This window comes from Ascaphus truei, chromosome 1 (genome assembly GCF_040206685.1).
Source record: "Ascaphus truei isolate aAscTru1 chromosome 1, aAscTru1.hap1, whole genome shotgun sequence".
In the NCBI taxonomy this organism is placed as follows: Eukaryota; Metazoa; Chordata; class Amphibia; order Anura; family Ascaphidae; genus Ascaphus; species Ascaphus truei.
Window position 1 is genome coordinate 152314791 of NC_134483.1, and position 72089 is coordinate 152386879.

At 41.5% G+C, this 72089-nt stretch overlaps 2 protein-coding genes across 2 annotated transcripts; both read left to right on the top strand.

Moving 5' to 3' along the window:
• Nucleotides 1-23869: 23869 nt before the first annotated feature.
• Nucleotides 23870-25078, top strand: LOC142489009 (uncharacterized). Its single transcript, XM_075589234.1, has 2 exons — nucleotides 23870-24044; nucleotides 24411-25078. The coding sequence occupies exons 1-2, from the start codon at nucleotides 23948-23950 to the stop codon at nucleotides 25076-25078; spliced, it is 765 nt and encodes a 254-aa protein (XP_075445349.1). The 5' UTR covers nucleotides 23870-23947.
• Nucleotides 25079-33882: 8804 nt separating this feature from the next.
• Nucleotides 33883-48515, top strand: LOC142489106 (uncharacterized). Its single transcript, XM_075589357.1, has 3 exons — nucleotides 33883-34057; nucleotides 34423-34937; nucleotides 48387-48515. The coding sequence occupies exons 1-3, from the start codon at nucleotides 33961-33963 to the stop codon at nucleotides 48513-48515; spliced, it is 741 nt and encodes a 246-aa protein (XP_075445472.1). The 5' UTR covers nucleotides 33883-33960.
• The last annotated feature ends 23574 nt before the right edge of the window (nucleotides 48516-72089 follow it).

A 72089-nucleotide genomic window follows, 5' to 3' on the forward strand; every position in this document is an offset into this window, starting at 1 on the left:
ACAGTGCTCTACACAAGGTGTGTGTGGAGTGAGAGGGATATAAATGGTGTGGGTGGGTGTGGAAATGTGAGAGTTTGTAGCACAACTAAAAGTGTGTGTGGATACTATGTGGTCCCTATTGGTGTATATGGATGGAAAAATAAGGAGTATTAGTATGTGTGAGAGACAGCTGTGTGTGCATACATATAGCACAGTATGTACAGACATGGCCTTTAGCGCTCATGGGAAGAGAGTTCGCTAGTGTCAGTAATGACTCATAAAATTTCGATCTCTGTTTAGGCCACTGCTAAGTGTCCCGAACAGTTGCATAAATTTGTATTCATGCAACCGTCTCTCTTTCGGGGTTTTAAGATTACCTTTGAGTATGGCAACCCTCAGATCGTTCATCTTATGGCCAGAGTCAGAGAAATGTTCGCCAACAGGACTGTCTCTTGTTCCGCGTGTGATGCTGTGGCGATGCAGGTTCATTCTCTTGTTTAGCCCCTGTCCTGTCTCACCTATGTAGTAGCAGCCCCCTGGGCATTTCATGCACATGATGAGGTACACGACATTGCTGGAGGAACAGGTGAACCCTCCTCTGATTTTGTATTCCCGATTCTTGTGTGGTATTTGTATTGTGTCCGCTGTGTAGAGCATTGCGCAGGTTTTGCATCTTGGGTCCTGGCATGGTTTTGTCCCGCATTCAGTTGTACTGCTGAATACTTTACTCCTCACCATAATATTCTTGAGATTATGGGGTTGTCTGTATGATAATAAGGGTGCTTCAGGGAAGACCTGTTGCAGTCTTGTATCTTCCTGGAGGATGGGTTGTAGTTTCCTGGCGATCTTGCGTAGGGCTCCTAGGTGTGGGTTATATGTGACCACCAAAGGAACCCTGTCGCTTGTCTCCTTCTGTTTGTATTCAAGGAGATCCCTTCTTGGTATTCTGGTGGCTTTGTGAATTTGCTGGTCTACAATTCTGTGGTTATATCCACGGTTTATAAAGTCTGATCTCAAGGCTTTAATCCGCTGGTCTCTGTCTGCTGTGTCGGAGCATATCCGGTTGTATCGTATGGCTTGACTGTAGATGGTTGCATGTTTGGTGTGTGTCGGGTGGAAGCTGTTGTCCCTCAAATAGCTGGCTCTGTCTGTAGGTTTGCGATATACAGAAGTCTGTAGTTGGTTGTTCTTTATAGTAATGGTGGTGTCTAGAAAATGTACTTCATCCGGGGAATGGGTGAGTTTGAGGTTGATGGTCGGGTGGAAAGTATTGAAGTTGTCATAGAACTGTAGGAGGTCCTGTTCGCCAGAGGTCCAAATCAGGAGGATGTCATCAATGTAGCGAAGGTATGTAAGGGGTTTCAAGTGACAGGTGGACAGAAAGTCACTTTCCAGTTTTGCGCAGAACAGATTGGCATACTGTGGCGCCATCCGAGTACCCATAGCGGTCCCGGTTGTCTGGAGGTATGTGTCATTTCCAAATGTGAAGTAGTTATGGGTCAGAATAAATTCAATGCATTTAGTCACTGTCTCTGTGAGTGGCTCCTGCGATCCCAGAAAGTATCTGCAGGCTGAAATCCCATCCTCGTGGGGGATGTTTGTATAAAGTGACTCTACATCCATAGTTGCTAGTAGTGTTCCTGTAGGGAGGGGGCCAATGGCATTCAGTTTGTTTAGCAGGTCGGTGGTATCCTGGATATAGCTGGGTGTGTTCCTGACAAGTGGTTTTAGAATGCCCTCCACCCAGCCAGAAATATTCTCGGTAAGTGTGCCAGATCCAGAGATAATAGGGCGCCCAGGGTTACCCTCTTTGTGAATTTTAGGGAGCATGTTTATACTGTGGGCTCTCCATTCATTTTTATTCACACTGATACACATACACACTCTTTCTTCACTTGCTTTCAGTTACCCTTTGACACCTCTAGCCATAAAACACATCCACACCGGGGGAAGGACAAGCACAGATAACATTCCAAGAGACACTGTTTTTAAGTTATCCTTGCTTCATTCATTGTAACATCGCCGGAAGAAGAGATCAGTGTATCTCGAAAGCTCGCACAAATAAAAGCATTTCGTTAGCCACAGAACGGTATCATCTATTTATTTTTTGATTATATATATATATATATATATATATATATATATATATATATATATATATATATATACTGTATAACAACAACCCCTATAACCCCTAACATACAGTACGGTACACATACAGTACTGTATATGCACATCAATGATACTATAGGCCGTCCCCTGGCGAGATGTGTTTGCAGCAGAGAGAGAACCGCTGCTCTCTCTGCGCAAACATCGGCACATTAAAAATTATTTAAAATACATTTTTATTCATTTATATATACAGTATATACTGCATTACAATTCATGAATTTCTCGGCTTCAAAGACAACAGCTCGCAAACGCCCCCATGCATTTTTACACGGCATTGCAGTATTGCAGCCAGCGGGAATAAAATGCTTAATTCAAGGGCGCGATATAACACTATATACCCCGGGAGAAAACGATACAAAACCACACATCACCGGGATACTCCGAAATTCGCGGAGCTAGCCAAGTAAGAATAAAGTTGGTCGGTAGTGTATCTGAATCTCCTCTAGATTTAAGAATGGATTTTTTAACCCATTAATTACTGGCTTCGTCCACTGGTGTAGAGTGAGTGGATGTGTATTATGATTGGATCTTTTATTAGGTGCAATTTTCTCCCATGCATACACCTGATTATGCTCATAATCGAGCTTTTATGCAGTGAACCAGTGTTGAAAATTCCAGACTTCAATTGACCATTTATTGTACACTATGATGCTTCAGAGGTGGGGCTAGGGGCAAAACTTAGCCAGGAAGTTGAAGGGATGGAGCACTCTGTTTTGTAATTAAGCCGTAAGCCGAGAGAAACCAGATATGCCATGCTTGAGAAGGAATGTCTGGCGATTAACTTGGTATTGGAAGTGTTGAGGTGTTATCTTTTGGGGCAGCAATTGCCACTGATCACCGATCATCATGCACTTACGTGGCTAAATAATATGCAATGTAAGGATGCCCGGATTACACGATGGTATCTAGCCCTGCAACCACTTAAATTCACAGCATCATACGGCCTGGAAGTCAGCATCATAATGCAGATCATTTATCCCAGTATGGTGCTGAAAACACTGGGATGGAAAGTGGTGAGAAATAGCAAGATTGATGTTCAGGAACTTTAGTGTATTCAGATATGTCAAATGTGTTTTTATCTGATATAGAGCCTGGACATGGAACCTCTTGAGTGGGAGGGCAGAGGTTCTCTATTTCTCATTATTGGAGACTAAAATTGTAGCATCCCTGTCTGAGCATGTTTGAGTAAAATCCTCTCTGTTTTTTAAAGTGGGGGATATGTGACAGGGCTGCTTGTAAATTTTTGTAAAATGCATATTTGTTTTCTTGAAATAAGTGCATTACTTGTGTCTGTCTTTTCTGTTTCTGTTTTCTTTTTGCTGGGCCCAGCTATCTTTTCTCTATTTTTCCCAGGACTTTTCTGGCTTTTCATGTGGTGTCCTGAAGGCAGTCAAATTAATGCAGGAATAGTTTATTTTTTTTCACAGTACATAATGTATTTTACACATGCAGGCAGTTCTAGCAGGAATGAAAGGAGTCTAATTCTTAATGGCCAGGTATAATAAATATAGACAAATCCTTACCTAAAATATAGCATGATTTGTTAAGGTGGTTTTGTGTTTGATGTTGCTTGGGCAGAATCTGTAAAAAAGGAAAGGGTTGCCTTCCTGCAATACCATACATGGTGGATTTTACCATGGTAGGGGTTCAAAGTAAGGCAGGTGATACTGAAATTGAGTTACTTCTTACTTTGCAAGAATAAAAATGTGCAGTTAGTATGTATGATATTAATGTATGTTTGGCTGTAGGAAATTGAATATTATATGCCAAGTTTATTATATATTCAAATTTTTTTGGTTGGAAATGTTTCCCCGGTGTATTTGGCTATACTTGGTTTGGTCCTAGAATGAACCAGGTGTCTGATACTATTTAAGGAGGGATCCGTTGACAGATCAGGGAGAGTCTGAAGGTTGGACTTGACTGCAGCTGCCCTGCAAAGTTGCAGTCTCTCCAGGATCTGCTGCCCAAGCTTCCATAAAGAGCTGTTACATGGAAATCCATATCGTGAGCTTAAAGAAACCCTGCAATAGTACTTTAAACCAGGTTTTTCCAGTTTGCTGGGAACTTGTTGTCAGAATGTGCCTAGGTAGTTGGGGTCCGGAGTTGTCGGTTCCCCTAAAAATGTTCCCGAGAATCATACTTGGTTCTCGTATACATGTAGGCACATTGTCCCGGCAATATCTCCCCTTGAAAACGCTTGCGCAACTCACCGCTAGGGTTCCCTGCCTCAGCATAGCCCAGAAAAGTAAATGGGGCAAAGGGATGCAAAGTTTCCCTGTAACTATGAGGGTGTCACGCTGTGCAGCCCGCAAGCCAGACCAGTCCCCTGTACTGAGGTGGGATGTAGAGTATACGCACCAACAGCAGAGGGGGCGTGTCCGGGATGTGGAGTAGTAGAGAAGCCAGGCCTGGATGTAGATAAAGAATGGTCAAGTACTTGCCGAGTCCAAGGATATAGAATGTTCCGTAGTCAAAATCTGTAGTAGAGTCCGATGGTCTTAGAGGTTAGAGTAGTCTGAAGGAAAGCAGAGCTCAGGAGCCAGAGGGGGAATTCAGACGAGCCGGGTCAGTAGCTGTAAGGAATAAACACAAGAGAGCATGACACAGGTTCCAGGCAACACAGGTAGCAAGGAGCTATGCAGAGCAAGGAAGTGAAGGCAAAGCAGGATATTTAAAGCGACAGTGACCAATCCGGATGAGGGGCATGGCGGAGGCGTGTCAAGGAGCGGCTTGTGAGTGGCTGAGAGACCAGGAAGTAGTAGAGCACAGCTGATAGTCTGTAACACCAGTGCCAGAATCCAAGATGGCGGCGGCAGAGTTCAAGGTATGCACTGGGTGGCGGCAAGGGTAGCGACGGGGGGCAGGGGCAGCAGCTGCTGCAGTACTGGTAGTGGGTAAGGAGCGGTCACGCCGCAAGGGACGTGGCCCCCGATTCCGTTCAGAGTGGTCCCTAGTTAATGCCCAGATAGCCAGGAACCTGTATTGGGGTTCATGAGCACTCCAATCATAATTATAAGGTTATGAGGGGGCACTTAGAGTCCAGTCCAAGTCTCTTAGACAGTGTGTGGGGAATAAAGGCTAGTAGAAAATAAAGTGCAGCTTTCTATTCTATTCCCCATACCCAAAGACTTAGGATATATACAAGTATATATTTTTATTAACATTGTGTTGATTATAGTACTGTCACGGCTCCTTTTGTTCTCAAACATCTCCGATTTTGTCCGGGTATTTTTTTTTAAAGCCACGCACTTCACCGCGTTCGTGCCGCATTCATGCCAGCGCTAATACAAATGCACGCGGCCACGGCTTTAAATACCGGAACATGTCGCATCAAACACTGCATCTGCATGCGGTTTTAAAAGTCGCGCTGAAATGGCCGAACGAGGCTTAAGGCGGCCGCCACTGTATATACTGTTGTGCACGGTAAATGAGCTGGGACTTTCAGAACTAATGTTCAGAGAGGCTACCAAATTTTTGCAAGTAAGGCTGCTGAATATCGGAGATGAAAGATACCAGAGGATGCAAGGATGCAAGGGGTGTGAAGACCATCTGGGTAGCAGGGAAGGGCTCAAGTACCCACGTCCTGGGATGAATGGCAGTCGTCCGGGCTGCCATTTGCCTCACCAGACTTGGAGGAGCCTGACCCAGTGGGTGGCATCTGAATAGCAAGGGACTAAGGTTGTAAACTTGCACATGTCCCTTGGCAAATAAAGATTCCCCGCTTACCTGGCATTACAGACCGGAATCGCTCTGATTGGCTGTTGAGAAAAATCCCACGATCTGATTGATTGTAGTATTTTGTGAATGAACTTAAAAATACTATTAGAAACCCCTAAGCCATTATGGCTTTTGTCCTTTGCAAATACATAAAAAAACACACACACAAAAAACTAAAAAACTGCATAACAAAAAATAAATAAAACATTTTAAATAATAAAACTATTCATTGTCCCTTTGGCTAAATAGGCCCTAATTATGGAGACCTAGATAGCCACATTGGCAATCAATGGTAACGTAATATAAATTGTATTGCTTATCAATATTAAACTACTGAACACAAACTAATGCCCTTGCTATCTTACTGGCTACTAAATCACTGGTTAACCCCTTCCACCCCTCCCTAACCAGCAGCTGAACCACCTACACTACCACAGGGAAACTAATCCCATCACCAACCCCAACCCCAATAAACCTCCCCCCCCCACTAGACTAATAGCCAATAGACCTATAAGTCAATTGTGGCTAATAGGGCTTTTGATCATGTAAAATAAATAATGCACTGCCTTGAGAAAGGTCCCCCTGTGAGGACCGAAACGTTGGCCTTTGTTCCACCTACTATAATACAATCTCTTTGAAAATTACCTCTGAGTGCTGTCTCGTTCCAACTGCATTGCTGCGGCTGCACCATTGCTGTGAGGAACACCCCTGCCTGTTAACTACTGCTAAGGGACATGCACCTACCTTTTACTGCATACATGTGAGTGCCAATTACTCTCAATTGACTATATATATAGTCCCTCAATTTGGACATAAATTGCCACATGGAAATCAATGTTGACCTTAACAAAATTGTATTACATAACCAGCTTGGATGAAGACCATCCTTATCCAGAAAAAAATCTAAGGACTGATGACTAACCGTAAAAAAAAACAAAAAAACAATCCAAGGAAAATGATTAGTATTAAATCCTCCCCCCCCATAAACCATAAAAAAGCAATCTAAGCCTGATGATAAAGAAAAAACCCAAACAAAAACAAAAAAAAACAATCCAAAGCATAATGGCAAAAGAAATCAAAGTTCAAAATAAACGGCTGCCTATTTGTATTCCACTTCCCTCCTATGTCAACGATGCCACAAAGCTCTCTTTCCTCTGTTGATTGAAGACTTGTGTAAATATTTATTTTCTATCATCTTTTTTTTCAAGATATCTTTCTTTATCCTCTTCGATCTTCAGTCACTAGATTTGACCTCTTCAATGACTTCCGGCCTGGGCCATCTCAGGTTGGTTAATGAATCAAGAAGTGTCATATACAATACACAGAACATTTAAATAGCAGCTGACTGTCGTTTTGGCGCCTAAACCGATGACGTCACCAATTTACATTTGACCAATGCGCATTGCCCCTCTGACGCATGCACTATACAACCAGGTCCAGGAGTAAATCCCACCACGAGGCATAGCCAATCAGCAGCCCCAGGGAGTAACACACACCCTGTGGCTTATGACGAGCCAAATCTCACGAGATGCGACCCCTCTCTGTCCCGTCGGCACGCGCATGCGCACAGGGACAAGGCATAAGCCGATCATATATCTCCCTGTCTAACAATTCACGCATGCGTGAATGGGTTAAAAATTTACCCTAGCCTCCGCATTTGACAGTATACAAGCGCACTCAATGTGCAAAACACAAAATTGAGTAACCCATGCAGCTCCCAATACGAGTAAGTTAGGGTACATAAGAGTATAGATAAATAACAATATACAGATAAGACAGAAGAAAAGCTAATATTCTACAGTCAGCTAAACCATTAGTATAATACAAAAAGTGCAAAAAAAAAAAAAACTATCTAGTGATTACAAAAAGTTTAAAAGGATCAGTATATTCCTATACCTGTTATAAAAACACATGTGCAACCGTTCCAATGAAACAGGGATATTTTTTCATAATTACAATCTAAGTTATCGTTGAAAAAACTCTCAAAACTTAATGTGGATATATGATCCAAAAGAATAAAACCATAGTAATGATTACAATAGTTTTTAAATATTCCATAGATAATACAGTGCAAACATCTAGTATCGAGATCTCTTTTGGTCATGATCTCAGTGTTCTAAATATAATAACAATAGTAGTAGTTTTAGAATATTCCAGTATCGAGATCTCTTTAGCCATAATCTCAGGGTATGATATATTATCTCTGATATTACAAAAGACAATGTGTCTATAATAATTTTGAATAACTCCACTCATACGTATTATGTATATACATATCACGGTATCATTGGAAAAGATGTAACCTGCAATTCAAACACGATTAGAGAATCCTCATGTGCATTGTTCTCAAACACTAAAATAGTACAAATAGTTATTTATAAAACCATAACCCCTATGAGTATAATCACTCAAACTATATAATATCATATTGAGTATATTACTTTGACACAATAAACAGTTATATACAGTGGCGACCAACTTTATTCGAAGTTGGCTAGTTCCGCGAATTTCGGAATATCCCGGTGATGTGCGGTTTAGTAATGTTTTCTCCCGGAGTGTATTGCGTTATTTCGCGCCCGTGATTTAAGCATTTTATTCCCGCTGGCTGCAATAATGCAATTCCGTGTAAAAACGCATTGGGGCGTTTGCGAGCTGTTGTCTCTGAAGTCTAATACCTTCGCGGTTCAACCTACAGTACACAGTCTGTGCGTGCGCAGTAATAGTAAAATTGCATATTTAATTTTATTTTAAAGTACAGTACTGTACTGTACATGCTCAGACCCTGTTGGGGTGAAGTGAGGGGGTTCCTAACATCTGGGGAAAATGAATTTTAATTCTATGGTGAGTACTGTCTTGTTGCCGTATTATTTTGGTGGGGCTGGCTGGGTACTTCTTTAGGGGGCTGACCATTACTGTACATTAAAACTTTTCTTTTTGTTTTTTCTCAGAAAAGAAAACGGCTAATTGGGGGATTTCGATTGATAATATTGTACTGTATGCTCATGTTTTCCGGCCGTACAGTATACTGTGTAATAAACCCGAATAAATAAAACTATGCATTTATTCTACATGTTCAGTATCGTGTCATTATTTGTCTTCCACAGTATACTGTACAGTGGTATACAGTGCCTAACATCTATGGGCAAAAATAATTTTATTCCTAGGTGCCCTAGAACAGAAGTTCCCACGCCAATTGCCCGTGAACTTGACCGCGGCCCTAAGTAGTTCCCACGCCAATTGCGCGAATATAATGTAAAATAACCCGTTCTGTGGGTCTGAGCGGGTTAAAATTTATCTGGTCCTCATGCGGGAGGACCCTTGCCATAGTGGCAAAATATCAGGCTTGCACGACCCCCGGAACCGGAGGTACCAAAAGACAGTTTAAAAGCACATTACCAAAGTGGCTTTTTTTCTACCATGCAAGTCAATGGCAGAAACCTGAACTTTAACATCACCCTGACTCCGTTCTGTTGCCACGAGAGGGTCGCAATTTGCCATGCAGTCCTGTCGCAACTAGGACTACATGGTGGCCAAATCTGAGCCCTCTAGGTCGAACAGAACCGAAGTTGTGGGTTCCAGGTTTCTGCTCATTCTGACTTAGCCGGTTCAAAGCTTTCTCCGCCATTGCGCTCAATGGTAGGACCCTCCTCGCCGGCATGACCCTTTCTCGCCGCCATTACTGCTCGGACCCTGTTGAGGTCAAGTGAGGGGGTTCCTAACATCTAGGGGCAATTTTTTTTTTATTTCTAGGTGCCCTAGAACAGAAGTTCCCACGCCAATTGACCTAGTTCCCACGCCAATTGCCGTAGTTCCTACGCCAATTGCGCGACCAGCCAGTTAAAAAACAGTGCAGCAAGCCTCTACAGTACATTTGTTACACTGGCAAAGGAGCAAATGGAAACAATGTGAGGCAATTCAACATGTTCTTTTATTGGTGGAGTCAGTACAAAAACATTTATTTACAAATACTGTACAATGTTGAAACATTTAAAGTGCACAGCAATTCTAACCATCCATACACAATAATACATTCTGCAGCCTTTATTAAATTCTTCTGCCTGCCACAAAACATTTTTGGTGCATGGGGCACAGGGAGTTAAAGTGACTTGCTTTTTATGTACTGTATTTGGGGGTTGTCTTTGGGGGTTTATTCATCAAATTATTATGATGAACTGCCTTTTGAAATGACACTGCTGTTAACTACAGTACAGTATTTCAGCCACACACCTCCAGAGTTTTTAATCCCTCCCTAGCCAAGCGTCAATCGGCTGAGTCACCCTAGCCTACAGTACCATCCCCCACTCTCCATTGGGTCGTTGATCTGCTGCATATTGCCATTGTGTTCTTAATCCGCCCATAGCCGAGCTACAAACACTCAGCACGCCTGCTTCTAATCACACCATCCCCCTCCCCCAACCCTTAGAGGCCTGTTGTTTGAGCGGTAATGCTTTGAAAAATCCCCTCTCGAATTTGAAATGTAAATCTGATGTGCACAGCACTGTGAGAATTGAGAGTACACTGATACAGTATTTCATCAGGGTGTGAAAATATTTGTCAGTCACTATGGTTTACAGTCACATGTTTTTAATACAATACAGTACATTCTTTAATATCTTTCAAATAAAAATATATAAATCCTGGTAAAATATTTTATAAATAAATAAATAAAATAATTCATTGGTGCACTGTAGGGGTGGCTGTCAATGATTATGATTCGCAGGAAAGTGAATAAATATTTATTTTATTTTATCAGGAACCAAAAAATACAAATATTAAAATAATCAGGAATAAAACATACAGTAATGCAGTCTTTATTAAGTTATTTTGGCAGCTTGAAATTGGATAACCATTTGGAAAACCTTTTGGAAAACATGAGGAAACATGAGTAATGCACATTTATAAGAATATTATTTCAAACTACAGTATATACAGTACAGTACTGTAATGTACAGTACTGTATAATATACTGTACTGTATATACTGTATAGTAAAAATATTTTTTCTTTAGTCTTTATCTTTTCCTCATTCTGTCTGCAGTACAGTACTGTAGTTCATTGAGAGAGGAGAGGTTTTGTGTACATCATTGCTGCTGTTTATATACTGTACATTTGACTGTACAAGCAGATTTGACTGGACACAACGCCCCCATCCCCCTAGGCCATCGTTTTTCCTGGAACGACAAGAAAACCAAAAATTAGTGCAGTTACTGTACTGTATTATGGCAGAACTACTGTAGGTGGCTGGTGCAGCTTTCTCTGGAAAGAAAAAAATATGGGGCAGTTAGTAGGCAGTTACTGTAGTACTGTCAAACTAGTGTACTGTATACTGTACTGGAACTACTGTATACTCTGACTACTGTTAAATTGTATGTTCTGTAACCTGATGGCTGGTGCTGCTCTCGCTGTAAAGAAAAAACTAACTACCGTATACTCTTACTATCTGGAAAGAAAAAATCTGTGCCATACTTACCTGTAACATACTGTACGTACAATACTACAGCACAGTACTATTTTCCTGATGCTTGCCCATTACGCGCGATGACAATGGGTAACACAGTGGCAATATGGTCTATATATTTATTGCAGCGTTCCACTGTGAGTACATCGTTCCAAAAACTCAGTATGCCTTTCAACAACTCGTCCTTTTTGGAGGGTTTCGCCACTTTCCGGATATGGTACTTCAGCTGATGCCAGACCATTTCGATCGGATTGAAGTCTGGCGACCTGTCATTGGAAAGAAAGGACAATTAGTTTAAGAGCTAAAAACAGTGGGGAACAAAAATGGGACACGGTCTACTGCACTTACTCCGCTGGCGTCTTCACCAAGTTGATGCCGCGCTCAAGGATATGCGCCATTGACGCAGTGTGCTTGGGATCGTTGTCCTGGTAGAAGCGGTGACCATTCGGGAACTCGCGTGTGATGTATTGCACTATCTCGGGCACAATGTTGTCTTGGAAGAAAGCTTTATTCATGATTCCTATAGCAAGAAAAGAAAAGTGCTCAAAAAACTGCACAATAATACAGTACAGTGCATACAGTGAGGCTACACTAGGAAAGTACAGTGCATAAGGCTACATTATATTTTATATATTTTACCTTCAAAGATGACAATGCATCCCGGTCAACCCCTAGAGATGGCACCCCACACATGCAGCTTTACGGGGTGTTTTGGCCACGGCTTCAAAGATATGCGGCCTTTTTTGTGGAATGCAAAGGTTGCAAATCTCTCCAGCGACACAGTAGACTTGTCAGTGAAGATGCAATCCTGGAAAGTTTCTCCACTGTCGATCCATGCCTGGGCCTGGACCACTCTTTTTATTTTGTTTACGTCCCGTATCATGGGGTACGCTCTGTAATGACAAAGAATAAATAATTTTAGCGGTACAGTACAGTTTCCTAAACAACACTTTTACCTCCTTTACTGTCCAGTACTAACCTCACACGTCCATATTTCCATGCAATGCCGCGTCTCATTTTCTTTATGCTGGTCTCGGATACGGTGAGATTGTGATTGTCCTGCAGAGTGTATTTGACCCTTAATGTACTCTTCTCATCATTCTCCTCACTTATTTTGTCCATCAGAAGAGTTGTCTCCCTACAATGTAAAGAAAAAAATTCGGTAAGTAAAAATATTAGAGACAGTAGATCAACAGGATACAATACTGTATATTGTTCTATTAATATGCAGCAATATAAAAATATATATACTGTTGTAATATAAATATAAATATACAAAATAGATATACAGTTGTAATATAAATATAAATAGAAAAAATATATATACTGTTGTAATATAAATATACAAAATATATACTGTTGTAATATAAATATAAATATACAAAATATACACTGTTGTAATATAAATAGAAATATACAAAATATGTACAGTTGTAATATAAATATAAATAGAAAAAATATATATACTGTTGTAATATAAATATAAATATACAAAATATATATGCTGTTGTAATATAAATATAAATATACAAAATAAATATACAGTTGTAATATAAATATAAATATAGAAAAAATATATACTGTTGTAATATAAATATAAATATAAATAAAATATACTGTTGTAAAATAAATATAGAGAAATAACAAAGATATTAGAAACAGTACTGTAGATCTACAGCACATTTTTTTATATAATTTTTTTTTTAAGTTGTATAAATATACTTACGCGTTAGTTACCCTAAGTGCCCTTTTGCGGTCTCTGTTTTTTCCGTGTGCATGATAGCTCACGGTGGTTGCTGGCACAACGAGGCCAGAAGTAGCTAACCAGCGTTGGATAGCAGCAATTCGGTGTCCACTCGTGTACATCTCCTTAATTCGCATGCTGAGATCCTTGGAAATCTTTTTAACAGGCATTGCTGCGAGTAGAAAGAAATACAAACAGAAGAATGTATATTCGATGTTTAGTCGATGTGTATTCAATGTGCAGTGAATCCACAAAATGGATGGTGTATTTATACGGTAATGACTCACATTAGAGTACGCCCACTTTCAACACCTGTACCTGGTCGCCATGCAGAAAAGGTTACACACTTTGCATAGCCCACCACTCGATGATCTTGATCTGAACTTGCCCTTGTCCAGATACTGTTCTGCATTGTGCCATCTGCTTCCATGGATCGACCCCGATTCTACGGACGCAGGAACCCACTCGCCTGAGCCGTGCCTTTCATGCAGAAAAAGTGAAAGGCGGTTGCCGTTTCCACGCCAAGGCCAAAGCGACAGACTAAGGCCAATAAAGAAAACCTTCTGCTGACCCCAAAGGCTAAGGGTTTTCATAGACGTCAGCCTTATTATGTCAAGAAGATATACGGTGATGTACTCTCAACGCAAAACAATTGGCAGCCAACCCATCAAACCTGCAGACCACTTTCTCACATACGCTTCGACGACTCTGCCACCGCTGTCCCGGAAATCTTCAGCCCGTCTTCGCCACCACTCGTCCTCGACGCTGCCGCCGCCCTCCCGGAAACCCACAGACCATCTTCTCCAGTTCTATCCGACGATGCTGCCTCTGAAATCCACGGGTCACTTTCTCCTTTGCTCTTAGACGACTCTGCTTCTCGCCAGGAAATCCAAAGGTCACTTTCTCCATCCCTCTTCGACGTTGCTGCCACTTTTCCTCTACCGGATATCCATAGGTCACCTCCTCCACCCTTCTTCGACGACGCTGCCACATCTCTCCATAGAACCCCCATCTCATCCTCCGTTGCACCCATCCACCCAGATTTCCAGACGCCATGCACAAGAAGCAGCTCGTTAGACCGGATGCTGAATGGGATAACTGTGGATCTCCCCGGGAACTCTATTGTGCTAGAAAAGATAGATTTGCATCTGGAGACCATGCTAAATGTCGAGCAACGGATGCTACATATGGATCAACGGATGATACATATGGATCAACGGATGGATCGACGGATGGAGAAGATAGAGGCTGACATAGCGGGTATACATCATTTGCTCGGTGTTAATGAACCTGTTTCCCCGACGCTGGAGCAGGGGGGTGACATGGATGTGATGAATGGGACCTTCGACCCCCTTCCATCACCAAGCGCACCCCCTCCACCAGAAGATGTAGTGTACATGTATGCCGTTGAGGAGGACATGACAACCCCGTCAAGACCACGCCAGGAGACAACATGGTGACCAAGACCGGAGGAAAGCTTCCTCCCAGACAACCTACCATCGCCTGTCGCCTCAAGCACACCCGCTCCCAAAAGACCTACATTTGCTCGCATCGATACGGTGCCCAACATCACCCTGTGCGATCTGCCACCGCCGCTCAGGGAGATGTATAGGGTGAAGACTTCTGGTGCACCCCACAAGTATGCCTTGTTACTTTTTAAGTACCATGTTCCCCACTCTTTGTACTGCGACTGGGCCTTCAAAGTGAACTACGAAGGAAATCGCGTAAAAAAGGCGCTTCCTGCCAATTTAAGAAAGAACATTCTGGATGAAATGCGACGGTTTTTTCCAATTACAGATCCTGTAATGAAAGGCGTTCAAGACTGCATTAATGGCATTTTTGCGCCATGCAAGGAATCGGCCATGGACGGACAATGTGGAGTACTTTCTGTAAGACCATACTGTTGTGCTGAACTGTGCTGTACTGTTCATGTTTTGACCTGCTGAACTTAAATAAAGGAGATGTTTTGACCTGCTGTACTGTATTTAACTTACTGTTTTAACTTGCTGCACACAGACACAGGACCTGCACAATTCCAGTCCCCGAGGGCCGCAAACAGGCACGGTTTTCAAAGGTTGTCCTGAAAACCGGCCCTGTTTGCTGCCCTCGAGGACTGTACTGGTGCAGGTCTGACTGACAGTTTTGCACACCATCCCACTGTACTGTATATGTTTCTTTAATAAAGGAGATGTTTCGTTTGTATACTGTATTTTATGAATAAAGATTTTTTTTAATCACAGGTAAGACCATACTGTTGTGCTGAACTGTATTGTACATGTTTTGACCTGCTGTACTTAAATAAAGGAGATGTTGTTGTGTGTTTTTTTACTTGTATTTATACAGAAATGTTTTAACTTGCTGTCCACACACACAGGACCTGCACAATTCCAGTCCCTGAGGGCCGCAAACAGGCATGGTTTTCAAAGGTTACCCTGAAATCCCGCCCTGTTTGCTGCCCTCAAGGACTGTACTGGTGCAGACTGTTATGCACACCATCCCACTGTACAGTATATGTTTTAACTTACCATTCTTTAATAAAGAAGATGTTGTGTTTTGTGTATTTTATGAATAAAGAATTTGTTTTTAAAACATGTGGCTGTAAACCATACTGACTGACATAAATATTTTCACAACTGTAGCAGTAAACCATACACCTGTTGATGTTTTGAATTGCTGTGCACTTAAAATGTTTCAACATTATACAGTATTTATAAATAAAGGTTTTTGTACTTACTCCACCAATAAAAGAACATGTTGATTTGTTTTACATTGTTCTATTGGCTCCTTTGCTACTGTAACAAAATACAGTGTTTCTAGAATGTCGAGGCATACTGCACTGTATACTGTAGGCATGCTCAGTATAAGAGTATTAAAAAAAATAGAAGACACAAATTGTACTGTACTGTATGTATTGGCACTGTATATTGTAGAAGACACATAATTTATGTGATACATGTAGAATAAATGCATAGTTTTATTTTTTCGGGTTTATTACACAGTATACTGTACTGTATATATAAAAGTAATGTATATTGTACGGCCGGAAAACATCAGCATACTGTTTCAGGTACAGTATTCTATCCTAATCAATAACAACGGCAACTAAACTGTAGACTCCGGTACGTGGGTTTTTAAATCCGATTCAGCAATGTGCAGGCATTGTTACACAAAGCGATATTATCCACCGAAATCCCTCCATTAGCCGTTTTCTTTTCTGAGGAAAAACAAAAATGTTTTACTGTAATGGTCAGCCCCCTAAAGAAGTTCCCAGCCAGTCCCACCAATAATTTTCTTGGGGGGCGTCTCCTGTTCACATGCGCACGTGCCTACCGTTGATGTAATGACACGCATATGCGTTTCAAGAAGGTTCCAATGCACATGCGCCTAGCGTTCCACCAATTGTTCAGTATCTGTAGTACAGTACTGTAGAAGCCGCTCAGCCAATGATATTTCTTACAGGAGAATCACTTGACTTTTGAATCGCACCGATATTGATACTGTATTGTAAAAATAAAAAAAAACACAGAAAATAATACGGCAACAATACTCACCATAGAATTTCCCATTCAGCTGGCACCGGCGCCGGTTCACTGCCAGTCCAGTGTTCTTGATCATCCACGTCGATAGTTTGCAGCGGGACTAGTCCACCTGTAGTCAGCTGATGAGGCTGGAAATTTCTTAGGTACATGCAAGCTTGATCGAAACTGCACGCGAAATCCGGCTCAGGCTTGCTGGATAGACAGCAACGGTTGTCACTTACGGTGGGATCGTCATTGGAAGCCGTTGCTGGTGCATTGCTTGGCAACGACTGTCGTTTCTTAGTTGGTTTTAACACGAACCTTCGCCTTTTGCCGTCATCATGATCATAGATACAGGAAAAAGCCGTTGATACACACCAATACCCTCCAACAAATTGTGGCTCGATACGATAAAAACAGGGATCGCTACATAACCTTTTCCTTATTGCACGCTTCCACGTATGAGGAGCTGGCGAAAATTTGTAAAAGTCATAGTTTTCGATAAAATACTGATAAATTTGAACAACTGTTGCCATCTTATCCTCTGTTGCATTAATCGCGACCCATATCAAATACGCGTAACTTCTGTCGGGTTTTTGGAAAGCGGGCTGCACTTGAACACTCATGGCGGGCGGCGAGTCTCTGGAGAATATTGTAACCGAAACTGGTCTTTGTCTTTCTTTAATATGAAGAGCCTAAATTGATACATTTTGCAACCTCTTCCTTCAGTCTCAAGGCCAAGTTACAATAGCACACTGTGGTATCTTTTTTAAACGAAACACCTGCAAGTCGACACATTACTGAAGCGCATGCGCATTACAATTCAGGAATATCTGCCATCTGGCGGACACGCGAAGAATTGCAACCTATTAAATCTGAACCATTCTCAATAAACGCATCAACCGCGCGTCAACGCATGACCCGTGGCCGGGAACGCAAAATGAACGCGGCATGCGCCAGGTGAAGTGCGTTGCATTCCAGGAAAAAGCCAGGGAAAAAACGGCGATGTGTTAGAATAAAATCTGCCGCTGCAGTACATCCTTTAAGTGAATAACCTATATGGTTGTCATACAAGTCTTAGTACACACATGTACCCATCTGTATATGTGTTAAAAAAACATATAACACACAATTCATTTTATATTTGACTATACTGCTTATAGAAAGTTATATCTTTGCTAGAAAAAATATAACTGCAAAGGAGTAACAGAAAATTATGCAGGAAAAATTAAAACAACGTAACATTTGTGATCCAATTTTGAGGGTATATTCTTCGATTGGATTGCTATTGTTGATTGTGTTAAAGTGCATGAAGGAAGGGAACATTATAGAAACAACACAATGAACATACTGTAAGCGAACAGAAAATAACTTGAAAAGAAGCAATTGCTAATATACTGTACTGTACATTTCATAGGATTCAGCAGGATAGTCTTGTCACACAGTACTTTCTATTTATGTTTGCTCTTACTCAGTTCTCCCCAGGGAATTCTTTCTGCCTTGCTAATCACCTGGATCTTCTTCAACTCTTCACTGACCCAGAAAACACATTTAAGAAAGCTGGTTCTGTTTTTTTGTTGAAAATGTTCACTGAAAGAAGAACTAAGCAAGCTCCCCTACACAGAGCAAGATTAAAATATAGTTTCTGAAGCAAGGCTTTTGTAATCTTTCAGTTGGAAAACTTGAAAAAAAAAGAATGAACGTTTTCCATGACATCTACTTAAGAAGACACTCTTCCGATTGCCCTATTTTTAAAATCCCTTCAGCTGGGTACATAATTTGACATTTTCTTTTTTGTCAGATCAATGTGGTTATCCATTGCTGAATTTATTTTAAATATAACGCCCTGTCATCAAACAGAAAGCAAAAGCATTATTTTTATTTCTTTTTTTCACAGTGAAGCGTTTTCCTTCTTTTTCCTGCTATATTTAGCAGAGTCTAGATCTAGGTCAAGCATGATCCATATTTAATAGGACATACAAAGTATAGATGTACCAGCAAATAACACTCAAACAGTTATATATGTACTCAAGAAAAACAAATCCAAAGTGCTATTAAGGAAGCATCTTTAAAGCTGTTAAACCATTGTTTGCTAGAGAAACCTGCTATGTATTACATATTTTTTCTCAGCTATGAAAATATTATCTAAATCATCACATAGCAAATTTCACATGTGAAATGTAAAACAGAATGTACTTATATTCATATTGTTTTTTTTTCCATGCCAGTCTTTAATCATTGCAAAATACATGATTTCTTACATTTCTTATTCCATTAATTGAAAGGGATGCACATACTGGGCAATACCCCACCCCCAGGTAATTATTAATGCCTTTAGGAATAAATAAATTAGTTTTTGCCCCCGGCTATTGTGGTGCTGAGTGAATTTGTTGTCCTTTATAAACATGCAGTGTGGTCGTCCACACTACAGGTGGTGCTGCGCCTGATGGGGTAGTATGTCTCAAACTCTCCCAGACAGTCTGGTGAGATCTTGGGGATGTGTCAGTTCGGGCGCTTAGTCACTTCCGGTTTCACCGCGTCACATGTTTGGCTTGTATAAATCAGGGGAGACAATGAGGGATCTGTATACACTCTTTGACAAAGGGCCAGACAGGCCCGAAACGTGTCAGAGTTTTTTTGTCCCATGTCCATCTACTTTTTGATGTCTCCCATGAATCTTTGGAATAAACTGATTTTAATGAATTTTTTGATGCGCCCGGACTTTGTTTTTCCTATGCTGTGCACCGCTTTTTCCTCATTGGAATCTACAACCATGTGTTCTATTTTGCTGGAAGCACGCTCTAAAGTTTAAGAATTTCACAACAATATGTGAGTACTGATAATAGAAATTGGAATTGACCCTAACTCTAGCGCTTAACCTATAATGTGTGATTACACGTGCAACAAATAAGGTGCAATATTTAAATGAATAAAAATTGTGAAAACCAATTGTGATAACAAAAGGCCGGAGCTGCCAAAGGCTTCCCACAATGCAAATTATCTCCAACCTGCATACAGTAATATGATGAATGAAAAAAAGGATACCTGGCGCTTAAAAATTACACTATGTCCATATGAAACACAATCAGTCTCTTGAAAAAAAACTCAGAGTCCAAATCATGGAGTTGATGTCTGTAGATTTTCTTCACTGCTGCAACACACCAATCTACCTTTGGCAGAACTCACCTATGAGTTCTGCCAAAGGTAGATTGGTGTGTTGCCGCAGTGAAGAAAATCTACAGACATCAACTCCATGATTTGGACTCTGAGTTTTTTTTCAAGAGACTGATTGTGTTTCGTATGGACATAGTGTAATTTTTAAGCGCCAGGTATCCTTTTTTCATTCATCAACATGTGAGTACTACCCGTTTGCTTGGGGGTTATCTGTTCATCATTCATCATACTAATCTATTATATCACATACCCACTCTAAGTATTATCTCCCATACAGTAAGTGGGTTGGTAACAGGTCAGAGTTGCCTTACAGGCTACAGTATGTCTTTCCCCATTAACCCTAACCCCGCTTGGAGTAAAGCCTTTGTGTTGGCTTCTACAAAATTCTGAGTGTCAGTAAATGTCCCTGAGGAAGCTCTATAGCTGGAGGGTAACGTGCTTTGGGCACGTAGTGATGTTATGAGACTCCTACATGGAGCTGTTTTAGTTTAGTTGGACGTTATTGCAGCTAACCAGAATATATATCTACCATTTGAGCAAATACTATAACATACTTTGGAGCTAATTATTTGGCCCTATACTTCAGTGTACTGTATAGGTGTTCTATTTAAACCTATGCAGCGCTAAGCTGTATATGTGACTGAGCATGTTACACATGCATCTGTATCTATGTGACTTGGTGCTGTTATATATAAATATATATATATATATATATATATATATATATATATATATATATAACAAAAAAGAAAAAAGCTGCGCCTCTGATAGAAGTAAACCAGTGTAGATGTAATAGTTCTAATAGATCCTAATAAATGTGAACTATTGTGGGGGTATTCCTAAATAACATATACAGTTAATATAAACACCTACAGATCATATATTGGGCACATACCAATTATAAAACAACATGTGATTGAAATTGACATATAAGGAAAAAAGCAAAAAGGAAAGAAAAACCAGTCCTCAAAATGTTCCAATAAATTAGATGGGTGCTGGTATGCAGGGTCTCCGGCAGCTCTCAGGGCCTCATGCAGTAAGCGACGATTATGTGAAATCGGCAAGCTTACCGATTAGTCATGTTATTGGCGATTTTTCCTCTCCGTATGCAGTAAGTGCCGAATACATTCAAAATCAAGCCGAAAACAAATCCGCCCACTCTCACGATGATTTGCCGATCACACACAGGTGTATCGGCGTGCGTGGCGGGGTGCTGTTAGGTTGCCCAATCACAAATCTTGCTGAATCAGGTGAAACAAGCATGTATTGGATAGCGCGCCATATTTAAAGGCAACGTGTACTGCTAATCATTCTCTGTGTTGTTGGGAGTGAGAGAGAGAGAGAGACGCACAGAGCTTGGTGATTGAAGATTTGCATATTGACTGAGAGACTTGTTGTGTATTGGGAGAGCTTTGTCCTTTGTTGTTTTGTTTACATCTTTGTCTTGTTTTATATGTGGAAGTGTTTCGTGTGATTGGCTGTACATTTGTTGTCTGTTTTTTGTGAGTGCTGTAAGTATGCCCGCAAAGCGTGGGAAGAGTGATGCTGGTGGGAGTGGGAGTGCTACTCATTCGAGTACGCGTCGGAGTGAACGTACTGTTCAGGGGAGTGATGTTGCTGGGAGTGCGAGTGGTGTTGCTGGGAGTGGGAGTGCTGGTGCTGCGAGTGGTGTTGCTGGGAGTGTGAGTGCTGTTGCTGGGAGTGTGAGTGCTGTTGCTGGGAGTGGGAGTGCTGTTTCTGGGAGTGGGAGTGCTGGTGCTGGGAGTGGGAGTGCTGGTGCTGGGAGTGCTGGTGCTAGGAGTGGGAGTGCTGGTGCTAGGAGTGGGAGTGCTGGTGCTAGAAGTGGGAGTGCTGGTGCTAGGAGTGCTGCTGGTGGCGCAGTTGCTGATGGGGTGTCTGGTGGTGGCGTGCTTGCTGGTGGCCAGCTTTTGGAGGCTCTTCCATTGGAAGAAGGAGAGTCCAGTCAGCACCAGCCAAGCTCTGACCCTAAACATGCTCGGAAGAAACGTGTGGAGAAGCCACATAATCCTCGCTTCAATGACCAGGAAAATACAGCTCTTGTCACTGGGATTCTGGAGCACTATGACAGTATCTATGGACATTTAGTAGGTAAGTGTACCTTTACATTTATTCTTCAAATACATGTGATCCTAGGTCATCTGAGTTTTGTTCATATGCAAATATGGGTACAGAATATCTTTCTATGTTAATTAGTCTGGAAACACAGCTTTTTATCATGCGTTACAAGGACAACTAAACACAGGCGTTCAATTTGCCATAACTGCATACAATATGAATGCAAGCTTGCTTACATGTATAGGTTTAGTAGTGAATGCTCATGTGCTTCACATATTACACCTAAAACAGCATGTTTGCTATCTCTTGGAACAGCTAGTAGTGTAGGAAACTGGTGCTTCTATTATTATTAATTTACCTCATATATTTTATATGTTTTTCAAGGGCGGACAAGTTCATCAAGCAGAAAAGAAATGTGGGACACAATAGTCATTGGTGTCAATGCGTGTGGGAATAGTGTCAGGGACAAGTATCATTGTCGGAAAAGATTTGATGATATTAGGTCAAAATTGAAAAAGAAAATACAAGACCAACGCGTGCATGCTACTGGCACTGGAGGTGGGCCGACACCACAACGTCTGATATTAACTCCATTGGAGGAGCTGCTTCGGGCAAAATTACTTCCCGTCGTCGTGGAGGGATTGGCTGGTGACCGTGATATTGGAATTTATCCCTCACAATTTCCACCAGGTGAGAAATATTACTGTACTAGGCGTGTCGTTGTTTACAATTATTTAGCATATTTACGCAGCTTTTTATAGTGTCTTCCCAATATAAACATACCTACATCTATATATGTATATGTGTGTTTCTCTCTGTCTCTCATATATATATATATATATATATATATATATATATAGTGTGTGTGTGTGTCAAATTAGACATATCTGTTGTAGTCCTACTAAAAGCAGTAACTAATATACCACGTTGCATTGCGTGCTCATTTGCATGTGAATTCCCACAATGCTTTGCTGCATTGGAAGCAATTTATGGTGGGCGAAGATGGGGAACAACAGGGTAGCACACATGTGTAACACATGATAATGAGAAATTATTAGTAGCTACAGGTACAGAACATAAATATGTATAATATTATTGTGTATTTTATTTATTTTACTCCTACAAACACGACATTACTGACTATTTTAAACATGCATCAAATATATTGCATGCAACGGCCTACAAACATCACTTGCACTAACACATCTATAGTTGTTTATGAAAAGGTCCATTTTTTCTTTATGTCATATACAGACAGCATAATGAGGCACACGTAGCATATGTTATGTCATTGTGTTCATAACTTAAACAGTGCAGACGACTATTTAGCTCCTCTAACATTGTGTTAAAGCAGCTGCAATTAATATCTCATCACAGCATACACTTCAACAGAGGGGGTGGGGTTCAGCACACACACAAATTACAGGCTCATTTTAGGGTCAACTTAGTTCACACCATTTTCACCTGTTTGAAGTAATTGAAAGGTGTGGCTGATTAGGCTTTTTGGGGAAGGGAATACCGTTCTTACAACCTGACTAGCACAACTGAAGTTAATCACACTCATTTGAAAGCTTAACTGTAGCTACTAAATGCCCCAACAACTCATTACTTATCAAACCGTACGTCACACATTAGTTCACTCATATCTATAGTTGAACTACTATCAACGACACATTATCACACACTGCATGTGTTGTCTTGTTGAGTGACAGCCACATTCAGGTGTGCCACATCTTCTATTAATGTACCACACATATCCTGTACCAAAACCAATACTTTTTGCAATATGACCACCTTCATGATAACCATTGTGAATGGTCATCTCATGATAGTTATGTACATTATGATACTGATATCACTACACAACATATGATTTTTATGTACAAATTTAATCTATTTATCCTCACGCATTACTGCAGAAACATAGTATGTTGTATGTTAGGGAACTCAAAAGTTCTAAGTTCACAGGCATGTACATTGTTATTACAACTATTTATGTTCACTTTCACACACACATTTTCGGTTAAGGAACTGATGCTGTTAGGTAATCATAAATACAGAACATACAATAAGTGTTTGTTCAATATTTACACATGTAAATGTAAAACTAATGTTATTGTTATATATAGTTGCCCCTGGAGGACATGTGTCACCTGAGATGGAACAAGTGTCTTCACCTGGGTCATGCAGCTCAACACACCTAGAAGGTGAGTGTATCAGTTGGTGGCCATATAATATGTGCACTTCTATATGTTATGTTGTCATGTTCATTATTTGTTTTGCACATCTTCTTTAAATAGGATTACTTAGTGTCAGTGAAAATGAAGTGTAAGGCAACATGTATTGTGTTAGTGATGTGAACTATCATGTAGGAGTTCTGAGTTTAGAGCAAGTTTTCATTCATTCATATTTCATACTGAGTCCAAACATTATTCGTAAGTCAAGGTAGTTTTTAATGTGAGGTTATAAAACGTATGGAAACATGTTAAGTGTTACTTATGACACAGAAGAATTACATAGTAACACAGCAGAGATTAACATGCCATTTAATAATGTGTAGAATTTTTTTGTAGAACATGATGATGAGGATTATGATGATGATGATGCCGCCATAGACACAGAAATACAAGCAAGTGACCATGAAGAGGTTCCAATTGAAACTGTTTTACCGCCAAATCGTCCAGCAACTACCACATACGATGCAATTGTAGCTTCTGAGGGAAAAATTGTGGAAGCAGAAAATCGTCGACATTCTGACCTGATGACAGTGCTGGAAAGGATGATTGCACTGCAGGAAGAAACAGTATCACAATTGGCACATCTCCACAGAGTCTTCATTGAAGTGCCTAAACAGTTGCAAAAAATCAACACCTCATTCGAAGCATTAGTTGTTCAGCAAACCCAAGCAAATTACTTGAGAATGACTAATGTATCACAATTCAACTTGAACACCTCACAGGCAGGATCTGTACATGCTGGTCAGTTTTCACCACATGCATCTGATCTTCATTCCCCAGGTCCGAATGTTACCGGTCAAGTAGCAGACATTGCTGTGCAGGTTCCTGACGACATCCTACCGCTGCCATCTGTACAAAATCAGCAGCTGACACCTACAAAGGAGGCGACAAAAACAAAACAGCACAAGCAGTTAATACTGACCAGTTTTTGGACACAAACAAAAAAAGACACACATGAAACAAACCAACCATCACTTGTGCAGTGTCTACCAACTCACCCATGAGTTCTGCCAAAGGTAGATTGGTGTGTTGCCGCAGTGAAGAAAATCTACAGACATCAACTCCATGATTTGGACTCTGAGTTTTTTTTCAAGAGACTGATTGTGTTTCGTATGGACATAGTGTAATTTTTAAGCGCCAGGTATCCTTTTTTCATTCATCAACATGTGAGTACTACCCGTTTGCTTGGGGGTTATCTGTTCATCATTCATCATGCTAATCTATTATATCACATACCCACTCTAAGTATTATCTCCCATACAGTAAGTGGGTTGGTAACAGGTCAGAGTTGCCTTACAGGCTACAGTATGTCTTTCCCCATTAACCCTAACCCCGCTTGGAGTAAAGCCTTTGTGTTGGCTTCTACAAAATTCTGAGTGTCAGTAAATGTCCCTGAGGAAGCTCTATAGCTGGAGGGTAACGTGCTTTGGGCACGTAGTGATGTTATGAGACTCCTACATGGAGCTGTTTTAGTTTAGTTGGACGTTATTGCAGCTAACCAGAATATATATCTACCATTTGAGCAAATACTATAACATACTTTGGAGCTAATTATTTGGCCCTATACTTCAGTGTACTGTATAGGTGTTCTATTTAAACCTATGCAGCGCTAAGCTGTATATGTGACTGAGCATGTTACACATGCATCTGTATCTATGTGACTTGGTGCTGTTATATATATATAAATATATATATATATATATATATATATATATATATATATATATAACAAACAAAAAAGAAAAAAGCTGCGCCTCTGATAGAAGTAAACCAGTGTAGATGTAATAGTTCTAATAGATCCTAATAAATGTGAACTATTGTGGGGGTATTCCTAAATAACATATACAGTTAATATAAACACCTACAGATCATATATTGGGCACATACCAATTATAAAACAACATGTGATTGAAATTGACATATAAGGAAAAAAGCAAAAAGGAAAGAAAAACCAGTTCTCAAAATGTTCCAATAAATTAGATGGGTGCTGGTATGCAGGGTCTCCGGCAGCTCTCAGGGCCTCATGCAGTAAGCGACGATTATGTGAAATCGGCAAGCTTACCGATTAGTCATGTTATTGGCGATTTTTCCTCTCCGTATGCAGTAAGTGCCGAATACATTCAAAATCAAGCCGAAAACAAATCCGCCCACTCTCACGATGATTTGCCGATCACACACAGGTGTATCGGCGTGCGTGGCGGGGTGCTGTTAGGTTGCCCAATCACAAATCTTGCTGAATGAGGCGAAACAAGCATGTATTGGATAGCGCGCCATATTTAAAGGCAACGTGTACTGCTAATCATTCTCTGTGTTGTTGGGAGTGAGAGAGAGAGAGACGCACAGAGCTTGGTGATTGAAGATTTGCATATTGACTGAGAGACTTGTTGTGTATTGGGAGAGCTTTGTCCTTTGTTGTTTTGTTTACATCTTTGTCTTGTTTTATATGTGGAAGTGTTTCGTGTGATTGGCTGTACATTTGTTGTCTGTTTTTTGTGAGTGCTGTAAGTATGCCCGCAAAGCGTGGGAAGAGTGATGCTGGTGGGAGTGCTACTCGTTCGAGTACGCGTCGGAGTGAACGTACTGTTCAGGGGAGTGATGTTGCTGGGAGTGCGAGTGGTGTTGCTGGGAGTGGGAGTGCTGGTGCTGCGAGTGGTGTTGCTGGGAGTGTGAGTGCTGTTGCTGGGAGTGTGAGTGCTGTTGCTGGGAGTGGGAGTGCTGTTTCTGGGAGTGGGAGTGCTGGTGCTGGGAGTGGGAGTGCTGGTGCTGGGAGTGCTGGTGCTAGGAGTGGGAGTGCTGGTGCTAGGAGTGGGAGTGCTGGTGCTAGGAGTGGGAGTGCTGGTGCTGGGAGTGCTGCTGGTGGCGCAGTTGCTGATGGGGTGTCTGGTGGTGGCGTGCTTGCTGGTGGCCAGCTTTTGGAGGCTCTTCCATTGGAAGAAGGAGAGTCCAGTCAGCACCAGCCAAGCTCTGACCCTAAACCTGCTCGGAAGAAACGTGTGGAGAAGCCACGTAATCCTCGCTTCAATGACCAGGAAAATACAGCTCTTGTCACTGGGATTCTGGAGCACTATGACAGTATCTATGGACATTTAGTAGGTAAGTGTACCTTTACATTTATTCTTCAAATACATGTGATCCTAGGTCATCTGAGTTTTGTTCATATGCAAATATGGGTACAGAATATCTTTCTATGTTAATTAGTCTGGAAACACAGCTTTTTATCATGCGTTACAAGGACAACTAAACACAGGCGTTCAATTTGCCATAACTGCATACAATATGAATGAAAGCTTGCTTACATGTATAGGTTTAGTAGTGAATGCTCATGTGCTTCACATATTATACCTAAAACAGCATGTTTGCTATCTCTTGGAACAGCTAGTAGTGTAGGAAACTGGTGCTTCTATTATTATTAATTTACCTCATTTATTTTATATGTTTTTCAAGGGCGGACAAGTTCATCAAGCAGAAAAGAAATGTGGGACACAATAGTCATTGGTGTCAATGCGTGTGGGAATAGTGTCAGGGACAAGTATCATTGTCGGAAAAGATTTGATGATATTAGGTCAAAATTGAAAAAGAAAATACAAGACCAACGCGTGCATGCTACTGGCACTGGAGGTGGGCCGACACCACAACGTCTGATATTAACTCCATTGGAGGAGCTGCTTCGGGCAAAATTACTTCCCGTCGTCGTGGAGGGATTGGCTGGTGACCGTGATATTGGAATTTATCCCTCACAATTTCCACCAGGTGAGAAATATTACTGTACTAGGCGTGTCGTTGTTTACAATTATTTAGCATATTTACGCAGCTTTTTATAGTGTCTTCCCAATATAAACATACCTACATCTATATATGTATATGTGTGTTTCTCTCTGTCTCTCATATATATATATATATATATATATATATATTGTGACATAGTCCAAAGATGTTAGGCAGCTTTCTGCCCCATTTTAGAGCAGAAAGTGCAGGAATAGCTAAAAATGATCCGTTCCACAGCTTCACATTAACTCAGGCAGCTGGATGGAAAATCCAGACCACAGATTACAATGGCTCTAGTTCTCCCTCACCTGCTCTTCTAATCACATGTACAGGTACTGCACCGACACACTTTATTCGAGCAAATACCCAGTATGTACCTGGCAGATACCTGGAATGCGCCGCTCCTCACCTCTGACAAGCCCCGTTGCGTTTGCCTTCCCAGCCTGGGTTCATGCCTGGCTGATGGGTGGCTGATCTGTTAAATGATAATGATTAGGATTTAATAGGCTGCAATGCTTCGCGTGTCTACCAGATGGCATAAATTCATGAATTGTAATGCAGTATATATATATATACTGTGCAGTATTGCAGCCAGCGGGAATAAAATGCTTCAATCCCTGTCTGGAAAATAACCCAATGCACTCGGGCAGAAAACAGTCACAAACCTCAATACACCCGGGTTTACCCGAATTCGTGGGACTAGCCGAGCTCGAATAAAGTGTGTCGCCAGTGTATTTAGAGCAGAGAGGTTTTGCATTTCACTCTCTCTCCTTGGAGCCTGGGGGCTGGGGGTGTCGCTACTCTCCTGCATCCAGTATCGAGGTTGACGGCCTCTCCACGTATCACAGTACCAGAGGATTTGCCTGGACACCCCAAACAGATAAGACAAACAAATGGTTACTGCTGTTGCTAAAAGACTGTGCTGTATCTTGTGACCCTAAATGAGAGAGCATTGTTTTAAGCTGGGGAACCAGTTTAGTTGGCCAGCAGCTGTTAGAGAGACTGATTTTGATGTGTAGTTAGATCCCTGAAAGGGATAGGATTTTGTTTATATAATTTGGTTTCTTTTTACTTGAAATAAGGGAAATACTGTAACAATGAAATGAGTGAACTGCTGAATGAAAGTATCTGAGTACCTCTAACCTACACATGTTAAAGCTGCAGTACCTTACTTGGATGAAAATAAAGCAGGCAGAAGCCTGAGTTAAGCAGCTTAATACTTTGCATGATCCTGTTTTTGTATTAAATAACCCTAGAAGACTGTGTCGGGAAGAACCCAGACAGACGTCAGCACTACAAAAGAGGGGCGTTTGTCACATATGGTGGAAAATGCGGGCAGACACTAAAGTCTGTGGGTTTGCAAATAAATGCGGGGGTTTAAAATGGCCGCCCAGCTGAAGTAAAATACAGATGCTATGAGTGAAGTCTGTTCCACTGTGTATATCAGTTGTGCTTCTAGCATACACAGAGAATGTGCGAAGTGTGGATGCAATAGCACCCTGAACCCAAACAGAAAACCAAAATGTTTTGCTGAAGAAAAAAATTTTTTTTTTGCATCTAGCAAGTGCTGTTTGTAAAGCTAATGTCTTTTGCTGAAGTGAGTGAATTTGCAGCTAGCAAGTGCTGTATGTAAGTTGCTGAAGTGAGTGAAATTGCAGCTAGCAATTGTCCCTGCCGGGTTTCTAAAATGGCCGACGTGAAATGTTTGTTGTGTAATGTACGTAACCATACAAAACAGTGTCCCTTCAGGCCATACTATGATCACGACCCTGGAGGAGAGCCGTACCCACAGATGAATTTAGTATGCTGGGCCTGTCGTGAAGTAGGTCACATGGAAGATGTGTGCCCCAAAATTTTCAAAGACAAACAGCTGCAAAAGCAAGCAACGCCCTGTGAGTGCAAGCAAGATGTGGAAGCTGATAACAGTGAGTGTGTGCCCAGGACCACTGATATCTCTGGAGCTAATAAAGCAAAAAGAAAGAAAACTGTTCCTCAAGTCACAGGGGAAGTGACCGAGCCACTTGAACCTGCACTGTCAGGACATGCGTCAGAAAGGCGCCGAGATGAGCAACAGCCCATAGGGCCTGGCGCAATCGTCCCAGGAATGACGACACGCCTAGAGATGACAAAGGCTACTGCTACCATCATAGGCAGAGAGCCAAGCGAATCAAAGAAAACAAGAACTGACTGGAAACTATGCTATGAGATGTCCCAGAAAGATGTGCAAAACTTCATCACAGAGTTGGGGGTTTCTCGGCAAGAGGCTAGCGCGCTTAAAGCAGAGCTGGAACTCTCACGCCATGAGGTCTACTCTCGCAGCACAGAGCTGTGTACATTGAAGGAAACCTATGAGAATACCCTGAGTAATTTAGAGACTGTAAAAAGAGAGAATGTAAGTCTGACACAGAAAAATTCAGACTTGACTGACCAGATCAGTGAAGGTGATGAGAAACTTCACCAAGCAGAAAAAGTGGAGAAGCAATTGATCCAGGAAAAGTTAGAAATGCAGGAAGCACTGCAGAATACAGAATCAGCGGCGATCCAGGCGACACAATCTGCAGAGCTCCAAAAAATGAAGGCGCTGATGCAAACCCAGAGCAAGCACCAGAAAGAGGTGAAGACCCTGAGGGAGGTCTGGCACGATCAGGTTGGAGAGCTGCAGAAGCAGATGGCTGAGCGCGAGATACAGTGCGCCAAGAGAGAGGAGGTGTCCGTCCGTCAGGTGGTTTGCCTGACACTGCGCTATAAAAGCGAGATGGCCGATATCTACAAGCAGCTGGACCACACGGTAAATGAGGGTGCCCGGCTGCAGCTGGAGCTGGACAAGACCCGGGAGGAGCACCTGCAGCTGCAGGTCAAGAATAGAGAAAATGAAACAGAGTTAAACCTCACTCTGAAACAGATGACGGACATGGGAGATGCGGCTAAAGTGGTTCAGTCGGGCTATCAATCCTACCTCCTAACCAAGCAAGCGGTACGTTCCTATACGTGTATCTTCAATGCTGTTGCAATATTACGATTTGCTATAAAGATGACGTTGGAGAAAGAGATTCCAAGGCTAAAAGAGACACGGTCACAAAAGGAGACCAGGGAAAGTAAACTCAATGCCCTCACTGATGACAAAGAGGAAGGAGAAATAATTGACTTTGATTGTGCTGCTGTTATTCCAGAAACAGATAGGCACCCTCCTGAGAATATACTCCCTGATCTGGAATTCAAAAATCCAGATCCTCAATTTCATTTACGTTGTCCAGAAGATTATCAAACTAGTGGACACACCCAGGACAACACAGAAGATGTTTTAGCCAAGTGGGTGGCAGTTCCTGAAAACACAAACTTGTTGACAGATCCTGATGACATGGTTAATATGGACTACGTTTGTACAGAGGCAACTAGGTCTCCAAAACAGAAAGGCCTAGTAATGGCCACAAAAGGGAAATCAAAGATTGAAAAGAAAAAACAACGAAGGTTAACACGGCGCCTGAATAGTTCCATATCTCACCAATCTGGACCACACTGTGGAGCCAAGGAGAATCTGGTCCAAGGGTCTCATCAGAAGCTAAAGAAACAGTCCAGTCATTTGCAGGTTGCAGCGGGCTATGAAATAAAGTCAAAGGATGCAATAGACTGGAAGTCAAAAAAAAAAAAAAAAAGTTTGGGGGAACTGACCGATTAATTTTTTTTATTACACGTGTGGACTATGTCACGGACACTTAACTATGCAAATAAGCATTTTGTCAATATTACAATGTTATATTGGTTCTCTGTGTTGAAAATGTAGCTAAACTACAAATTAATATACAGGGTTGATGGCCCTTAAGATTACAAGGCTGTAGTATAAGAGAAAAAATATTGGTAGCTTACAATATGGAAAAAAAAATGCCCTTTTCGGTTGGTAAATTTATAATGAAGTTCATATTCGTATCATGTGAATACTTAATGTTGTACTGAGGAGTTAGCTCAAGTATTTCAGGTAGGACGCTCACCCCAGTGAGGTCCATGGCCGCTCACCCCAGTAGGTGTGAGCTGGGGAGGGGGATATGTGACATAGTCCAAAGATGTTAGGCAGCTTTCTGCCCCATTTTAGAGCAGAAAGTGCAGGAATAGCTAAAAATGATCCGTTCCACAGCTTCACATTAACTCAGGCAGCTGGATGGAAAATCCAGACCACAGATTACAATGGCTCTAGTTCTCCCTCACCTGCTCTTCTAATCACATGTACAGGTATTTAGAGCAGAGAGGTTTTGCATTTCACTCTCTCTCCTTGGAGCCTGGGGGCTGGGGGTGTCGCTACTCTCCTGCATCCAGTATCGAGGTTGACGGCCTCTCCACGTATCACACTACCAGAGGATTTGCCTGGACACCCCAAACAGATAAGACAAACAAATGGTTACTGCTGTTGCTAAAAGACTGTGCTGTATCTTGTGACCCTAAATGAGAGAGCATTGTTTTAAGCTGGGGAACCAGTTTAGTTGGCCAGCAGCTGTTAGAGAGACTGATTTTGATGTGTAGTTAGATCCCTGAAAGGGATAGGATTTTGTTTATATAATTTGGTTTCTTTTTACTTGAAATAACAGTGTGGGAAATACTGTAACAATGAAATGAGTGAACTGCTGAATGAAAGTATCTGAGTACCTCTAACCTACACATGTTAAAGCTGCAGTACCTTACTTGGATGAAAATAAAGCAGGCAGAAGCCTGAGTTAAGCAGCTTAATACTTTGCATGATCCTGTTTTTGTATTAAATAACCCTAGAAGACTGTGTCGGGAAGAACCCAGACAGACGTCAGCACTACAAAAGAGGGGCGTTTGTCACAATATATATATATATATATATATATATATATATATATATATATATATATATATATAGTGTGTGTGTGTCAAATTAGACATATCTGTTGTAGTCCTACTAAAAGCAGTAACTAATATACCACGTTGCATTGCGTGCTCATTTGCATGTGAATTCCCACAATGCTTTGCTGCATTGGAAGCAATTTATGGTGGGCGAAGATGGGGAACAACAGGGTAGCACACATGTGTAACACATGATAATGAGAAATTATTAGTAGCTACAGGTACAGAACATAAATATGTATAATATTATTGTGTATTTTATTTATTTTACTCCTACAAACACGACATTACTGCCTATTTTAAACATGCATCAAATATATTGCATGCAACGGCCTACAAACATCACTTGCACTAACACATCTATAGTTGTTTATGAAAAGGTCCATTTTTTCTTTATGTCATATACAGACAGCATAATGAGGCACACGTAGCATATGTTATGTCATTGTGTTCATAACTTAAACAGTGCAGACGACTATTTAGCTCCTCTAACATTGTGTTAAAGCAGCTGCAATTAATATCTCATCACAGCATACACTTCAACAGAGGGGGTGGGGTTCAGCACACACACAAATTACAGGCTCATTTTAGGGTCAACTTAGTTCACACCATTTTCACCTGTTTGAAGTAATTGAAAGGTGTGGCTGATTAGGCTTTTTGGGGAAGGGAATACCGTTCTTACAACCTGACTAGCACAACTGAAGTTAATCACACTCATTTGAAAGCTTAACTGTAGCTACTAAATGCCCCAACAACTCATTACTTATCAAACCGTACGTCACACATTAGTTCACTCATATCTATAGTTGAACTACTATCAACGACACATTATCACACACTGCATGTGTTGTCTTGTTGAGTGACAGCCACATTCAGGTGTGCCACATCTTCTATTAATGTACCACACATATCCTGTACCAAAAACAAAACTTTTTGCAATATGACCACCTTCATGATAACCATTGTGAATGGTCATCTCATGATAGTTATGTACATTATGATACTGATATCACTACACAACATATGATTTTTATGTACAAATTTAATCTATTTATCCTCACGCATTACTGCAGAAACATAGTATGTTGTATGTTAGGGAACTCAAAAGTTCTAAGTTCACAGGCATGTACATTGTTATTACAACTATTTATGTTCACTTTCACACACACATTTTCGGTTAAGGAACTGATGCTGTTAGGTAATCATAAATACAGAACATACAATAAGTGTTTGTTCAATATTTACACATGTAAATGTAAAACTAATGTTATTGTTATATATAGTTGCCCCTGGAGGACATGTGTCACCTGAGATGGAACAAGTGTCTTCACCTGGGTCATGCAGCTCAACACACCTAGAAGGTGAGTGTATCAGTTGGTGGCCATATAATATGTGCACTTCTATATGTTATGTTGTCATGTTCATTATTTGTTTTGCACATCTTCTTTAAATAGGATTACTTAGTGTCAGTGAAAATGAAGTGTAAGGCAACATGTATTGTGTTAGTGATGTGAACTATCATGTAGGAGTTCTGAGTTTAGAGCAAGTTTTCATTCATTCATATTTCATACTGAGTCCAAACATTATTCGTAAGTCAAGGTAGTTTTTAATGTGAGGTTATAAAACGTATGGAAACATGTTAGGTGTTACTTATGACACAGAAGAATTACATAGTAACACAGCAGAGATTAACATGCCATTTAATAATGTGTACATTTATTTGTAGAACATGATGATGAGGATTATGATGATGATGATGCCGCCATAGACACAGAAATACAAGCAAGTGACCATGAAGAGGTTCCAATTGAAACTGTTTTACCGCCAAATCGTCCAGCAACTACCACATACGATGCAATTGTAGCTTCTGAGGGAAAAATTGTGGAAGCAGAAAATCGTCGACATTCTGACCTGATGACAGTGCTGGAAAGGATGATTGCACTGCAGGAAGAAACAGTATCACAATTGGCACATCTCCACAGAGTCTTCATTGAAGTGCCTAAACAGTTGCAAAAAATCAACACCTCATTCGAAGCATTAGTTGTTCAGCAAACCCAAGCAAATTACTTGAGAATGACTAATGTACCACAATTCAACTTGAACACCTCACAGGCAGGATCTGTACATGCTGGTCATTTTTCACCACATGCATATGATCTTCATTCCCCAGGTCCGAATGTTACCGGTCAAGTAGCAGACATTGCTGTGCAGGTTCCTGACGACATCCTACCGCTGCCATCTGTACAAAATCAGCAGCTGACACCTACAAAGGAGGCAACAAAAACAAAACAGCACAAGCAGTTAATACTGACCAGTTTTTGGACACAAACAAAAAAAGACACACATGAAACAAACCAACCATCACTTGTGCAGTGTCTACCAACTTGCTCACATGTGTCAGTGGGCACAAGCTCTGTCCGTGAACAGTCACTGCCCAAAAGCCCTTTAGGTGAGTCACTGCCCAAAAGCCCTGTAGGTGAGTCACTGGCCACAAGCCCTGTAGGTGAGTCACTGCCCAAAAGCCCTGTAGGTGAGTCACTGCCCAAAAGCCCTGTAGGTGAGTCACTGCCCAAAAGCCCTGTAGGTGAGTCACTGGCCACAAGCCCTGCCCGTGAAGTGCCAGAGGCCACTCAAAGTGGCTCTGTTGTGGCTAAAGTTGTTGCAAAAAGAAAAAGGAAAATCCAAGAGACAACAAGCAGGCCTGTTACTCGCTCTCAAAAGGAACAAAAAAAATAAATGTTATAATTCACTAAATATGTCTTTGGCCTTGTTTTGTTGACTTCAGATTATCTAATTAATATTGTATGTATGCTGAACACTGTGTTGTTTCCAAACTTTCAAGTATGTTCTTGTACACGTGAAGTTTTGGAAATTTTAACAGTCGTAATTAATGAATAGTGTTATTAATATTGATGTATGAATCGTGTATTCAGTAATGGTCCACCAGGAGCCAGTTGCTAAGTTTAGAGAAGCTGCCATTGACTTTGCAGCAAAACATTGCATTTGGGTGTGTTACTTGATGTAATCATTGCATGTGCATATTATTCACATGCAATTAAAAAAACACCTATTTAACTGCAAACATCTTTCTTGTACGTGTACAGCAGGATTATGTGTTAAATATTACTTACCTTTGCCTTGCTTGGGCATTGTAATTTTGTCCTTTAATCATTTATGTGTTCTTGTTTCAAGAACATCTCTGAATGTATACTAATATATATATGTAGTATGTATGGATATATGCACACACACACACACACACACACACACACACACACACACACACACACACACACACACACACACACACACACACACACACACACACACACACACACACACACACACACACACACACACACACACACACACACACACACACACACACACACACACACACACACACACACACACACTGTGTGTGTGTGTGTGTATGTATATATAGTACTATCTAAACTGGTATAGATGTATTTACAAAAAACATACACTTCATGCTTCCTTGTGAAAACACAGTATTTTAATAATACAGGCCTAATGTTTGAGAACTATACTAAGTGTGAGCCTCTAACAGTATTGGGCGCAAACAAATGTTTATTACTTAATTCACTCATGTTTATCACCATTTAATTAGGTTTCATACAAGGCCTACTTACTGCCATCAATATGTTGTGTGTACTCCTGCAATAAAAAAAAAAAAAAAAAATTATATATATATATATATATATACACACAATATACATATATATATATACACACAATATACATATAGTACAATATACACTTTATATATATATATTTATGAGAGAGATATATTTATATACTGTATATATATAGATACACACGTATTTAAACTCATGCAGACAGGGAGTTAACCAGACTTTCAAATACACACAGAAATGTATGCGGGAAAGAAACATTTCATTTTGCAGGTGTGTGTGTTTACTGATATGGCTGTCTAAGCACTATTTTCACACAGTGCTCTTTGTTATTTTTCAAGAAAACTCAATGTTACTGAAATAAAAGTGTAGGAATGTTTTCAGAAACGAGATAAAAAAAGGATACATGTTTGTCCCACAAGCGGCTATCAGAAACCACAAATGTTCAACCAATTAAAACTACAGATCCAATTGGCGTTTGAAATAAGGAGTAAAAGTTTATACTTTTGTTGACCTTGAAAAGGAAACAAAGCAATTTGTTAGCCATTGAGCAGTTTCATTTTTATGAGCAAAGAACAGATACCTGCACACATCTTTTGTGCTAATCTGCAATGGCTGATGAATTCGTTAAAAATATGAATCCGCAATTAGGGTATAATTACATGGTATCAGAAGCGATTTTGACAACTTGCGGACACAAAGCGAGCACACGCCAAATCTATGATTTGATTCGAGCAAAATATCCTTATTACCAAGACCGTGGGCATGCACGCAATTTTAATTCCTAAGTAAGATTCACTTTATCAACTAATGACTGTTTTGAACGTGTGCAGGATTAGCTAGAAGACAAGTATGGTTTCTGGAAGATTGCCAAGGAAAAACATTTCACCGTGAAAGAGGGCACACATATTGTGCTTAAAGGCATATTTATTCCTAATGCCAATAGCAATGGATCCGCTACTACTGTTCCGTGTGAATCGATACCTGCTGCAATATCTGCACCCTCCATTCCTGAAACCCACATTGTACAACAACAAAAGTACTATGATTATGTACCAAGCCTTTCAGCTGAAAATGCATTGGAATGGGTACCCGAAGAAATGAACCTACCTCCGGACCAATTGTTTGAAGAAAGCAGTGGCGATTCCTATGAGCGCTTCATGGAGGAGATGTGTCTCATATTGGATTCAGCGTTTGGGTCAAGCGTGGATGAAAATGCCTTGCATTTCTGGAGCGACCAGTTGCAGCCAGACGAAGAGTTAATTCTAGAAGAATGGTAAATATAACAATCGTTATGCGTTGACTCTGCGTTTAAATTTTTTTTTTTTTTGTAACCACCATTTTCACTTTCAATGCGTGGATACAGCGTAACATTGCAGACTGCATAACATGTAGCGATCACAAAGAAATTGTTTCCTAATACAATATAGTAGAACCTGAAAGAGTAGTACACATTGCTGACGGAATAAATATACGTACTTTCCTATCCCTTTAAACATATTAGCAACATTTTACCATAACTCTAACACATACCTGTTTTGTTATCATGCAACATCTACAACATTTAAAATCGGGTCCACCACGTATGATGTGGGACCCTTGTCATGGGCCAAGGCGTCCTTAAAAAGGATTACGGATGTAAGTCCCGCCCCCAAGCGACGTGCGCGCCTCAAAGCCTATTGGCTGTCATGTTTTGTTATAGTAACGGTAACTGCAGTGTGTCATGCGTGCGGCTCAGTGTTTGTAAGCGTCAACTGGGCGTTAGCCAAATGTTAATTGAGTGGGAGGAGTGTTAGCGTGCGTTTCACGCTGGCTTAACATGACGTCACACGTATTGCATTTGCGCATTGTGTTATCGCCGTGCTTTCTGTCCAAACACGTCTGTTTAAAAAGAATACAGATGTACTCGTTTAGAACGAATGTAGTTTCATCTTCATTGTATTTTAAATAAAGATTTTATGTTTACTGGTATTTTCAACATGTATTGAACGCACAACGTACGCTTTGTTTTGCGCATGCGCTAACAGTTAGTGGAGCCAAGCGTGAAGTGCGTGCGCACACTAAGATGTGCGCGCACATTTTTCAGTATACAAGCAACGTTCACTTCATATACATAGTTATGGCTGCTACCAATTTAAAGAAAAATTATATACTGATGTACACTTGTACTTCTAACATATAAGTGACTGACGTGTGTATGTACACAATCATATAGAGCTGTGTAACGCGTTGTCACGGATACATATATAGTAAGGTGCCATCTTTGACCATCATGTGTTTGCTGTATTTCAGAGATGTCGGGGAAGATACAATCGGATCAATGTATGATTTCAGAAGAGTCTACCTTTATATGAGATGATTGTGAGGAGGAGCCACCGACTACTATACTACATATGGAACTAATTTTATATTGCTTGCAGCGCTTATTAACAAACAATTAAAAATGTGATACCCATATGCCTATATTGCATAAGCACTTAATTAACATAATGATGTTGCAAAAGAGTGCCTCATGAATTTTTATTCAGTGTTTAATTACTACTAGCATTTTATGGCATGGTGTGTTTTATATATAACAACCATTCCCACTCTGCTAACACATTTGTGTATTCTATTGTGTAATGGAACGTATGACTGTCGAAACTATGTAACAATAATAATAATTATAATATGAGCATGTTCATGTATAGCGCTGCTAGTTGTACGCAGCGCTTTACAGACACATTTTTCAGGCTGAGGTCCCTGGCCCGTGGAACTTACAATTTATTTTTTGCCGCCTGAGGCACAGGGAGATAAAGTGACTTGCCCAAGGTCACAAGGAGCCGACACCGGGAATTGAACCAGACTCCCCTGCTTCAAACTCTCAGTGCCAGTGTGTGTCTTTACTCACTGAGCCACTCCTTCTCCCAATGTAAAGGACACTTACAACCAACTAGCCATTTATTGTTAAAAATCTCTTGTTACATGGGTATGTTGATAAAATGGTTTGGGACTGTAGCAAATAATGTTATTGGCCAGATGTTGTGGTCCCCTACAATGCATGATGTTCTGAATATGACATCAACATTATGTAATGAAGTACGTTTCTGTGTATATTTCATTAACCTAACTAACTATAGTTTACTGTGTTTATTAAACGTTCTAAAAATAAACAGTATAGTCAATATGATGATATAAGCTACCATAATAAAGCTGCTGTTATCATTTGTCGGTGTTATACATGGATCCTACACAAATTGATACAGACACAAACAGTTGTCTTAAAAAGTGTGTCTATGCTAATGTGCACGTGATTGACGTTACAATTGTGAGAATACTTGATAATTATCATCATGATAATGATGAAGTGACGTGATTGACATTCCAAAAATATTACCAACATTGTCATATTGGGAAATTATAAATGCTAAATGACAGTAACATTTGCGACAAAATTGTGGTTTCTGTTAACAGTTTTAGACTTGGTACATGTAGGACACATCCACACACGTGTGACTTATACATACACATGTCACAAATTTAAATTAATGTTGACTATTAATTCCTAGCATTAATAAACACCTACATTGCTAAATATAAGATGTAGTACGCATTGTTGTGATTACAGGCATTCATGCATGGAGTGTTATGATCAGTCAATTTCATCCGTGATGAATGATCTCCCGTAAGTAAACAAATAAGTACAGTTAACCCCTTTTCTCCAAACACCTCTATATTACATTAATGGAATTTATAAGGAAACATACATAAAATGTGATGAAATGTGAGTAATCATTTTCTAATACAATGCACATGAAACCTCAAGAGTAGCTAAATGCATATACATGATACAGAAAGTACATGTATGTTACATTTGTGTTTAAACCAATATGTTGGGTTATTAATTCAAATAATTATAGGAAGATTGAGGTAGGCACATCTTATGAGAGATGTCAGCAAATATACATACCATGATCAGTCATACTGGAGATATACCTATAATGCAAAGGAACAATATATAAATTGCAAACATTGACATGCCATCTTCAGTACCGTAAACAACACAGCAAAGTGTGTATTTGGTGTTAAATGTGCAACACCATGTATATTTAATGACATTCAAAATGTAAATCAGCCTGGTATACACATCATATGGATGTACATGTTACACTGCACCAATAACATTGTATGTAAGCATACTAGAAGCATGAATGAGTATGGGCATAATATGTGTATTGTGTTAGCATAAGGAACAACACAATGCTAAAATATTAGTGCTTTGTTACCTCAGTTGTATTCACATACACACAACTAAAGTACAATTGAAGAGGGATTATATAACCTGTGCAACAATAACATACCGGTGCCACATCCCTTTGTGCACACAGCAGAGAAAAGAAAGGTGTGCAACCCATATTCATCTGTGTCCTACCAGAAGGGTATATAAAAAAACATTATTGTTAAGATAACATAATTTAACTATAAAAGTAGAACTTGGAACATATATGTTTTTACTTACAAGAAAAAAATGAATTGATGAGATTCTGGCGTGTCTGGCCACCACTGGCTGTTTGTTCATTTTCAGCAGCTACATGGGTGGGATACTCGTCTACCAAAGGCTCAGCTAGGTCTGATTGTACATTGTGCCTGAGTGCAACATTGTGCAAAATGCAACAGGCAAGGATAATATCAGACACTTTTTGAGGCTTGTATAGAAGAGCCCCACCAGTTCTGTCCAGACACCTAAATCTGGTCTTGAGTAGGCCAAATGTCCTCTCTATAACAGATCTTGTAGATATATGGGCTGTTTTGTACCTCTCCTCTGCTTCAGTTTGAGGGTTTAGCACCGGAGTCAAGAGCCACAGCCTAATTCCGTATCCTGAGTCACCTATAATGAATGGAGCACACATAAGCTAACATTAGTGATCAAATTCTACAATGCCAACATTCCTAAATAAAAATGTGTTTTGTGTTAGAACATGTTAATCTGTACTCACCCAGCAGCCAACCATGTTCAAAATGTCCCTCTTCGAACGCATGGAAGACTGAAGAGTTCCTCAGGATAGAGGAATCGTGACTGGAACCAGGGAATTTGGGTACCACATGCATTATCCTCATCGTGGCATCACATACCACCTGTACATTGAGTGAATGGTAGTGCTTACGATTGCGGTACACATGCTCACTCTGACTAGGTGCAATCAAAGCAACATGTGTGCAATCGATTGCACCCAGCACACATGGTATCCCTGCTATATTATAAAAGCCAGTCCTGACTTCCAGCCACTCTGTCGCCTCTGTAGGAAAATGAATATAATTCCTAGCGCGTCTATTGAGTGCATAGAGAAACTGGGTAAAGGCCCGCGAGAATGTAGATTGCGAGAATGTAGATTGCGAGACCCCGCCCACTATGCCCACAGTTGTCTGGTATGACGCGGAAGCAAGATAATGTAATGAGCACAGCATTTTAACAAGCCCAGGGACTGCACGACCTCTGGCTGTGAAAAAATCTAAATCTCCCCTTATCTCCTCATAAAGAGATAAGATTGCTGCTGAACTCAAACGATAGCGACTTACAATCTCCTCCTCACTCATCCCATCTAACAGGGTTCTCTCCCTGTACACACGCGGACGAGGCACAACTTGTCTCCTCTGTCTTCTCCTCTGATCTCCTGTCCCTCTACCTGTCCCTCGGCCTGTCCCTCTCCCTGTCCCTGTCGTATCCGCGTGACTGTCCCTGTCACTGTCCCTCGGTCTGTCCCTCCCTTGCCCTATATCATTCTCTTGATCATCAAGCATGTCATAGAAAAGAATGTTCCTCCGTCTCCTAAACAATCGCAACATTTTGAAATGAGTAGCTGTGAATGAGCAGGTAATGGGCATCCTTTAAATAGGTATGTGATGATGTCAGGTGACATAGTAAAATGCAAGGTGTTACATTAACATAATAAAGTACTTCTGTGGCAAGCTGTGTGCAGTTGTTCTTAGAAGTATTTGTTGTGTGTATTCTGCAGGGAATGATGATATTTGCCAATGATGTGACGTGAAGCTTTGTACAAAGATTGCTTGAAAATAAATAGTGTAATGTGCAATGCATGTAACACTTGTGAACGCAACAGTCAGTCATGTAATTAGACAAAAAGGCTGAGATTGACGTGGGAAAAGTTTGGTGTAACATGTGTAATTAGCCATGTTATTGTCACATGTTGACAACAATGAATAGTCGTGTGCATATGCATGCATTTCTGTAATGAGGATAGTTGCTATAGAATGAGTTTACAAGGTGTCCCAATGATGAATTACTGTACATGTGTGTATAAGTTAGGTTGAAGTGCTTGTAATGCTACGGTTACAATGTAAACATGCAATGTGATTGAGCGTCCAATAAGTGACGTCATGAAAATAGGGAGGACCCAAAACTAGATGTAAACATGAGAAGACAGATGTACATGAACGTTTAAAGATGTGTGACACATTACAAGCATTGTGTAATGTAAAGGAACATGAATATACGGTGTATGTGTGACATGTGTGACATGTGTAACATCATGTAAATAATTGTCGCTCAGTTCAGTAAAATGTGTGATATGATGTGAGATTCTCCTTTAAGAGTTGAGTATACTATTTTCCCTTGACACATCATCACATGATGAGTAATGTGACCCGCAAATGCTGAAAACATGTAAAAGTATAATGTTATGCAAATAATACACGTCAGCTGTGACACAATGCAGGGAATGCCCCCACACTGTAATGCAAATGACGTTTGTATTGTGAGCAATGAAACGTAAACAGTACTATACTGTTATACGTCCCCGCTCCATTGACTCCATTGATGTACAGAAGATTTTTTTTTTCTAAGTGCCGTTCCGGCAGCCTTAGCGATCGTTCTCCCCTCCAAACTGCCAACTTTAGTTGGCGGGAGAAATTGGCCATAACATCTCAATTTCGTAGTGCCGATCAGCCCCGATAAGCTGATTTTGTTTCTTGAATCCAGCCGATTTAAAAAAGTGGCGATCAGTGGCGAAAACAGGCTGTTTGGCAGCCGACTGGCCATAACCAAATTATCGGCTCCGAAACCTGCCGAAATCAAGCACTTATCGGCGCTTACTGAATCTCAAACCCAATTTTGGCTATAAAATGCCGAAAAATACCTTATCAACGCTTACTGCATGAGGCCCTCAGTGTGGACAAACCACGTCCACAAGGTATCTAGAAGGAAAGAAAGAGGAGAGAGCGCACGCCCATAGCGTAAAATTGTATATTTAATGAGGGGAAGGGGGGGTGGGGGGGGTAAAAAATGCACTTACAAAAGTACAATAAAATCAAGCATATGTGATAATAATCACCACCATCCGGTTCAGACTGCAAGCTCTTTGGGACAGTCCCAGGCTCCGTTGGTGAAGGATCAACGTCCCCGCAGGTTTCCAGGGCTGGTGTGCTGGTAAAAGTCCAAGAAATCAGTTCCGTGTAATGAAATCTCTATAGCACCTGCGCATGGATAAGTCCGCTCCAGCGCTTCGTATTGACTTCAATGCCAGTGCGTCTGACGTAATGACGCTCCCTGACGCGTTTCGTCAGTCACGGCCAACTTTTTCAAAAGGACTTTTACCAGCACACCAGCCCTGGAAACCTGCGGGCACGTTGATCCTTCACCAACGGAGCCTGGGACTGTCCCAAGAGCTTGCAGTCTGAACCGGATGGTGGTGATTATTATCACATATGCTTGATTTTATTGTACTTTTGTAAGTGCATTTTTTACCCCCCCCACCCCCCCTTCCCCTCATTAAATATACAATTTTACGCTATGGGCGTGCGCTCTCTCCTCTTTCTTTCCTTATATATATATATATATCATCCCCTGATGAAATCCGCAGAGTCGGAAGAAACGCGTAGGGATATCTGGCAGTGAGCCTACGGTGACAGGGCAGCTCCCAGCACCAGCGTGAGGAGGCAAGGACTTGCCTGAAGATTTTTTTCCGGTTTCAAGTGTGAGAAGAAAGGCTAAATGGCAGCTGCATGTGGAGATTGAGTGCTCACAAACACTAAGGATTACTCCCCTGGAGACAGCAGCTGACAGCAACATCCTTTTTGGAGCCAATACTGACACTCACACACAAAGAAGAGACCGAGGAGTCCTCAGTTGGTGCATGGGCAGGTCCCATAACATGCTTTATTTTATCAGACAAATTGTAAGTGTGCATTTGTCTTGTCCATGAGATATTAAAACTTTGTTCATCTGATTTTACACAAGGATCGGGCGCTTCTTTTCTCTTTTTCTCTAACAGGTACTGTGGGAGTTCGGTGAGCCCAAGAAGAAGCAGCCTGGACCTTTTGCAAATCAACTTATCATGGACACATGTGGACTTAAGTATTTTTAATATTCACTGCATTTATAGGTTCATAATCGTGTATTGAATTTTTCATTGCTTATCACATGAACCCATTTTTTATATTTGCATTTTTTAGTTAAGTCCCAGTGACACTCAGTGTCATTTTTACCCACATCAATTGGCAATATCTTTTTTATTGCTTTTTTTTTTTTTTTTATATGTTATGCACACTTCTTTTTTGCTTTTGTGTTTTTATCCAATAGTCACTTTTAGTTTTTCCTGCCATAATACATTTAGTTATTTTCACACCACTGTTTATTGGGCATATTTGCCTGGTGCAATTTCTTGCCACATCTATCAGGGCTGCAGCAATTTAGGTGTAGTGTGTGAAGGGCGCTGTCTATATTTTCTGTCACATATATATATATATATATATATATATAAAATTAAAAAATAAATAGATGATACCGTTCTGTGGCTAACGAAATGCTTTTATTTGTGCGAGCTTTCGAGATACACTGATCTCTTCTTCCGGCGATGTTACAATGAATGAAGCAAGCAAAAGCTATACTACAGTATAAACAGTGTCTATTGGAATTTTATCTGTGCTGGTCCTTCCCCCGGTTTGGATGTGTTTTATGGCTGGAGGTGTCAAAAGGTTACTGAAAGCAAGTGATGAAAGATTGTGTATGTGTATCAGTGTGAATAAAAATGAATGGAGAGCCCACAGTATATACAGTGCTTTACAAAAGTTGTGTGTGGAGTGGGAGTGGATATAAATGGTGTGGGTGGGTGTGGAAATGTGAGAGTTAGTAGCAACACTAAAAGTGTGTGTGGATACTTTGTGGTCCCTATTGGTGTATAGGGATGGAAAAACAAGGAGTATAAGTATGTGTGAGAAACAGCTGTGTGTGCATACATATAGCACAGTATGTACAGACATGGCCTGTAGCGCTTATGGGAAGAGAGTTGACTTGTGTCAGTAATGACTCATAAAATTTCGATCTCTGTTTAGGCCACTGCTAAGTGTCCCGAACAGTTGCATAAATTTGTATTCATGCAACCGTCTCTCTTTCGGTGTTTTAAGATTACCTTTGAGTATGGCAACCCTCAGATCGTTCATCTTATGACCAGAGTCAGAGAAATGTTCGCCAACAGGACTGTCTCTTGTTCCGCGTGTGATGCTGTGGCGGTGCAGGTTCATTCTCTTGTTTAGCCCCTGCCGTGTCTCACCTATGTAGTAGCAGCCCCCTGGGCATTTCATGCACATGATGAGGTACACGACATTGTTGGAGGAACAGGTGAACCTTCCTCTGATTTTGTATTCCCGATTCCTGTGTGGTATTTGTATTGTGTCCGCAGTGTAGAGCATTGCGCAGGTTTTGCATCTTGGGTCCTGGCATGGTTTTGTCCCGCATTCAATTGTACTACTGAATACTTTACTCCTCACCATAATATTCTTGAGATTATGGGGTTGTCTGTATGATAATAAGGGTGCTTCAGGGAAGACCTGTTGCAGTCTTGTATCTTCCTGGAGGATGGGTTGTAGTTTCCTGGCGATCTTGCGTAGGGCTCCTACATATATATATATATATATATATATATATATATATATATATATATATATATATATATATATATATATATATATATATATATATATATGTATATCTATTTATAATGTTGGTATTCAATACTACTACAACACACAAAGATTATTAGGGCATCAGTCAACTCCTGGTATACACCTCTCCCAGGTTGGGTATAGAGGTTACATCTAGCTCATGGTCAACATTTAAATGCACCTTATTAGATATACCTAAAATTATTTCCAAATGGTTTTCTAACTAATGTCATTCAATGGTGCATTTTAGATCTGGGGTTCTGGTCTCAGCTGGTTTATTTCACCAGCGCTGTATCTGCCTTTTATCCCTTTCACCCGACAAGTAGTAAGTACACTGTGTCTGAGTGTTTATTTATTTATTCCAAAAAACTTTGTGAACTGTAAACGGGTTTCACAAAAAAGAATCCCTCTCAATATGCACTCTACATATGATATACTTTTTTTGCAGAGATAACTGCAGAGTCAAATGCTCAGAACATCGCAAGACAACTAAAGGAGTGCATGGTTCCCAAGGGACCCCACTAGTAGAGAAAAATAATAACATTTTATTAACATATACACCAATAGTTAAAATGAACATACAAGTTATAATGAATCAATGTGAATAAAATCCCCTCAGTGATATGGTCCAGATACTGCAGTATGGTGTAGTCAAATGGATATTATTAATATGGTCATTAGGCTAAACAATGCCTCAATATATCCACTAGGTGGCACTGTGGCTACTGTGTACATAGTAGTGGCTAAATAGCCTAATGATCTTCCCTATGTAACCAACTGCATGTGAGAGGAGAGGAATAGGAGAATACAGGGGGTGCGCTGCGCCTCACAATGTACCCTCTAGTGGATAGAGAAGGTATGTATATGTCTGTGCAATTGGGAAACGATGGTACATGTGTGTTCCTACTATTGTGACCAGATAACATATGCATCACAAATACAGACTCTAATGACACAGAACTGTGTATACACAAAACGATCTCCCTTATCCATAAGGTGATTACCTGCTATGAGGCTAGACGCTAATCAGCTACAACTGTGTGACGATTTGGGTTGTGTTCTTCTAGTAGGGGGTGCTTGAGTTGTATCTGGCAATAGGGTGTACATATATAGGACACTGCCTAGTTCAACCTCACCTAGCTAACACCAGCACAATAACCCTAACCACTGAATCCATTCAACACTCATCTCAGATAGCAATAAAAACATCCATCCGGTATAGTACTGCTGTACTAATACACGTGATGTCAATAAGGCTTCAGCCCTAGCAAGATCCCACAATAATCCGTCTTACAATATGTGGCAGTGGAAGGGTGCCGGGCAGAACCACCCAAATGCCAAATGCAGCATGCGAGACACAATATACACATGCAGGCTGGCGCCAGCGCTATACTACCCCTCTCCACGTCCCTCCAACTCCTCTGGACCGTTAACTGTTAGGACGTCAGCATCATGACGTCACTGCTTCCTGATGCACGTTTCCCGTGAACTTGTCACGCTTCATCAGGGGTAGGAGGAGTCTCTACCTGAGGAAAGGATGTGGAATGGATGGAAAACGAGATTCTTCTTTTAACCGATTACCTCAGGAGAAAAGAGAAAGACAAAACATGCAGATAGCCTGCAATGGTGCATTACCCAGGGAAAATTGATGAAAAGAGCAATTTATTACAATATTAAAATAAACAATGAACAATAAAAATGCAATCCTTTACATAAAATATGTGAGTGCCTCAGCACTAGACCAATTGATCAATTGTATTGGACACAGTATCTAAGGTTGCTTTTACATTATTTGTTTACATATGCGCTGTTGTTGCACCTATTTTTTTCACGGAGTCTCTACCTGTTGAACGGAAACAGGGAAAGAAGGGGGAGCACATGTCGAGGTATAATATATGGTATAGAAATGTAAATATTCTCTGATAGAACTCTATTAAAAAAGTGGTGAGGGAAATAAAAATGTAAATACACTTACACGGCCTTGTGTAAATGCTTTCACATCAAGGTATCTTTGGGTTCTTCTTTCTTTTCTTCTTCCTTTTCTTTTTTCTTCTGTGATGGTGTCTTTGTTTCTTCTTTACGTCTCTTTTCTTTTTAGGTCCAGTGTAGATCTTCTGTTCACCGGCGGCTCCTTTCTTCGAGTATTGCCCTCAAGTCAAACAAAAAATACACATGTATGAGCAATGTGGTCAATTTCAGTAATATACCTGGACCAGCTGTGATGTAAAACAGCAGATAAATACAGTCACTCACACGGCCCAGTGTAAGTGTTGTCTGTGGGGGAGGTATCTTTTCTTGGTCTCACATAACAGATGCATCCAATGTAAATGGATAATATTTAATGAAAAAAGAGGCGTTGTAATGGATTATATTTAAATGAGAAATAATAATACACAACTCACACGGCCTCGTGTGAGTAGACACACATAAGGGTATCTTTGAAAGCTGGATAATGATTGGTGATAATCAATATATAAGAAATTGATACTCACACGGCCTTGTGTGAGAAAGCACACATAAAGGTATCTCTGATGGCTGGAGTGTAAATATTACGGCTGGAGGGGGAAGAGTAGGCACTCCTCCCTTCCGGGACTGACACAGATGGTGATATCCAATGAGTACTGATATACGTTTATTAGGCTTAAAAAACATAAAATAAAACACATAGCAAGTGATTTAGAAACACAAAGAACAAAAATGAAATAAAATAAGATACTAAGCCAGTCTTTTGGGAGATGTAATTCAGGGATCGGGGCACGCTGCTAGCTAACTCTGCGTCTGGAAATTCTGCTGCGTTACTCCTTCTCCTGCTCCTCGACGGTGGCTGTGAATGTCCAAAACACTGACGCAAAAAGAGCAACGCGTTTTGCCACTTTGCGGGCTTCCTCAGGCTCCGTAGATTATGGGATATGGCCGATGCTGGTATATATACATCCAGTAGCCTATCACCTGTCTTGTCAGTGGAATTGGATCTCAATCAATCGTTGTATTGTCACTCAATAGTCCCCTAATGTCTCTGGTAAATGAGAAAGTTTTTCGAGGTGCCCCCCATAGCTCCAAGTAGTACTGTATACATCTGGCAACATATATTGATGTACCATGGGGGAATACAAGTAAAAAACAATTAAAAAGCAATTTATTCTTAAAAATAGAGTTAAGTGATGTGCTAAGTGTTGCCTGATTAGCTGGCTTATACGAAAAATCTGATTAAATAATTAAAAAGTGACCTATACGTGTCTGTAACGTAATTGTGATTGTGACATTAATATTTTGTGTTAATTGGTGTCTCCCTACTTTGTGCACATATTAAAACATAAAGAATGGTTCGTTGTGTTAATATTCAAGGCGATATACAATAAATACAAAACGACCAATAACGGTCTCCCTTTGTATAAATTCATAGTTGACATGCGATAAAAGTGTATATACACACATATATATATATATATATATATATATATATATATATATATATATAATTATAATTATAAATTACCAAAGCTGTTTTATTTTGTATACCCATCGTCATTTTAATTATTTGTATGTATATTTGACAGCTCACCTTGGCTTATTACGTTTAAAACATTTTGCTGTATATAGAGTAATAACAAAAAAAAAAATGAAAATGATACTATGAACCAATGCCATTTTAATTGGATCTGTTAAGACACAAGTAGACAGGTCAATCTAAAATAATGACCACACTTATATTTGGTTTAAAAACTTTTTGATTAAGGATACATTTATATCATATATGTTGTGTGGTATCTAATCCTTGTTGGTGTGGTGATATAAATGTATCCTTAATCAAAAAGTTTTTATACCAAATATAAGTGTGGTCATTATTTTAGATTGACCTGTCTACTTGTGTCTTAACAGATCCAATTAAAATGGCATTGGTTCATAGTATCATTTTCATTTTTTTTGTTGTTATTACTCTATATACAGCAAAATGTTTTAAACGTAATAAGCCAAGGTGAGCTGTCAAATATACATACAAATAATTAAAATGACGATGGGTATACAAAATAAAACAGCTTTGGTAATATAAGCTTAGTTAAATATTTCAAATCAGGTTAAAATTGCGATGCATCCCTGGGCCTGAAAAGAATCAGAGAAATGAAGCATAAGTATGTACGTATAGACATATTTCAAAGTTTGTGTATATTAAGAAATCCTACTTAAACATAGATATATTTAAATTAACTAAAATATTGGCTTATACGTGTATAGAAAGGTCCCCTCTATAATGTTGGGGTTAACGTTGGGTAGATCATGATGAAGTCTAAAAAGTGGAGGGAAAGGGGGATAATACTTAAAGTATGTATTTTGATATTTTAAAAATATATATAGACAGAGATGGAGCTATAGAAATGCTCCCAGATCTATATCTATATTTATTCCTCGAGGGGTTAAAGTTTTAAGCTTGTACAGTAGATCCAGTACGTTTCTCTTTGACATAGTTTCTGGAATCTATCTCCACCCCTCCAGTGTTTGTCCACCCTCTCGATCCCTTTAAAACTAAGACTTTCCAGATTTCCTTCGTGAAATAAACTAAAATGTCTTGAGACACTATGTGTTAAGACCTGCTTGCGTATGTTACCCACGTGCTCAAAAATGTGCACCCTCAAAGGTCCAGAGGTGCATCCTACATATTGGAGACCATATGGGCAAGCAAGCAGGTATACCACAAAATCTGTGCGGCAGCGTATGGCATTTTTAATCTTGAATTGTTCTTTAGTTATATTTGAGCTAAAACATGCCTTGTCTCCTTTCATCACTTGTTTGCATGCTTTACAGCTAATGCAATTGAAGAATCCAATTGGGGGAGGTAGCCAGTTATGAGTGTTACTGACTATTTCTCTCCTGAATGTGCTTGGTGCAAGTTGTGACTTCATGCAAGGTGCTTTTCTATAAATAACCCTTGGTATTGCTGGAATGTGGTCTTTTAGGATAGGGTCTAACTGTACTACATGCCAATGTTTTTGGATAATGTTCTTCACTTTAATGGCATCTGTACTATATGTAGTAATAAACGCTGATGAAAACGTGGTGTCCTTTCTTTTCAATGATGGTTTCAATAGATCTTCTCTTGGGATCTGCTTAGTTTTGTCTTTAGCTGTTTTGATCAGTTGAGGTTTATAACCTCGTTCTAAGAATCTGTCTTTTAGTTTGTGTGTTTGTTCTATAAAAACTTCCTTGTCTGTACAGTTTCTTTTTATCCTTCTGAATTGGCCTAAGGGGATGTTATTTAGCCATCTAGGATGATGGCAACTTGAAGTTAATAAAAAGTTGTTTGCATCTGTGTGTTTAAAATAGGTTTTGGTTTTAAGTTCTTTGTTTTCGACGTATATGGTGAGGTCTAGAAAATTAATAGCATCTTTGCTATGTTCTGATGTGAATGCTAAGTTGACCTGGTTATTGTTAATATATTGGATAAAATCTTTCAATGTCTCTTCACTCCCTTTCCACAGGAATAGTATGTCATCTATGTAGCGGTGCCAGGAGACCAAGTTTGCCCCAAATTGATGTTCCGACCAGATGTTGTTGTCTTCCCAGTCTGCCATAAAGATATTGGCAAAACTTGGAGCAAACTTGGTCCCCATGGCAGTCCCGCATAACTGAAGATATATATCTTCGTTAAACCAAAATGCATTATGTTGTAAAATGAAATTAATGCAGTCTAAAATAAATGTACGCTGCTCTATTGGGATAGTTCTATCCTTTGAAATTATGTTGTCAATAGCCTCTATACCATCTGCATGTTTTATGCAGGTGTATAGGGATTTGACATCACATGTGGCTAAAATAAGATCATCCCGCCATTCTATTTTACTTAATATATTAAGTACTTGCATGGTGTCTTTTAAATAAGATCTACCACTGGTGGCGTACTTTTGGAGGAATACATCTAAATATTCAGTTTGTTTGAGAGAGCCGATACCTGATATGATCGGTCTCCCTGGAGGGGCTTCAAAACACTTATGAATCTTCGGTAAGAAGTAAAAGATGGGTAAGATAGGTTTCTCTTGTTGGATATAGCCCCATTCCTTCTTATTTAATATCCCTAAAGTTTTACCTCTATCTAGAATTAAATCGAGTTCCTGTTTATGTTGTGGAGTGGGGTTCCTATTTAATTTTTGGTATGTTTTTTCATCCCCAAAATTCGTCCTGCCTCTTGTAAATAGTACTCTGTGTCCATCACTACCACGCCTCCACCTTTATCGGCTGCTTGATAGTGATGGATCTATCCTCCATTAATTTCTTGAGAGCTTCCGGACGCGGAGTTAGCTAGCAGCGTGCCCCGATCTCTGAATTACATCTCCCAAAAAGACTGGCTTAGTATCTTATTTTATTTCATTTTTGTTCTTTGTGTTTCTAAAACACTTGCTATGTGTTTTATTTTATGTTTTTAAGCCTAATAAACGTATATCAGTACTCATTGGATATCACCATCTGTGTCAGTCCCGGAAGGGAGGAGTGCCTACTCTTCCCCCTCCAGCCGTAATATTTATACTCCAGCCATCAGAGATGTGTGCTTTCTCACACAAGGCTGTGTGAGTATCAATTTCTTATATATTGATTATCACCAATCATTATCCAGCTTTCAAAGATACCCTTATGTGTGTCTACTCACACGAGGCCGTGTGAGTTGTGTATTATTATTTCTCATTTACATATAACCCATTACAACACCTCTTTTTTCATTAAATATTATCCATTTACATTGGATGCATCTGTTATGTGAGACCAAGAAAAGATACCTCCCCCACAGACAACACTTACACTGGGCCGTGTGAGTGACTGTATTTATCTGCTGTTTTACATCACAGCTGGTCCAGGTATATTACTGAAATTGACCACATTGCTCATACATGTGTATTTTTTGTTTGACTTGAGGGCAATACTCGAAGAAAGGAGCCGCCGGTGAACAGAAGATCTACACTGGACCTAAAAAGAAAAGAGACGTAAAGAAGAAACAAAGACACCATCACAGAAGAAAAAAGAAAAGGAAGAAGAAAAGAAAGAAGAACCCAAAGATACCTTGATGTGAAAGCATTTACACAAGGCCGTGTAAGTGTATTTACATTTTTATTTCCCTCACCACTTTTTTAATAGAGTTCTATCAGAGAATATCTACATTTCTATACCATATATTACACCTCGACCTGTGCTCCCCCTTCTTTCCCTGTTTCCCTGCTATTATAAGGATCCTGGATAGATCATTAGGGGTCAGAGTCATAGGAGAGATGACATCACTGATGGGCCCTTGTGCTACAGTTTCAAGGTTGTAGAAAAATTCTATATTGAATCCCATTTTAATATTCCCCTCGGAGGGAGCGCCCGGGTCTTTTTGTTCAATCTACCTGTTGAACCTCAGGTCTAATGTATCCTGGGAATTGATTATTAAAGTGACTATTTTATTGAACAACAATGTTCTATTGTGTTTTATTCTATCCATAGGGCATTTGTGACTCCTATAACAGGTCACCTATACAGCTAAAAAAATAATTTTGTGTATGAATAAATATTAAACTTAAGTTGTATCAATGAGCTACACTGTAGCTAAAAAGTGATAATTACTTGCAACATAAGATGTAATTTGCAATATTTTTGCAATAGCTATTGAACAGAACTGTATGTATACATATACAGTTGTAAATGCATATGTGTAGATGGATACATACTCTCTCATACACATCTCCCTACCTATTTGAACAAATTAATGCATAAATGCCCTAATGTATACACCTACACACACTCCTGCACGTTTGCATGTACGTAGAAACATACATACACTGCATACACAGTAGAGGCAACTCTTATTCTAACAAAAACCAGTGGCAATTCCCCAAAAAAACAAGGAAACACCCAGGTACATTCTGAATACATGCCTTAAACTTTCCTTAAACTAGCCCCAGCATTTCCGCATTGATTAATGGCCTATCAGATTAACAGCGGGGGTCCCTGTCAGTCCCATTCAAACTGAATTGGACTGCTAGGGATCCCTGCTGTGTTAATCCTATGGGTCGTTAGTCAATGCAGAAATGCCTTAAACGTGCCTCAAACTAGCCCAGAACATACCCAGCACATACCCAGCACATACCCAGCACATACCCAGAATGTAACCCGGCTAGTTTATGGCAAATGTTAGAATAAACGTTGCCTCTACTGTACATGTGTACATGTGTACATATATGACTCAACATATCCACTTTTGTCTGTGGATAGGAGCAGCAGCAGTGTGGATATAGTGGTGTAGGAATGGGAGCCCTTATTTGTCCGCCTCTAAAAGTCAATACGGACCAGGCTATTTTTATCTCTATATACCTGGATCCCCATTTGTATAGTGCGGTATGTGTATGGTTGTGTCTGCTCACAAGAAAGGAGAAAAAATGAACCCTTCATTCAGACCATGGGGGTTTAGTGTTTGTAATTTGAATATCCATCTTGTTTCGTGCTGTAGAAGCACCTGATTCCAGTTCCCTTTACGTGGTCCTAAGTGGAAATGTTCGATACCTGTGAAACGTAAAACGTCACTGTCACCACTGTGAGCCTTTGTTACGTAGTTTGCCACAGGAGTGTCCAATGTGTTCCTTATTGAGCCAAGGTGTTCTAGAATCCGCACATTCAATTGGCGATGTGTTTTACCCACGTCAAGCTTTCCGCATATGCAATCCACAAGATAAATCACCCCCTTTGTAAGGCAATTTACAAAATCACGAATAGCAAAAGATTTTGTCGTAGAATTACTAAAAGCTTTAGTTTTTCTGATGGCTGGACAAGCCTTACAGTGACCGCATGGATAACAGCCATTCGGTTTTTCCCCTAGTCATGTTCTTGCTGTATAGGTGACCTGTTATAGGAGTCACAAATGCCCTATGGATAGAATAAAACACAATAGAACATTGTTTTTCAATAAAGGAGTCACTTTAATAATCAATTCCCAGGATAATATAACACCTGAGGTTCAACAGGTAGAGACTCCTCCTTCCCCTGATGAAGCGTGGCAAGTTCACGGGAAACATGCGTCGGGTAGCAGTGACGTCATGACGCTGACGTCCTAACAGTGAACGGTCCAGAGGAGTTGGAGGGACGTGGGGAGGGGTAGTATAGCGCTGGCGCCAGCCTGCATGTGTATATTGTGTCTCGCATGCTGCATTTGGCATACGGGTGGTTCTGCCCTGCCCACTTCCACTGCCACATATTGTAAGACGGATTATTGTGGGATCTTGCTCGGGCTGAAACCTTATTGACATCACGTGTATTAGTACAGCAGTACTATACCGGTGACACGCCTGTATGCCCGCAGACCTGGCAAGACCCCAGTACTGAGGTGGGAACGGTATTACACCACACACCCACAGCAGTGGGAGCAAGCCCGGAGTGTGGTATAGCGTTGCTGGTCCTGTAGAAAGAGTGGTTAGCGATACTTGCAACGTCTTTAGGAGTATGCGTAGCGATAGTCGTGTGCATGTGCCAATGTCCAAGGTGTCCAGAGAGTAGAGTCATCGGGGTACAAATCCTGGTCCAAGGGTTCCAGAGAGCAGCGTGATCGACAGCGTAGCTAGGTTCAAAGGGGTACAGAGAGCAGAGTAGTCCAGAACAAGCAGGGGTCAAAACCAGGGAAATCCAAGGTAAACACAGGAGCAGGATACAGCAGGGACACAGAGGGAGCACAGGATAGGTCAGCACACAGGAAACAGGAACTATGCAGAGCGAGGAAGAAGTGGACAGACAGGGATTATAAAGGGAGACACACCAATAGGAGAGAGGGGAGGAGCAGAGAGAGAAGTGGGAGACAACAGAGATAGGTCAGTTAGAAGAGCGGAGGAAACAGAAGGGGCAGTCAGGGGAGTGACCAGTAGGGATTGGGAGGAGGAGTCAGGATCATGACCGTGAAGAGAAGAGGAGCATGTGCACGCGCCATCTGTAAGTTGAGGGTGCGCGCGCACAGGCTGCGAGAGTGAGATGGCCCGCAGGGACCGGGAGGAGGAAGCAGAAGGAGGACAGAGCCCAGATGAGGAGCGTGTGCGTGCGCCGTCCGTGGGCTGAGGGAGCGCGCGCACGGGCCGCGTCTCCAGGCGCTCAAAGCACCGCGGGAACCCCACTGGAGGGAGGCAGAGGAGCGGACGGGACCGCCAGGGATGGTATGGCATTAGCGTGGGCATAGCGGGTGTCTGGGAGCGGGGAGCGTCCTTGCAGGAGCTCGGGGACCGCGCGGGTGCGCGAGGTCTGCGGGGCATGTGCTGGGAAGTGGGAGAGAGGTAGAAGGAGCAGGACAGGAGTGGGAAAGGGTAGAAGGATTGGCAGGAGATGGGACAGAGGGAGAGAAAGAAGGGGAAGGAATCCCCTGAATCGTTACAACCGGATGGACATTTCTATTGCCATCTGAAACGAGTGTTGAATGGATTCAGTGGTTAGGGTTATTGTGCTGGTGTTAGCTAGGTGAGGTTGAACTAGGCAGTGTCCTATATGTACACCCTATTGTCATATACACCTCAAGCACCCCCTACAAGAAGAACACAACCCAAATCGTCACACAGGTGTAGCTGATAAGCGTCTAGCCTCATAGCAGGTAATCACCTTATGGATATGGGAGATCGTTTTGTATATACACAGTTCTATGTCATTAGAGTCTGTATATGTGATGCATATGTTATCTTAATTTAATTTATTTATTTTAAAAATATTTTACCAGGAAGTAATACATTGAGATTTACCTCTCGTTTTCAAGTATGTCGTGGGCACAGAGTAAAGACAAATAACACATGGTTACAAATACAGTTACATAAATGAACAGAGTTACATAAATGAACATTATATACAAGACATTGCATGCACAGTTAAAAAAAATAATATATATATATATATATATATATATATATATATATATATATATATATATATTATGGGCGTATGAAACAGTTACAGACCAGATTAAAATGTGAGACATGGAAAATAGCTGAAGCGCTCAAATTCAGGTATATCTCAAAATGATAATAAGCCAGACCACTGTACCAGGGTACTAACAATTGATATAGTACCTATTGTGTCATATAATGGGTACTATCCTCCTGAAGACAGGTGGTGTGTGGTGCAACCCACTCACCATCAGTCTCATTGGCAGGTTCCCCTGAAAAATATGCAAATACTCACATCCTGGTAGGGCAGGCAGGCAGGCTGTGCAGCTACTCAATGCAATACAGGGAAAAGGGAGACCAAAAAGCGCAACAGCACAAACGGAGCAGGAAGAACCCAAGACAAAAAAATGATTAAAAGGGCACTTTAATGTGGCAAAAGACCCATCCAATGCATTTCGAACGTCGCAGCGACGTTCGAAATGCATTGGATGGGTCTTTTGCCACATTAAAGTGCCCTTTTAATCATTTTTTTGTCTTGGGTTCTTCCTGCTCCGTTTGTGCTGGTGCGCTTTTTGGTCTCCCTTTTCCCTAAAATGTGAGACAGCCTTAGATTTGAAAGAACTTAAACTGGTGGTGGATGTGAGAGTCTCTGGTAGGTTGTTCCAGTTTTGGGGTGCACGGTAAGAGAAGGAGGAACGGCCTGTATGCCCACAGCCTTGTTGAGCCTTGGGACTATGAACATGTAACGCCTGTATGCCCACAGACCTGGCCAGTCCCCAGTACTGAGGTGGGTAAGGGCATAACACGCACCCACAGCAGTGAGGGCGTGCCCGGAGTGTGGTAAGTTGCGTTGCCAGGCCTGGTGAGAAAGGGTTAACGTTATATTTGCTGAGTCCGGGGTGCCAGAGGTCAGAGGGTTAATATCCAAGAGCCACAGTTCAGGGGCAGGAGTAGGCAGCGTAGTCAAGTCCAAAGCAGAGTCCAAGGGTAGAGAGGTACACGTAGTCCAACAGAGCCAAGATCAAACCAGAGGAATCCAAACAGGGGCAGGGGCAGGAACCAGAGCTGAAACAGACAAGGGATCTAAGCATAGACACTGCACACACAGGAGCTACAGGAAAGCTATGCAGAGCAAGGACTGAGAGGACAGAGAGGGGTTATAAAGGAAGGAGAGAGGGGTGGAGCAGAGGTTCGTCTGGGTATTTGCAGGGATAGGTCCATGTGAGCAGGGGAGGAGACAGGGAGGTAATCCAGCGCATTCGCCTGCAGCCGACGGGGGGCAGAGCCAGTGTATGGGGATGGCTGCTAACTTGATCGGGTGCGCGCGCCTTCTGTAAGGCTGTTATGCGCGCGCCCCGACCGTATGCCTGGGCATGTGATGTGCATCGCGGAGGAAGGACTCGGCATGGAAGAGGTGAGAGGCAGAAGGGAAGGGGAAGCAGGGGAGCTAGGTGCAGTAAGGGCTGGGGTGACAGAGGCACGCCGAGGGGCACGTGTCCATCGATCCTTCAGAAGCGATCAGGAGCACGCGCGTTCTTTGGGGCTGCCGTGCGCGCGCCCTGATCGTGTGCCTGGGCGTGAGGCCCATGCCGCGGAGGAATGGCTCGGTGAGGAGGAGGAGCAAGGGTGAGGAAGCGGGGAACCGGGGCAGCTAGCAGCAGTGGGGCCTGTGGACACGCTGAAATGAGTCCCCTGATCCGTTACAGTACAGTCTTTTGGAGTCTGATCTCAGATGATAAGTGCTGCACATGGTAGGGGTGAGGAGCTTGTTCAGATAGCTGGGTAGCTTGCCCATAAAGAATTTAAAGGCAAGACAGGAAAGGTGAACTTTGCGCCTAGACTCGAGTGATGACCAATCTAGTTATTTGAGCATTTCGCAGTGATGTGTGTTGTAGTTGCATTGGAGAACAAAATGACAAATTGAATTGTAGAGGGTGTCAAGTTTGCTAAGGTGAGTTTGAGGTGCCGAGCCATATACTATGGGGGTTATGCACTAAGCAGTGATAAGTGGGTTTTCTGGGTGCTATGCACAAAGCAGTGATAAGTGCTTTTAAGTGAGATAACTGCCTTTATAGCGTGATACTGCCTGCTGTGAGGTTCACAAAGCAGTGATAACAGTGCAGTAACCTGCTATAATGGCTACTTAAAAGCACTTATCACTGCTTTGTGAATCTCACAGAACGCAGTATCGCGCTATAAAGGCATTTATCTCACTTAAAAGCACTTATCACTGCTTAGTGCATAACCCCCTATGTCTCCATAGTCAATAATTGGTATTAGCATCTGCTGTGCGATATGCTTTCTGACCAGGAGACTTAGGGAGGATTTGTTCCTGTAAAGTACCCCTAGTTTGGCATAGGTCTTGGTTGTCATGGTATCAATGTGCATCCTGAATGTTAAGTGGGTGTCAAACCATATGCCCAGGTATTTAAAACTAGTGACAAGGGTTAGTGTGACAGAGTGAAGTCAACTCCTATCAGTTACGCCTTGGAGACATATGTCTGAGTGCTTCATCCAGCACTCATAAGGGTTAACTCAGGTGGAAGTTAGGAAATCAGAACTCTTTAGCTGACACCTGAGAGCCAGCAAGGTAGATAAAGGATCATGTGACTGGCAGTAGCTGCCAGAGAGAGAGAGAGAAGCACACTGCTGCGTGGGCCCTTAGCCAGAGGAATTTCACCAAAGACTACTTCAACTAAAGTAAGGATTATTCATTTGTTTATTGACTGCTTATAGTACCCTTATGGTTTGGTTCTGGTTTAGCCAGCCAGCCTGCTAGATAGGTCTGCTGTGTTATTAGTCAGTTTTTCTCCCAAAGTGGAGCAGGATTTATTTTGTTAAAGGGACAGTTTACCAGCATGTTATGTTACTGTGGAGAAATAAAGCCACTGAACGTTTTTATTTATCCTGAAACTATACATGTGGACTGTTCCCTGACCTCGGCTACAGGCCGTCCTGCCACAGGTGGTGTCAGAAGTGGGATGTCGGACGGGCCCTGAATCTGAAGGGCCACACAAAAAAAAATGGAGAATTTTTTTTCTCAGTTCCTTGAGCAACAGCTCCAGCTAGCAGAGAAGCAAGCAAAGCGACAAGCCCAGCAAGATGAGCGACAAGCCCAGCAAGCTGAGCGACAAGCCCAGCAAGATGAGCAACAGGCCCGGTGAGAGGAAAAGCTACTCCAACTGCTGGTCGAAGGCCCAACCCCAGGCAGACCAAGGATTCCAAATAACTCACCGGTGATGCTGCCTAAAATGAAGCCAAACGAAGACCCAGAGGCATTTCTCCTCACTTTTGAAAGGGTAGCCACGGCCCACGGCTGGACAGTTGATCGCTGGGTAACGACTCTGGCTCCACTCCTCAAAGGGGAAGCTCAGGCAGCCTACCAGGCTCTTCCAGCGGACGAGGCCATGGACTATCAGAAACTAAAGGCTGCTATTCTGGATCGCCTAGGCCTCACGCCAGAGACCTACCGACAGTGGTTCCGGACAGTATTCCCACAGTATTCCCACAGTATTCCCCGAGAACCTGGACTCCTGTAACGCACCCGGTGGAGAGGATAACCCCTCCAACCAGAAGTGAGGACCCCATCCAACAGCGGAGAGGTCCAAACACCGAGCCCCGTCGAGAGCTTCCGCGGACGACCGAGTTTGCGGACTCAGGAGATGAGGAAATGGACTGTTCATATGGCAGAACCACTGCCACAGCTTGTCTCCGAGGGGACCACAATCCGTGGTTAGTCCCAGAATCTCTGGAGGGGACAAAAGTAAACGCCATGCTGGACTCGGGCTCTGGAGAAACCCTGATCCTAGAGGGCCTAATTCCAAGCAATAGACTATCTTATGACTCTCCTTGGAATATCGAGTTTATCCATGGGGATACAAAGAGATACCCGACGGCGAACGTTACACTGCGTATCCAGGATCAAGAGGCTAGCCTACTAGTGGGAGTTTCTCCCTGGCTACCTGCTCCTGTTCTACTTGGCCGAGACTGGCCCTACCTCGAAACATTGTTGGCCCCTACTCCTACGGAGCCTACTTCTCTGGTTCCGGAGAAACCCGGAGACTTGTTCCCTTTTTCCCCAGAGATTTTCCCCCGTAGATACCATGTCCCAAAGACACGTAAACAGAGACGTGCGGAAAAAGAGGTCTGGTTAAGAAAGGCTGGGACTTTTGGAAACATTAGTCAGCCCAAAGGACTGCAGGTCATGGCCGGGGATGACCAGAGTGGGGAACAGATAGATACGGGAATTTTTGCCAGACCTGGATCTTCCTGACTTCCGTCAGAGGCAGAGGGAGGACCCAGCTCTGGCTAGACAATATGAGAAGGTGGTACAGGTCAACAACAAGATAATAGATGAACAAGGTGTAAAAGTGTTTCCACATTTTGAACTGTTGAATGACATACTATATCGTGTGAATAAGGTTACACAAACAGGGGAGGTCATTCGACAGATGCTAGTCCCTAAAGGGTTGATTAAAACAGTGTTTACCCTAGCCCATACTCTCCCATGGGGTAGTCATTTGGGCAGAGATAAGACCACGGATGGCATCTCGTCCCGGTTTTACTGGCCAGGCATACATGGTGACATCATGAAACTATGTGAGACATGTCCTGAATGCCAGTTGATTAGCCAAAAAGGACAGAAGCCGGCTCCTTTGGTTCCTCTGCCCTTGGTAGCTGTCCCATTCGAGAGAATTGGGGTAGATCTGGTCGGACCTTTAGAACCCTCTGCGAACGGACATAAATTTATACTCGTTGTTGTTGATTATGCCACCAGGTATCCTGAGGCCTTCCCTCTGAGATCAGCCACTGCTAAACAGGTTGCTCACAGGCTGTTAGAACTGTTTTCTAGGGTAGGACTTCCCCAAGTAATGTTAACTGACCAGGGAACAAATTTCATGCAAAGTTAATGCAGGATGTCCTAAAGTTATTGGAGGTAAAATCCATCCGGACCTCGGTCTACCATCCTCAGACTGATGGATTGGTAGAGAGGTTTAACCGTACTTTAAAAACTATGCTTTGGAAGTGTGTGGACACTGAAAAGCGAGCTTGGGATGAGCTTCTCCCTTTCCTGTTGTTTGCGGTACGAGAAGTTCCCCAATCATCCACAGGCTTCTCCCCGTTTGAGCTCCTATATGGACGCCAACCTCGGGGTATTCTCGACCTACTGAAGGAATCCTGGGAGGAGGAGCCCTCCCTCTCCAAGAATACCCTTCAGTATGTCATAGACCTTAGAAACCGACTAGACATGATAGGTCGGTTTGCGAAGGAAAACCTCAAATCTGCTCAAGAACGTCAAGAGAGGCAGTTCAACCAAAATGCTCGCTTTAGGGTCTTCCAACCTGGGGACCAAGTGATGCTAATACTACCGACATCAGAGAGTAAAATCCTTGCAAAGTGGCAGGGTACTTTCCAAGTTCTCCGCCGCACCGGGGAGGTGAACTATGAGATCTCTCAACCAGGGTCCAGGAAGGGTAAACAAATCTACCACGTGAACCTCCTGAAACCCTGGAAAACGATGAGATCGCTGTTCCTTCACCCTCGGGAAGGAGAGACGGATTTGGGTCCAAAGCTTCCAAAGGGTAGTACGTACACTGACCATCAGGTTCCCATGGGAGAGCAGTTAACAACGGAACAAAGGTCAGACCTACTTGATGTATGTGACCAGTTCCCAGATGTTTTTTCTGAGCTGCCAGGGCAGACTGATTTAGTGTCCCATAGGATTGAGACAGAACCTGGCGTAAAAGTACGGTCCCGTCCCTATAGATTGCCAGAGGGCCGAAAAGACCTGGTAGAGAGGGAGATAATAGACATGTTGGAATTGGGCATGATCGAGGAGTCCCACAGTGAATGGTGTAGCCCTATCGTGTTGGTCCCTATACCAGATGGGAAGGTGAGGTTTTGCATGGATCTGTGAAAGGTAAATGCTGTATCCAGATTTGATGCATATCCAATGCCTAGGGTGGATGAATTGCTTGATTCGCTTGGTAAAGCAGAGTATATCTCCACCCTAGATCTCATGAAAGGATATTGGCAGATACCTCTAGCGGAAAAATCCAAATGCAAAACTGCCTTCGCCACCCCTCTCGGTTTATACCAATTCGTCACTATGCCATTTGGGTTACATGGGGCTCCAGCCACGTTCCAAAGGTTAATGGACAAGGTACTACGACCCCATAGGGCATATGCCGCGGCCTACTTGGATGACATTGTCATCTATAGCAGACACTGGCAGTCTCATATAAAAAGGTTAAGGGCAGTCCTAACGTCCTTAAGAGAAGCAGGGCTCACTGCAAATCCAAAAAAATGTGCCCTGGGTAAATCCACTACAAAGTACTTGGGCTATGCCGTTGGGGGGAGATAGTAAGGCCACTAGCTAGCAAGGTGGCCGCCATAAAGGAAGTCCCCACCCCACAGACAAAGACACAGGTCCGCTCCTTTTTGGGGTTAGCAGGGTATTACTGGCGGTTTATCCCCAATTTTTCAGAAATATCTGCACCCCTAACAGATCTGACAAAAAAGAGTGCCCCGACCCAAGTTAAATGGTCTTGGGAGTGCCAAGACGTCTATGACATGCTAAAAAAGTGCCTGTCAGAGGGCCCCGCTCTTCGGAGCCCAGATTTTAAAGAGCCCTTCATCATCCAGATGGATGCCTCAGAGGTAGGACTGGGAGCAGTGGTGTCTCAGCAATTTGATGGTGTTGAACACCCCATACTGTTCATCAGCCGGAAGCTGTTCCCAAGGGAAGTGAGGTATTCCGTTATTGAGAAGGAGTGCCTCGCTGTAAAATGGGCAATTGAGGCCTTGAGACATTATGTCGCCGGAGTACACTTCACCCTTGTTACTGACCATGCGCCCTTGAAGTTGTTAAACACCATGAAGGACACAAATCCAAGGTTGACCAGGTGGTATATTGCCCTCCAACCCTTCTCTTTTGATATTCAGCATAGACCTGGAAAGGACCATGGAAATGCTGATTTTTTGTCAAGGGAAGGAGTGGAGGGTCGGGCTTCAGCCGTGTGGGACACAAGCCACACACAAACAGGGGAGGTATGTGACAGAGTGAAGTCAACTCCTATCAGTTACGCCTGGGAGACATATGTCTGAGTGCTTCATCCAGCTCTCATAAGGGTTAACTCAGGTGGAAGTTAGGAAATCAGAACTCTTTAGCTGACACCTGAGAGCCAGCAAGGTAGATAAAGGATCATGTGACTGGCAGTAGCTGCCAGAGAGAGAGAGAAGCACACTGCTGCGTGAGACCTTAGCCAGAGGGATTTCACCAAAGACTACTTCAACTAAAGTAAGGATTATACATTTGTTTACTGACTGCTTAAAGTACCCTTATGGTTTGGTTCTGGTTTAGCCAGCCAGCCTGCTAGATAGGTCTGCTGTGTTATTAGTCAGTTTTTCTCCCAAAGTGGATCAGGATTTATTTTGTTAAAGGGACAGTGTACCCGCATGTTATGTTACTGTGGAGAAATAAAGCCACTGAACGTTTTTATTTATCCTGTAACTATACGTGTGGACTGTTCCCTGACCTCGGCTACAGGCCGTCCTTCCACAGTTAGGGTGGTTTTAGCGTTGGTTCTTATCTGGAGCTCAGTCGCTGGAAGCTTTAAAAATGTAGTCTTGGTCCCAAATACCATTGTTACAGTCTTGTCAGTGTTTAAAACAGTTTGTTGTGGGAAATCCAGTTTTCGAGTCTCAAAAAGTCAGACTGAAGTATGTGTTGAAGGTCAGAGAGGCTATGGCTGTGTGCATATAGGATTGTGTCATCTGCATACATGTGTATTAAGGCTTCCTTACAAGCTGTGGGAAGATCATTAATGAACACTGAGAAGAGTAAGGGCCCCAGAACAGAGCCTTGCGGGACACCACAGGTGATATCAAAGGGGTTGAAGTTAGAGCCTGAGATGGACACATGTTGGGATCTACCTGATAGGTAGGACTGAAACCAGTTTAAAGCATGCTTCCCTATTCCAGAGCTCTAGAGTTTGTTAAGCTGGATAGCATGATCAACAGTATCAAAAGCCTTTGCAAAATCTAGGAATACTGCACCAGTGAGTTGTCCCGTTCCATTCCACACTGGATTTCATAGCAAACTTTTAGCAGGGTAGTTACGGTGGAGTGTTTGGGGCGAAAGACAGATTGGAATTGGCTAGGGAAATTTGTCTTGGTATAGTAATTGCTTAATTGGGAGTGGACACATTTTTCCATGACTTTGGATAGAATTGGGAGAAGTGATATTGGCCTGTAGTTTGAGACAGTGTTTTTGTCCCCACTTTTGAAGATTGGGACAACTCTGGCAGTTTTCCAGGTCTTAGGGATATGGCCTGCAGACAGGACAGAGTTTACAATGGAAGCAATTGGTTTAGCAATGGCTGGGCACCAAGTCGTAGGAACCTAGATTGTAGTAGGTCAGGTCCACATTGGCTGCTTAGTTTTAATTTGAGGAGCGCTTGTGTAATCTCCTCTTCAGATACTAAGCCAAATTGAAAATTGTGGGCAATGTTGGGAGGGAGTGGGGCTATGTGGGTACTCCCATAATGAGATTCAGGTTTGTGGTTTGGGCTGCGTTTCGCTAATAAGTTAGTGGCACACCCCACAAAGTAATCATTGAATGCATTTGCAATGTCAGTGGGGTTTGTCAGAGTAATATCCCCCTTAGTGATATTACTTGGCTGTTGATGGTTAGAAGGCTGGAATATGTTGTTGATAACCTTCCAGAAGTTAGCTGGATTTGATGTACTGTATTCTGGTGGAGATTGTCAGAGTAATATTATGCTTTTGCGTGCCTTGTTTGCCTTGTGCACATGTTCCGCAGGCATCTGTAGTGATTGAGATCCTTGGTAGTGCCAGTTACTTTGTAGCTTTTCCACAAGGTATCCCTGAACTGGTAGAGTGCTATAAGGTCAGTTGTAACCCATGGAAGGTCGGCCCCCCTTACCCTTATTCTACATAGTGGAGCATGGGTATCGCAGAGTTTTAAGACCTCGGATTGGAAATAGTCGAGCGCAGAATCAGGGTCGGGAATTAAGTCGATCATGTGCCATGGGCAGTTGGTAAGGTCATCCAGAAACTGTTGTGGGAAAGTTTCTAAATGTTCTAGTGAGGAGAACTTTAGGGCTTGAATGGGGCGGTTTAATTTTCCTTACACAGTATACTATTGCATGGTCACTGAAAATATCAGGAAGGATGCCAGAGGATTGGATTCTGCTTGTGTTTGAGGAGAGAATCCAGTCTAGCAAGGAATGGTTATGCGATTTCAGGTCTGTCCATGTGGGTTGGGAAATGAGTTGTGACAGGTTAAGTGACTTGAGTTGTATCTGGATTTTGTGGTTTTTAGGGTCAAGCAAATTGAAGTTTACAGTAAATCCCCAAGAACTAGCAGCTCACTCTTCTCATTCAGAAAGGAAATGGAGCCAAGAAACTGGGTGATATCAGTCAGGGATTGTAGAGGGGCTTTAAGTTGGTGGTAGATGCCAGCAAGCAAGATGGGCTTAGAAAAGGGGAGACAGATTTTGCCAACTAGAATTTCAAAAGAGGGTGGGCTGCGGGGGCAATTTAACAGTGTAAATTGTAAGTTGTCTGCAATATAAAATAACACCCCTCCTGCTCTATTTGACCTATCTCTCCTAAAAATGGAGTATCCCTGAATGGCATATTTGCATCGGGAGTTTTAGGGGTTAGCCATGTTTCTGTAAGAATGATGGATTTGGGTTCATGCATAAGGCACCATGCCCTTAGTTCGTCCAGTTTGGGCAGCAGGGTCTGGATATTTATATGGGTGACAGATAGCCCTTTTTGGAATTTAAAGGTGGAATTCTCAGGGGTATGAGACAGAGCTGAAATGGGAGGACCTTGGCTAGGTTCAATTTCACCTGCTAAAGAGAGTAATAGTATGAGTAGAAATTTGGGTAGTTATTTGCAAGTTGTAATTTTGTGATGTTTGCCATTTGAGTGAGAGGTTGTTGGTGTGCTGGTTTTTAGAGTTCTCCACCAACACTCAGTAGATAGTGCAAGGCTTTTGAGTAGTCCAGAGTGTATGTTGATGTTGGGTGTGGGCCAGGAGGGAGGAGTTTGTAGTGGATAGAGGGAGTAACATCTCCATGAGGCCAGGAGAAAGAAAAACGTTAAGATACATAGCAGATTCATTATGCCAGAGGTAGGCAGTGCTGCATGGAGCTGTTGTGAGCAAAGTTAGTGTGTGCAGACTAAACAGCAGGGGTATGCCTGTTCCTTGTCAAATGTTTTGCTGCATTGCAATGCTAGAGTCAATTCAGGGTTTCAGTGGACTGAGTGGGAGTGGAGAGTAGTTTTGTGCAGTCAGTTTTGGGAGAAGCTGCAGTAAAATAAGTTGTAAAGGGGTGGGTGTTTAAAATATGCAGGCTAACAATCTTGGGATCATAATGTGGTCATAGCTCACCACTTGTTGCCTTGTGTAGAAGAGTTAGTAGAAAGATGCATTCCCCAGTCACCTCTAGTCAAACTGTAATCTAACTATATATTCTCACTTAAAATGATCACTTTAAATGCATCACTCTTAAAATGCCAATGCAATCCCTGGCAATTCCGGGGGTTGTTAGTTTTGTACATCTAAAGCAGTCACATGACCTTCCCCCCTCCCCAATAAATCAGCTTGTTCCAGTTGGTCAATTAGCAGCACACAGTAAAAAAAAAAAACACCTTTTGATATTCAAACGTACAAATATCAATACTACAAGCCGGGAGGTATTTTTTTTAAAACAGGACTGGTCACAATAGTAGGAACACACATGGTTCCATCGTTTCCCAACTACACAGACATATACATACCTTCTCTATCCACTAGAGAGTTCATTGTGAGGCGCAGCGCACCCCCCGTATTCTCCTATTCCTCTCCTCTCACATGCAGTTGGTTACATAGGGAAGATCATTAGGCTATTTAGCCACCATTATGTACACAGTGGCCACAGTGCCACCTAGTGGATATATTGAGGCATTATTTAGCCTAATGACCCTATTAATAATATCCATTTGACTACGCCATACTGCAGTAGCTGGACTTTGTCATTGAGGGGATTTTATTCACATTGATTCACTATCATTTGTATGTTCATTTTAACTATTGGTATATATGTTAATAAAATGTTATTATTTTTCTCTACTAGTGGGGTCCCTTGGGAACCTTGCACTCCTTTAGTTGTCTTGCGATGTTCTGAGTATTTGACTCTGCAGTTATCTCTGCAAAAAAGATAATCATATGTAGAGTGCATATTGATAGGGATTCTTTTTTGTGAAACCCGTTTGGAGTTCACAAAGTTTTTTGGAATAAAAGTTGCTCTATTCCCTCATGCGGGAAAAAAGAGAGATCCAGCGGTCCACGGATTTCAAGATAAATGAATTTATTGTGCCACACAGTGTGGCACAATAAATTCATTTATCTTGAAATCCGTGGAGCGCTGGATCTCTCTTTTTTTCTCAGTGTACATTGAATTTGCCTGGCAGGTACTTCCTTGTACCAGCAGCACCGGTAAACTGTATGTATTTATTTATATTGTGGTGTGCAACCTTAAACCCCCTTCTATTCCCTCATGCACCACATTCACATCAGATAACAGCACCAACTGTACAGGTTGAGCGGCAGGCTTTTTGTTTGAACATGTTTATTTATTTAATAAGGCTATTGGCAGTACGTCTTACATATAATTTTATTTACCGTTACACTCACAATTTGATATATATGTTTTAAGTAATGTTAATAAAAGGTATATTTTAGATTTGAGTTGGTGTGCATTTACGTGAATTTCTTCTTTTGAGCACACTGTCTTGTGTGCTTATCATTTTACTGATTCACTTCAGTTCACAGTTTGCACCCATCTAATAATTATCGATTATTTTTTTTCTAGTTAATTTGTAGGGTTTATAGTTGATCACTCCCTACTCCACCCACTTTTTGTCTACACCAGCGGGGTGCAAACTTTTTTCCCTGTGTCCCCCACCACCCCCCTTACCTCGGTCACATGACCTCGCGGCATCATTTGACGCCGCATTGCTTTGGCGACACGTCTAAGAAGCTGCCAGAGTCAAGGTAAGCAAGATTTACAGAGGCCTTCGCCGCTTCCCTGGCACTTAATTTAAGTGCCTTAGGGAAGCGTGCGAGGCCTCTGTAAACTCCGTGCCCCTCACAGTCATTCTTGCGCCCACCCTGGGGGTAACGCCTCCCAGTTTCCGCACAGCTGTTCTACACGATTCAAGTGGACTGCATTAACTGTCTTATTCACCATCAATTACTTTCGACTCCTTTATGGGATATAATGTATATATACGTTACCTTTGTTATTACTCTGTAGCACTGGTGTTTGGACTGCTATGTCTAGTTCTTCTCTGTTTTTGCCTATGTATGCTTTAACCCAGTTGGGACAAAATTTCCTTTTTTTAGGACTGTGCAAGAGAGCCTCATCCCTACCAAAACATAAAAAGGCAATGTAACTGTAGGGGTAGCCAGCCTTCATAATAAAGTTGAAGCCCGGATAGCTACTCCTATAAACGTGGTTCCCCGGCGGCTTATCAGCACCTATAAGTTTTTTAAAAGAAATATGTATTTAACATGTGTATTCATTAGATAAAGCATCTTTGGGAATCAGAGGTGGTGATTTGGAGAAAGTTCTGCTCAAAAAGGAATGCCATTGGATAATGCAGCTAAATACTATGCTACCCTTTGGGCTTAATGATTCATTGGATTTTGCAACGTTTCTTTAAGAGTTTACTCATTCGTTTGTTTTTGTTTTTTGTCTCTTTTTCTGTTTTACTATTTATTGTTTTAAATATAATTATTATATCAACATAATTGTAATTTGATGCTAACATACTGTAAACGTTTCTTTTCCTTTCTATGTATTAGGGATATATATGTATTTTGTTTGCAACAATTCTGCAAGCTATCCTGTTCAATACAATTTACAATCAGTATATCTCTACACTACAATTCAATCAATTTGGAATTATGCTGATATATATGCAGAGTAATCAGACATCTTAGCTGTAACATGTATTGCAACGTTTTGGACATATTATTTGGCCTTTTTTGCTGATGACGTCAGAAGCAAGACCGGTGAATCCTGCAGTATCACAAAGTTACATTTGCGCATACGTAATTGTATCAGTTGTGGTATTGTTTACCTTATTCTTCCACTGAATCAGTCTCTGATTAATGCTAGTATCAGCTGTGCTGAGCAAGCTGTCATACCTACCATGTGATCTGTACTGTGTCTTCTGATTTGTTGAAGTAGGGTAGGCGGCGACCGCGGCTGTTTCCAATTTTTGTATTTAAAAAGCTTCACTCGCATCACACTTCACTCACTCTGGGAAGAAGCCCACCATATGGGTGAAACGGGTTGAATGATTCGGACACGTGTGATACCTCTAAGGATCTCTTATAAAAAAAATTTGAGTAGGGTTTTGCCATGATACACTTAATTTCAGACTACGCTGAAGCGGGTTGATTCTCCTCATGTGATCGGTGAAGGATATTACCAAACAGCAGGGACCGGATACAATCATGTATTCCTTACTATGCTATTTACATCAGCTGAGTATCATCCGTTTCCCTTGTTGTTGTTATAACACCTTTTTATACTGTAAGTAGATTTGCCTGTGTGTTCTTCTATTTGCCTAGTCAGATATGATGACTTTAATAGGGCGGTATGTGTTACACACAGGCACATCCCTTTGATACTGTATAGTCTGATTACTTTTCCCTACTTTCTGCAGTGGGCACATCATTTCTTATTATATTTTTACTGTATGTACTTTTTTGACCCATTTTACTCTTGATTGATGCTTATATTTTTTGCTGAATATCATATAGGCTTGTTTGGCTTTATCTTTGTGGGTCAGTCATCCAGGGATTATTAGATTATAGGGTAATTTTATATAGCATTAGGAGTCTTGGTTCAGTTATTTGAGTCTACTTATTTGCTAAGGGATGAAGGAGCAGTCTTTTTCTCTTTTTCCTCCCTTTGTGTTTAAATACTGTATGTTAGTGGCCCATATTTTTCACTGCAGGTAGAATAGGTTTAGGCATTTTTTCTTCTCTTTTTTTTATTTTTATCTTGTGCCTTAGAGGTTCACATAGCGGTTCGTTTTCTTTGTTTTTTAAGTTGTTAGTATTATTTCTTCTTTTTTGTATGTTGTACTATTAAAATCCATTTGTTCTTTGTGTCACCGGAGACTACTTCACAATTACAGTCAATATACTGTACATTTACTGGGATGGGGAAATGAAATAAAATGTCCACAGAACGAATCAAAGTCTCTGGGCACCCCTGCACGCATACGTAGGTGCGCGGTTTGAGTCCTGCGACAGTCCTTGGCTAGGGGCACAACTTGCCAGCCCATTATCTCCGCCAAAAGGAAGTCTTTTGTAAAGTCCTTACAGGATTCATTCAGGAATCCTTAGCTCAAACGAATTCTGGAAGAGGCGGGGCAATTCTTTGTTACGGTGCAGTTAACCCCTCACACTCTGGAACCGCTGACGCTGTACTATGACGCTTCACTATGACGCTTCTTGGTAAAATCTAAGATGAATTTGACTGGGAATGGGCTGCAGACATTTTTATAGGGTTAAGGGTCCTATACTAACATATACACCCAATCCTCTCGTGGGAATAATTTTACCCACCTATCCCCGACTTGCCAGTACCTTACAGAGAGGGCAGAAGTTGCTTCCCGGTTTGCACAGAGCATGTGATAACCTCACACCTGAGCTTCTTAGCATACCGGGCCCAACCTCTTACCTGGCGACAATAAGTCTGGGGTTTGGCTACCAAGTGTGAAGTGCCCATACGTCCCACCAGTATTTGCCAATTAACAATATCCTGGACACCCTAACACCTAGGGTCTCTGAGGCTTTTCAACTCCGGACTTCTCATAGACACTGGGGCACCACCTTAGCA

Bases quoted from the DNA above. Each gene is read 5' to 3' on its own strand.
- LOC142489009 (XM_075589234.1), top strand. From the start codon at position 23,948: ATGTTATTGTTATATATAGTTGCCCCTGGAGGACATGTGTCACCTGAG. The intron at 24,045-24,410 runs GTGAGTGTATCA...ATTTTTTTGTAG, and splicing joins CAGCTCAACACACCTAGAAG to AACATGATGATGAGGATTAT.
- LOC142489106 (XM_075589357.1), top strand. From the start codon at position 33,961: ATGTTATTGTTATATATAGTTGCCCCTGGAGGACATGTGTCACCTGAG. The intron at 34,058-34,422 runs GTGAGTGTATCA...ATTTATTTGTAG, and splicing joins CAGCTCAACACACCTAGAAG to AACATGATGATGAGGATTAT. The intron at 34,938-48,386 runs GTACAAAATCAG...TTTTCTTTTTAG, and splicing joins ACATCCTACCGCTGCCATCT to GTCCAGTGTAGATCTTCTGT.